The sequence below is a fragment of the Macrotis lagotis genome, chromosome X (assembly GCF_037893015.1).
Source record: "Macrotis lagotis isolate mMagLag1 chromosome X, bilby.v1.9.chrom.fasta, whole genome shotgun sequence".
In the NCBI taxonomy this organism is placed as follows: Eukaryota; Metazoa; Chordata; class Mammalia; order Peramelemorphia; family Peramelidae; genus Macrotis; species Macrotis lagotis.
The window spans coordinates 441,453,506-441,525,594 of NC_133666.1; the positions used below are offsets into that span (position 1 = coordinate 441,453,506).

The 72,089-nt window shown below is 34.7% G+C and overlaps 1 protein-coding gene across 1 annotated transcript; it reads right to left on the reverse strand.

Annotated features, from left to right (window-relative positions):
- Positions 1-2,142: 2,142 nt before the first annotated feature.
- Positions 2,143-52,262, reverse strand: DSG3 (desmoglein 3). Its single transcript, XM_074208705.1, has 16 exons — positions 52,048-52,262; positions 36,507-36,542; positions 35,948-36,079; positions 34,481-34,636; positions 34,145-34,289; positions 28,699-28,865; positions 26,489-26,617; positions 25,702-25,887; positions 22,774-23,045; positions 17,470-17,609; positions 16,494-16,715; positions 13,043-13,309; positions 12,244-12,383; positions 11,703-11,766; positions 9,394-9,614; positions 2,143-5,305 (listed from the first exon to the last, which is right to left on the reverse strand). The coding sequence occupies exons 1-16, from the start codon at positions 52,093-52,095 to the stop codon at positions 4,610-4,612; spliced, it is 3,021 nt and encodes a 1,006-aa protein (XP_074064806.1). The 5' UTR covers positions 52,096-52,262; the 3' UTR covers positions 2,143-4,609.
- Between the last annotated feature and the right edge of the window lie 19,827 nt (positions 52,263-72,089).

Here is a 72,089-nt window from a genome sequence, read left to right on the forward strand (position 1 = left end):
TTGTAAGGTGGAAAGACTACTGAATGCAAAGTCACTGGGGACCTGAGTTTGAATTCTGATTTGTTATTCATTACCTGAGACCTTGATCAAGTCACTAAACCTCTCTAATCTTCAGTTCCCTCATCTGTAAGATTAGGGAACTTGGATTATATGACCCCTTCCAGATCTAAAATCTGGAATTTGAGACAGTAAGGTACTGTGTGAGAAACTAGGGATATAAAAATTAAAAGCAACAATAAACTACAAAAAAAAGCAAAATTAAAAACAACAACATACTACAACTCATCCCAAAATGATCTAGTTCTTTTCCTTTAGAAACTTGTGTCCTACTGGTGGCAATAGGGTTCAGCCTCTGGTCCCTTTCTCAGAGGGTACAGTCTCTGGTCCTTACCTAGAAGAACACTATACCTCTGGGGAATGAAATCTGGTCACCAATGGAGCATTATCTGAATATCTTAACTGAGGTAATACGTGCCCTGCTCATCTCAACAGTATGACCAAGACAATGAATTGACAAGCATTTTATTAAACCAGGTACTGTACTAAGTAACAAACTTATTAAGAAAGGCAAAAACAGTCTCTGCTCTTAACGAAATTACATTTTAATGGGGAAGACTAGATTGTCACAACTCCCACACTCTTTTTAGGCAAGGATGCCAACTAAATCCAACAGGCTGGCTAAGACTGATACAGTAAAGTGTGGGAGGGTATACCATATTTTCTTATATTTGCTCAACTTCACTGATTTTTCTTGCATTTCAGGAATCATTGCTTGACACAATTTGGTCTCTTTCTAGGTGCATAAAGATTTCCCATTCCCTTATTCTCCACCCCGTACCCCCAACTTCTTGAATTTTGTTTCTATGAGTTCTAGCTCACCTCTCCAACTTACACTGAGATTTCTGGATGCTTGCAGGAAAAAAACGATACCCTTCAAATGGAATCAAATAAAATAACTCAAAGGGAAAAAAAACACTCAAGGAGTGTCAAATATCTTACATTACACTTGAAATGTCATCAAACTCAGGCTCAGGAAAGGTAGAGAAAGGAAATCTGGACTTTTTCATAAAAATTGCTCAGTTTAGAGAACCTAAAATATATTTAAATTATGGTTACTTTCTTTTGATTTTTTTCCCCTCTCACAGAGAGTTTGCCAACAGGTGTGAAAAGGACATATATCAGAGAGTGTCACCTTCATCTTTTCTTTACTATAAAGGAGGGAGAAATGTCCTTATCTTGCTTTTCTTACTTTCTTGATTATTTTAAGTTGAATCTTCCAGCTCACCAAAAGCAAATAGCAATTTACCCACTTAATCGAACCACTACATGTTTTTAAAACCAATGGAAATAAAAGAGATTTTATTCTTCTTATTCCTTATGCTTCTAATAAATATGGCAAATAGGTTGTTCATCCTTTGTTCTTGAAGAGGACTAATGACATCATGAGGGCAAAAGTCTTGACTTTTATTTGAAGTGGATTATGATTGGGGCAGAGTTTTACAAATGGGTAGCATTTTTTAAATATTTATCTTATCTGCAAGTCTGCAGGAAAAAAAAGTCTTCCTGTAGCATTAACTAGGTACTTTTGACAATAGTCAAAAGGGTTCTTTGAATACAATCCAGGTCCATTGCAAAATCACCTGAGTTTGGTAGATTGCTCTAGCACAATGGGGTAATTTCTTTTTCTTTTCTTCCCCTTTCCCTGACCTTATCTACATCAGACCTGAGAGTATATTCACTTCAATGACACATTCCCAATGTAATGTCAGGGTTTTGCCTAATGACAGATTATAAAAGAAAAAAAAGAGGAACTACTTTCATCTTATTATTATAAGCTTTTTCACTTGACTATCCACAGTGTAGTCTGGGCAGGAACAGAGCCTGCCTATCCTTGTCCCTGTGCTTATATTTTGCTCAGTGAAGTTTTGAGAAAAGAGTGAAATGTTGATTTAAAAAATCACCATTTAGTTTCAGATCTCTCCACCCACAGTGGTTTCTCCTTATTTTCTTGTAACTTTAAGTTGAAAAATTATGATTTGTATATAATGTTTTAGCTTATACAAAATAATTAAGAAAATATTCACAAAGAGATATTTGACAAAAATATTTTAATATAACAAAGATCCATTGTTAAAGGATGTACATTTGCTATTTAGAATTAATAATACATACAAATAAAAATACCAATTTTTTTTCTTTGTTGTCTTTACCTCAATTTTTACTCTGGTGAAAAAGTACCAAAAAAAGAAACAGTGTTGAATTTAATTCAACATGGAAGCTCAAAGCTACATTACAGACTCAAAGAATAGCACTTTTTCTAATAAAAAACACAATTCATCTTAATTTTTCAATTATATAAACACTGCATTTAAACAATATTCCACTCCCCACAACAAACCGAAACCTTCCCCCCCCCCCCCCAAGTAGTCATAAAGCTAGGGAACCAGAAAGTACTTATAGATCACCTAGTCCAACAACCTAATTTTGTTAATAGAGAAACTGAGTCAAAAAGGGGCACTGGAAGTCTCATACAGCAGGTTAATGATATAGATAAGATGATGATCCACATATTTGGGTTCATAATCCAGTACTCTTTCCATTATGCTATACAATTCCTATTGTTTCTTCTGTTCCTTGTTAATGTTATGAAATGCATTGTTATTACATAAGAAGTCAGATATAGGTTTAGGAAGGAGGTAAAGATATCCTAAAGGTGCCTAGACACTTTAGTCAGTGATGAAGAACTGTGCACTTTCCTGTACCAAAGCTGTCTAGAGCCAGTTTCTTTTTGATTGTCTTTCCAATGAGAGTGCTTTGTCAACTTTCTCTTGAGAACTGCATTGATATCCACAATGGCACTCTTGTGCTTCAAGGTAAGCAACTTCTGTGTCTTCAATGAATGAAGTAGGTAAATGGAGAAGACCTTCAGTAAATATTTATCAAATTGCACTGTATGTCTTTTCACTCATTTAATGCTCAAATATTTATTAAGGACCATGGGAGAGAGAACTACAGGGTGTCCATTCTCCTCTAGAGTTGATGTTCTTCTACAGAGAACAATTCTATAAAATGCAGTTTTCAAATTCTATTATTTTTCATTGAATCTGAAGAAAGTAACAAAATATTTGAATATATCTAGAAAATGAGGAGAAATGCAAATGTTTTACATTTTATGAAAAAATTAGAAGTAATGGAGTTTGACAATAATGTCTTAGGCTCAGATAAGGTGTGGGCATAAGAAGGTAGACTATACCAATCTTTATAATCTAAAGGTTGAATTTCTTGAATGAATGGAAAGGCTTGAAAAATTAAGAGAATGACTTCAATTGCTTGGCAATATATTCTAACCTTTCAAAGCTCAACTCATCTACCACTGGAAGGGCACAAAATTGCTGTAATCATCATAGCTATAGAGTTAGTTCCACTAGCATTTAAAAAGTGTTGTGGTCTTGTTAATGCCTTGCCACATCCATGTGATTTATCACAAAGTGATTTGGTAATGAATTTTTCTGAAATGTTGTTTAGGATGTCCATGAACATTTCTATCATAATCAGGGGTTACCTATTATGAGAACCTTCATGTCATCCAATTATATTTTTAGCTGACCACCATGATAGATGACATCTTTCCATGAACACTTTTTCAAATGGAGCAATTTTTCAAAGACTATCACCATATTTACCTTTATCACAATAAGTACTTAAAGCTATAAATGTAAAATTAAACTGGAATCTTTGAATTCTTTCAAGGTGATAGAACATGGTAATTATTACTCACAAATCAACATTTTGCTTACATACCTGTGAAATTTCCTAAATATTTTAGCATGTCCTTAATTTACAGTTTGCTTATTTTCTGATCAGTTTGGGAGATATCTAACAAATTCAATGCATAACAACATATAAATTTTGCACAAATTTTGTCTCCCAACACCAAGAGATGAGATAGTCTATATTGATCATATACTATTCTCTCCTAGAAACTTCTGAAGATAGCTTTTGACGCTTACAACATAGTAAGGCATAGGAAAGGGTGATAGTCAAGAAGAAACCCATTTTCCTTGCCTTCAAAGTTGGGGGCTGAGCCCTCTGTTGCTTTTGGAAGTATAAACAAAATTTTACTTTCATTAATTTTTTTTGTAAGGACTTTAATTTTATATGTCTAATTTATGGAGGTCTGATCTCGGAACTCCCTCTACACAATATATATGGACAACCTGTTTCTAACAGTGTCTAAGAAAGTAGTATGGGAAGACTGTGAGACTGAATGACTTTCCCACTATCATTCATAGAGACAGAACTGGAACCCAGGTCTTCTAGACTCTGTGGTTGATCCCCTATGTGTTACTATGCTATGCTGCCCTAAATGACATTGCAAGAAGAGAATGATTCTTCACAGTTTTGTCTGGTTACTAGGTTTCTTTTGGATGTCAGAATCCCCATAATTCAAGTAATATTTTTATATCAACCCTAACAACATATTATTGTCTGAGTTTAAAAATTTGGGTAACAATACTACTTATTGGATTTAAAAAGTCATTAATGTCTTTGGGCTTTGTAGTAGGACAAAATGGCCAATTGGTCATTATTTCACTCCAATTAATTTTGGTCATATCAATCGAGAACATGGATCCTCTGTACAGGTCACATTACACGACCCTGCTAACAGAGTAGAATCATGTAAGTTGACTTGAATGCCAGAAACATCTGATGAGGGGCAAATCATTCTTTCTGGCATTATCATGTTTTCTGTGAGCCGAGGGTCAAAGACTACACTTGAAGGCTGCAAAAATGAACTAGAAGCAGTATAAGACTCAGTCACCAAGAAATTACCCTGAAGCAGAGGATCAGGTATTGGAATTGCAGGCTGCAAGACACACCCAGAAGCAGAGAGAGTTGAAGTTTCATTGCTATAGAGACTTGGTCCTGTGGCAGGTTGACAGGTCACATTAGTGGTAGGCTGGCAGATAACATTGGTGGGAAGTTGACAGGTAAGTTTGGTGGGAGGCTGACAGTTAGCATTTGTGGACATGGCAGGTTGTGATCCAGGTTTTTCAGTTGTAGTAATGTTTATTTTCCCAGGTTCCTGAGAGAGTTTGGTTTCATCCTTGATACCCATGCTTATATCTGCCAACTTCTTAAATTTTGGCCCTAATGAATCCAAGAAGCTGTCATCAAAATCATCTGCAATAAAACTACAACAGCCTACAGGAGAACTAGGAGGTTCTTCTCCTTCATCATCATAGATTAGGAGACAGTCACTTACTCCTTGGCCATCATCTTCCTCTGCATAGGCAAATGCTTTCTAAAAAAGGAGAAAAATAGAGAAAAAAATGAAGTATTTTTAAAAATTAGTTTGATCACATGTTGGTCCTAATGTTCTCCAGGATCAAGCAAAACCTTCAATGTTTAAACTGGAATCATATCCTTGGAATGCAAATTATATTTCAGACTCCTTTGTACAGACATTGGTGCTTCGAAACAGAAGTGGTTGATATTTACCACAGATGTGATAATTGTCTGGCTACCAAGAAAAGGTTGCCAGGGATAAGAAATTGTGAGAGTTTGTTGGGGATGGGGAAAAGGCAGAGTTTTTAAGCTTTTAGAAATAACAAAGGTCTTCGAAATTTGAAAGATAAAAATATTGGTTTAGATGGTCTCTATGGTCCTATCTCTCTTGATCCTTATGAACTATATTTTTGTAATAGGTATAGTCTTCTTATAATTTTAGAACTCAACTTTTTCAGAGACTTTTACATCTTAACAAAAATGTAATGACAAAAATTTAATCTGAATGCTCACCTATGTCAAAGTAAATTTTTCTGGTAAAAGGTTCTTAGTACAAAAACAAGCCAAAACAAAAAACAAACACCTCCCCCCCAAAAAAATAACAGATTTCAGATAGTTTTCCAAAGAGTTGACTTCAAATAGAGCTTGATGTTCCAGTGACCCAATTTTCTTTTTTTTTTAATTGTTTTTTGAGTTTTACAATCCTCCCCAATCTCACTTCTCTCCCCCCATCTCCCCACAGAGGCAGTCTGATAGTTTTTACATGTTTCCATGCTATACCCAATGACCCATTTTTCTAAAAGGAACTGTCCATGTCTTAAGAAATGATTGTGTACTTTTTGCACTTTTAAAAGAGGATTTCAAAGGAAAGTTGTAAAGCACCAGACCTTTAAAAACCACAGAAACCAGAAGCCTTGATATAATGATCAAAAGGTTTGTACTATATTTGTCTTCTTTTCAGAAGCACTTATCAATGATGTGTTGACAAAATGCAAGTTATATTTCCAGCTTAACTATAAGATGAGTAGGCATGGACAGGAGGGGGAGAAATGACTATTAAGGAAACCAGGGTGGAGGGAAATTGATGAATTGGATGTAACTGATAGTAATGTCAAGAATATGATAATTTGAAAAAAATGATATAGTAGAGAAAGGAAAAGAGAATATGGTTTGAATTGCTTAATCTATGTAACAGGTATGAAACCTTCCCATTGAAATGCAAATTTAAACTATCTTTGATAAAAGCATGTGCTAAGGAAGATTTAAAAATAGCAGGTGCTGGAAAATCTGTTAGAGAATCCAAGAGGAAGAAAAACATTATGGAAGTTGATGACTCCCTACTGAGAGGGGTTAAAACAACCATATGTAGATCTGACATGGATAATTAACTAATATGTTATCTTCATGGATCATAGAGTTGATATGTGATGACTGATAGACTTATTAAGCCTAATGCAAGATACCCACTACTTTTATGTGGGAACATTGAAATCACAAGATTTCACACAGATTTTTTTTTTTAGTTTTTCAAGGCAATGGGGTTAAGTGACTTGCCCAAAGCCACACAGCTAGGTAATTATTAAGTATCTGATTCCATATTTGAACTCAGGTCCTCCTGACTCTAGGGCCAATGCTCTATTCACTGTTGCACCTAGCCGCCCCACACAGATTTTTTAAAAAAATCTTTTTACTACTGAAAGTCAGATTTTTAAAGAGAAAGTATATTAGAAATAAGCAGGGATATTTGTTTTATTTTGTTTTCTGTTTTTTTGTTCATGTGAATTAATAGTGTGAATGGCCACCCAAAGATAAGCTGCTATTTTAGCTGCCTCAACAGAAGCATTGCATAATTTCTAGGGAAGTTAGGGTTGTTTTGCACTCTGGGCTAGTTGACCCACATTTGGAGTACTATGTTTAGTCCTGGGTGCCATATTTTAGAATAGGCATTCACAAATTATCAGACACCTTGAAAATATGATGACCAGAATAGTGAGAAGCCTCAAGATTATGTCAATATAAGATGTGATTCAGTATACTGAGAATTTTCAGTTTGGAAAAGTAAATTTTTAGAAAGGATATGCCATTATGAGATGATCAAGTCTGAGGGAGCAGCTCCCCTCAGCAATTCATTGATTAAGGATAATCTTGAGAGATATTAAGGAAAATGCCTTCTATAGCTGCTTATGATGTTTGCCTTAATATATTAAATAAATAACTGAAATTCAATTCCCTTTTACTAAGGATCATCACATTAAAAAGACTTCCTATAAGTAAAAAACCTGATTTGTTTGCAGAGCAAAACATACTGTGTTCACTTTTTAGAACTTCTTTTATGTTTTCTCTTTCTTTCTCATGTTTTTTCCCTTAGTTCTGATTCTTCTATCATAATATGGTGAAGATGAAAATATTTTAAACATGATTGTACGTAAATTGTTCACTGTCATGGAGATAGGGTGTGGGGGGAAGGTAGGGTAATAGAAAAACATGAAACACAAAAGCTTGCAAAAAGATGGATGATGAAGACTATCTTTTCATGTAATTGAAAAAATTAGATCACATAAAAATAAAGGATATGCCAGTTGTATTTAAATATTTGAAAGATCATCTTGTAAAAGAGAGGATAGACATCTTGTAATACCAGAGGATAGAAGAAGAATCAATGAATCAAAGTATAAGGATGCAGATTTCTGTTTAATATTAGAATAAAATTTCTAACAATTATGGTTTTTCCCAAATGCAGCATTCTACTTGGTTAGAAAATGAGCTTTTTTCTTATCACTAGATGTGTTCAAGGAGAAGTTTTTGAGTTACTAAATGCCAGACTGCCTGTACTGTTTTAGATCATTTAGAGACATTAGGACAAGAAATTGGACCAAAAGAGGTAAATGATTCAATTGCATAGTAAGTTAATGGTGACATCAGGGGAAAACACTATGTCTTTTGGCTTCCAGTCCTATTCTTTTTCATCACACCATTGTCAAAACTGGTAGAGAGCTTTCTTTTTTGACCTAGCTGATCTCTTAGACCACTTAATTATACATTTCTATAGCTTTAATCCTGAGTTCTGGTGTTGATTTTGATACAGAGCAATTCCTACCTCATCGAAGGCTTTAAGTTTTTACTCACTAGGTTGCTCACAGCAAAAATCACAGGGACTTTAGAAATTACTAGTCTAACTATCTCATAGTACAGATAAGGAAACTGAGTCTGAAGGAGGTGAATTGACTTGCCTAAAGTCATACAGATAATATTAAAGATAAGATTTGAACCTAGGTCATCTGGCTCCAAAGTTAACAAAAATAGGGTTGGCTAGGTGGCGCAATGGGTAGAGCACTGGCCCTGGAGTCAGGAGTGCCTGAGTTCAAATCTAGCCTCAGACACTTAATAATTACCTAGCTGTGTGACCTTGGGCAAGCCACTTAACCCCATTGTCTTGTGGGAAAAAAAATCAATCAAAATTAACAAAAATAAATCGATTTGATTTTATGTACAAACTATACCTAAACTATCACATCCCTCTAAATATAAACAAATCTGGTTTTTTAGTTATAGGAATGCAATAATCTTTAGTAAAAAGGAATTCAATTTCAGTTATTTCTCTAGTATTTATTAATGAAAAAGTCATAGCAGAGTACTATGATTTTTTTCTAATGATAGACAGATGAGGCTGAATTAAGCATCCAATGATGGAAGTGCTGGGGAATACAAAAATACTAGACAGAAGTTTATCTTTTAATGGGGTAAGAAAGCACATAAAAGAGCATCAAAAAGAATGGGCAATAGGGATTGTGTTTCAGGACAATATGGAAATGGCAAAAAAATGGCCTGGAGATGTGGTACTGGGCAGGATCAGAGCTGAATTTTTCTCTATGAAACTCTCCTGGTTCACATAGGGACTGAACCTGAAACACTGACCTCATTAGAATCATGCCCCAGTATTATTAATATTTAGAATCTTAGTTAATTAGACATAAATAAGCTTTTAAAAATGTTTTGATAGTTGAGTTTCTGTTATGCTCATTGCAAAAGCAGATTAGAAGCCAAAGAAAAGACCTTTCAATGTGATATATTATCCCGTAGCCTCAAAATTTTTGACTCAATTACCTGAGAGAAATAGGTGTCCAGGAAAGGCATATTGACTGCTACTTCTGCACATTCCCTAAGGGTTCCTCCAGTGGAATGTCTTGTCCTCACTGTTCCTGAGTATCCAGTACCTCCCAGACATGTGATTCCTCCTGACCCTGAAGCTGTCCTATGTCTGGTCGTTAATTCCATACCACAAGTTCCTTCAAAGGTCTCTGCTGTACAGGCATTTGTACAAATTTCTAAAAACAGGGAGAAAACATGTTCAATACTGTGATTTATCATTACCCTTTGCTGTTTGACTTTTGATTGCTGGGGTTATTATTCAAGAAGTAAATCCACAGTGGGAAAGAAAAATGCATTTCTCTATCTAAAAAGTATAATCATTTTATTGCTGATATTTGTCTGAAACAGAAGTAGGTCACTAGAACAAAAAGAACTCTAAAAGAAAATAAAATTAATTGAAAACTATAGCTGAATATTTGAAAAAAATTTTAAAAGACAATTTTGGTTTGGACTTTTGAGTTTATTAATCTGGTGTGTAGACATTTCTTCCACTGATTCAGATCGATCCTCAATTCATTATATTCAAAGAAGAAAACACATAAAACAGCATTAGAAAGGCAGGAAGTGGGAAAGTAGGTACTTGAATTTCAGCCTGGCATGGAAATGGTGGTAAAGGGATATTGATTAAATGCCTACTGTGTAGGATTAGAATCATGGATCTGGAGGTGGAAAGGGCATTGGCAGCCACTTAGTTCAAGCCCCTCATTTTATAGATAAGGAAACTGAGATTTAGGATCAGAAAGAAATTTGCCTAAGGTCATATAGGTAGTATCAGAGGCAGGATTTGAACCTAGTTCTCTCACTCCTGAATCAATGTTTTTTCCACTCTACCAATGCTGCCTTATCTGTGTAGATGGACAGTGCTACATGCTAGGGATACAAAGACAAAATTGATAACAGTTCCTGCCCTCAATTTGCTTATATTCTACCTGAAGTGGGGAGGGATAATCAAATATATAGGATAAGCAAATGCAAAATAACTAAAGATAAGTATCTTTATTTGGGGGAAATGGGAGGGAAGATCAGGAGAGGCCTCATGAAGGATGTAGCACTTCAGCTAAGACTTGAAGTGGACCAGGGATTCCAAAATTATGAAGATAATGAAAGAAAACCTTCCAGGCATGGGATGGGGGGAACAACCTGTGCAGATTCATGGAGGTGGGAAAAGGAGTACTGAGTGCAAGGAATCGCAAACAGATCGACTGACTTGAATGTAGAATGCATGAAAGGCAGTAATGTGGAATCTCTCTTTAAAGATTGGCTGGAGACAAACTCTGAAAGGACTTTATATTTCAAATAGAGGACTTTATATTTTTTCAAAGAAACAATAGGAGCTGCTGTCAGGTTTCTGAGTAGCAGAGTGGTCAAATCTGTATTATAGGAATATTCATTTGGCAAAGGTGTGGGACGATGTATTGGTGAAGGTAGGTAGAGATTATTGTAATAGTCCAGAGAAGTCCAAAGAAGAGGTAAAATGATAATCTGAAATAGTGATAGTCCTGTAAATAAAAAGATAGAAATAGAGATCAACAGAGAGACACAGAGAGAGAGGCAGAGGGCAAAAGATGTAGATGTAGGGGTGTGATAGAGTAAGCTTGATCCAGTTCAGAGGAGCTGATTGTTAAATTTTCAGTATAAGTAATTGGAAGTAAGAAATCAGAAAATGCAACAAAAACAGGTCTGCTTTATTGTTATATTGGTTATCTAGACTTAAAAGGAGAAAATGATAGTAATGCAGCTTAAATAAAAGAATGCATTGGATAGAGACAACATTTGGTGACTAATTTAGGTATGGGGACAGATGGAGAGTAAAGAGGATTTACTTCAAATTTTCAGACGAGGTGACTGAGGTAGTGATATTTTTGACAGAAACAGGAAAGTTAGGAAGAAAGGTGGATTTTACTTGCAGTGTTGGTGAAGATAATGCGTTTTATTTTAGATATGTTGAGTCTGAGATGTTTTTGGAAGCCAGAAGGACTTATTTGGTAGTTTATGGTCTTAGGGAAACGTTTAGAGGTGTACTGACAAATTAAGAGGCTTGATCATAGTTATACAGTCACAGATCATAGTTATATATGTCACATCTTGGGTAGTTCTGGGGGTCTCTCAGATTGGCCTTCTCTTCACTACTAGAAGCTACCCTTCATTTTTAAATGATAACAGTGAAAAATGTAATTGGAAAGGGTGTAGAACAAACAATTGTAGAAACCAACTTCAGTAATGAAAATTTACTGTCTAGGAAAAAAATGTAAATATTCACATACCAGACTGTTCCATGAATTCATTTTCAGTGGTTGTTTTTGGAAACACACAAATATTTGTTATCTCCTACAAATCACCATCAGAAAAAAATGTTTATATTAAAAAAGAATTATTATCATTCATTAACCATATTGATATAAGATTTTACAAATGATAGAAATATATGAAGTACATTTTTATGGAAATTATTTTTCAGATTTTTTTCACACAATATTATAAGAGACTTAGTGATGGCTCTAACTTTTGTGATGAGAACCCCAAACCATTTCCATTTTGATCTCCATTCTTCCTTCTTCCCTTCTTCTCAAACCAAATTGAGTTTTCTCTTTTTTTTTTTTTTTAGATTTTTTGCAAGGCAAATGGGGTTAAGTGGCTTGCCCAAGGCCACTCAGCTATGTAATTATTAAATGTCTGAGACTGGATTTGAACTCAGGTACTCCTGACTCCAGGGCCGGTGTTCTATCCACTGCACCATCTATCCACCCCCCAAATTGAGTTTTCTCTATGACATTTAAATGAATATTTTACAAACTAGGTACATACCTTATCTTGTGGCTTGGCACCTTCAATTCCCCATGGGTGAATTGTTCCTTCTGATCCATCTGGCACAGGAACAAATCCAGATCCAACACCACCTTTACCTCCAGCCCCACAATTACAAAATAGAAGCAGAAGGGGTACCACTATAAGGAAGAAATAAAATTCAATCATTTTAAGTAACTGAAAACTATAGTTGAACATCCAAAAGAAGTCAGTGAGAGCCATAATAACTGGCATCATGTAATACTTTGGATGTATAATCTCATTAGTTCCTAGCTAATAATAATAGTTAATTTACTAAATAATTAACTAGCTATAATAATAATGATAATAATATAGAGTGCCTTAAATTTTAAGTATTTTACAAATATTTAATTTGATCTTCATAAGAACCCTATGAGGCAGATTAATTGTTATCCTAATTTTATAGGTGAAGAACTGAGACAAATTGAGGTTGTGATTTATCTAGCTTCAAATGTCTGAGGCATAATTTGAACTCAAGTCTTCTTGATTCCAGGCTCAGCTGTCTATCACATGATCTACTTGCCTATTGGTATCATATGAAGTGTTTTGAATCTCATTTTACAGAACAGGAAACTAAAATTCAATGATTGTGTGATTCCCCTTCTTCCCCACCCCAGTATCTTGCAATTAATGTATATTTGAATCAGGATTTGAATCTAGGTTTTTCTGACTCCAAAAAGAAGTTTCCAAAATGAGCCTCTTCATTTTAAAAGCTTGGAAATGTTCAATTAAATTTCCATGTTAGAACTAGAATAGAATAATGGAATGTAATACTTACACAACAACATCAAAAGACCCATAATGAGCAGACCAATGCCAGCAGGACCAAAGCTTACTGATGATGTCCCTCTTTGCCTTTCATTGTCACCAGGTTTTGGGAAGGGAACTTTATCAAAACACCTTTGATTCTCATCACAGTCACAGGCTACTAATTCCAGAGTCTCTGGTACTTCACAACTCATACCTTGCTTGTCTGTAACTATGAGAGAGAGTGAATATATTCTAGAAGATAGTTCTTTCTGGGCTCTCAGAGTTGCAGAGGTATCTGGAGAGAAACAAAGCAACGGAAGATAATGATTATTGTTATAAATTTAAAATTTAAAATTGTCTTCTTATGATAATATTCAAGGAGGCCAAACTAAATGTTCTGCTAGTTAAATACTTGTCTCATACCTCCTTGGGAGATTGAACCAACCCTTGATCAATTAAATTGTACTGTGGCACCAACTGTTGTGAGTGCTACACAGAATTCTTGCCTTATGACAAAGTATAGACTAAAGACCATTTAAGATTAATTCAGAGAGTCTTATCACCAAAGGTCCCTGGGTTATGATTTTTTTATTGTTCATAACTCATGAGACATACCATGCTGAATTGGTAAAATTCCTGGAAAGTCTTAAAATCCTTATGATATTGTTTGAATTAAATGGTCTAGAAACTAGCAAAGATACCAGAGTAAGAGGAAGCAGTTTAGTCCAACTCTCCCACTACCTTTCCTCCCCATATTTACTTTGATTAAATTTTCAGGAGAACAGAATAGTGAATGGAAAATCTAAGAAGAAATTGAGATGATCTGTTCATTCTTAAATAATCATTTGGAAAATTGAAGTAGAACTTTATTTTTATTTTTTTTCTCCAAAGAGTAATCCTTGCTAAGAGAAACTAAGCAAGTTTCTCTCTCTGTTTCTGTCTTACTCTCTCTCATATACCTTTATCTATCATCCATCCATCTATCTATCCATCTATCCATCTATCCATCTATCCATCTATCCATCTATCCATCTATCCATCTATCCATCTATCCATCTATCCATCTATGAGAGAGAGAGAAAGAGAGAGAGAGAGAGAGGAGAGAGATTGGTCACAGACTTTTGGCTCAAAGTGGCACTAAATCTCTTGTACTAAAATAATCTTTTTGGAACTGGAACATATGTATTCTGTACATATATGTACTCTTGACTTGGTGGGAGAAGATAATTTATTTAACAAATATTTATTGAATGTCTATCATATTCAAACTATGGTGGACATATTAAGGATCCAAAGAAGGGTGTGGTACCAAATCTACTTTCAAGGAGAGAGGACATAGGAGAAATGTACAAATATAACTGATTCAAGGGAGAGCAGATTATGTACAAAGGAGGTATAAGAAATTTTGGATTACTTCTACCTGAAAGGTCAGGTAAGGCTTCATGGAGAAGTTACCCATTTGAATTGTACTTAGAAAAATGGGAGAGCCTTCAATACATGAAGGTATAGGGGGAGTGGATAGAATATATTTTAGACTTGTTGGATCACATTAGCAAGGTCAAAGGCATGGAGAAATGTTGAATGAGAAAAAGTAATGGAAAGTGGTCCATTCTACCTGGAACATAGGATATCTAAGAGGAAACAGCATGAAATAAGTCTGGAAATAAAGATTTGGACTAGATTGTAGGAGGTCTTGAAAACTAGCAACAGATATTTGTGCTCTTGAAGCAATAGGAAGAGCCTGCAAGTTTTTGAAGAGAATAGTGACTTGATCAGACTTAGGCAGGAATATTACATAACTAGTAGGATGAAGAAAGGATTAGAAGCAACAGAGTCTAGAGCAGTTAGAAGGATCATATAGAAATCTATCTAAAAAAAGTCAAGGGACTTTGTTGAGTCCCTGTTCGGGTGCCATATGTTGAGTCCATTTCAGGACTCCCTCAATCTTCCCCAGGAGAGTGTTGAAGGGGCGGGAGACAAGGATGACAAGTTCTCCAAGATCCCCAAGTACTCCAAGGTCTCCATTTATTGAACTAAATACCAGTGCTTAAATATCCTTCCCAGTCTCTCAATCCACTCCCTCTCCCGTGGCACTTAGTAAAATAAGGCTCAGGTGCTCAAGGACACCAGGTGATGAAGGTTCATAGCACTCCCACACAGCAGTCCCTAACAGCACTTAATATGACATTCATAGTGGGAGCCAAAAGTAGGGGATGGGTGGGAGGAATATTGTGAAGGAAGGACTAATTAATAAGACCTGGTAGCTTATTAGATATGAGGGGTGGTAGAAGGGCTAGAGTCAAAGATGGCTTTATGGTTATGAACTTAGGTCACTGGGAGGAATTGTGGCATGATCACTAGAAATAGAAAAGTTAGGGGGAAGATTAGATTTAGGGAAGAAGATAATGCAGTCAGTTTTGAATCTATTGGATTTGATATACCATCATTACAGGTAGATATCTCCAGCAGATATCTTGACTGAAATATGAGGAGAGAGCTGGATAGATGGCACAAGAGCAACCACAAGATTTGATGAGATCATCAGAGAAAGTGTAGAGAGAGGCAATCATAGAGAAGAACAACATCAACAATAAAGGGTGAAAGAAATTAGTATGTAGAAAATGGTATTATATCAATAATAATCAAATCATCACATAAACCATATCAGCAGATTTATTTTGGTAGACGATAAGGAGCCAGTGAAAATTAAAAAGAATTTTTTTAAACCACAGAAGTGAAGTGATGGGAAGATTGTGTTAAAACACTCCCTCATTCTCAGGCAATGGGATAGTCATATTTGAATTTTAAGGGGTTTTCCAGTTGTAATTGGATAAGTCTACTAAAAGGGCTCTTGCCATGATCTGGAAATGAACAAGAAGTAACTTTTATTTATGAATGGATGATTCATATTTTGTTTATAGTAGTTCTTTTTGTGACCTTAAAGATCTAGAAACTAAATGGTAAAGGAGCACACATTAATTGGGGATAGCTGAACAAATTATGACTTATGAATGTAATATTATTTTGCCATAAGAAATACCAAAAGGGAATTTCAAATGAGTGCTACACAGAATTCTTGAACATTTCCAAGCTTTTAAAATGAAGAGGCTGCAAAGACATATGAAATGAAAGAGTGAAGTGAACAGAGCCAGGAGAACAACTAATACACTAAAAATGATAACATTGCAAAGTCAAACTTGAATGATTTAAGACCCCTGATAAGAGCAATGATCAACCACTGTTTGACAATACCCAGGGATCCAAGTTTTCTTCTTCCTGATAAGAGTGGTGATAGATTCAATATTCAGAATAAAAGATATTGTTTTGGAGAAGACCAACATGGGAATTTGTTTTGCTTGACTACAACTATTTGTTTTAAAGATTTTCTTTTTCTTTTCATTTAGGGGTAGAGAGGTGGGAAGAAGAGAAACTAAATGCTTGGTAACTGAAACAAATTAAAATAAATTCATTTTACTCACCATTTATTGTTGTAATCCTCCACATGGCTGGAGTCTGAGGTTCAGCCAGGGAAAAGGTGAAGGGTCTAGTGTCTGGCTGGTTTTGCAGAGGCTTAGCTGTGACAGTAACTGATGCAAATGAATTACAAACCGTTTTCTTGTCAACGAAAATTTTAGGACAATTTTCATCGAAACCTGGAACTTTAATAAATACGGTGCCTGTTGCTGTCTTCCCTGTGCTATCTGTAACAATAATATTGTGGAATTAAAGAAATGTAAAAAGCAACTGCTGGTATACTAAGATACAATGTCCTTACAGAGTCTTACTGACCATTAGAAATTTTATTAGCAAATATTAAAATTGTAAAATTCTTCAATTTCCAAATCAGATTGATTTTTATATATACACCCAGCTGGGCAGCTCCTATGATTAAATTATATTGTATATTATTTTAACATTTTTTGAAGCAAGGATCATAGGAAAGAAACTTAGAGACCATCTAAGTCTAAACCCTTCATTTTACAGATGAGAAAAATTGAGGCCTAAAGAGATAAATTCCCTTGTTTAAATTCACATAGGTGGTATATATCTTTTAAAAAAAATTATTTATTTAAGGCAATAGGATTAAGTGACTTGCCCAAGATCACACAGCTAGGCAATTATTAAGTGTTTGAGACTGAATTTGAACTCAGGTACTCCTGACTCCAGGGTCTGTGCTCTATTCACTGTACCACCTAGCTGCCAAGTATCCATCTGTTTGTTTAAAACCGGGTTGTTCACAGTAGTGTAGCCTAGGAAAACAGACTCAGCATTTTGTTTTTAAGACAATTTTTGGCTCCAAAACTGTGCATATCAAATGCATGTCAAAAGGAAATATCATTTGTTTATTTAACACACTTTGAACACCAATGACTTTGCTGATCTGGTTTTCAGAATCTTTAATTTTAATGAAATTATACTGATATTTTCAAAAGTTATTGAAATCTTTTTTCTTACCATCTATTGCCAGAATTTCAACAGTGAGTGTCTTATTGACTATGAATGTTGAATCTCGATTAAGGTTTCTGATAAATTTAATTTGAGCAGTCTTTGAATCAATCACTAACATACCACCAGGATTATGTCCCAATGCATACCTGTTTTTGGTGGGAAAAAAAACAACCCTGAGAATTCTTACAATTATAAAATGCTACATATTATAAATTTAAAACTATAGTTTTACATTTTCTGGATAGCATTAATATTTGAAAAAAGCATAAGTATGAAGAATTCAGAAATCATGGAAAAATTTAAATGGATACAGAGTGAAATTAGCAAAACCAGGGAATAATAATGTATCATAACTATAGTGATATAAATAGAAAGAACAAAAAATGAATTTTTATTTGTCCTAATTATAATGAACAAAAATCTTAACCCTAGAGAAACAAATTGAACTGAATAAAACTATTTTATCAAATTATTAAAGAAATGTAATTTCACAATCCTTAAATGTCTAATATGACCTGGCTTTCTGTTTTTTTTCTTCATGTTAATGAATTATAATTATAATAGTACTCAAAGGTGGCCTTGTTGAGGGATCTGATGACCTTGACCATATCCACATTGGAAAGAATAAACATTGGAAAGAATAAAATGATTTTAGAAAGTAAACATTTTGTTTCATGGTGCAATTGGTTTCTAAAAAGAAACCTTTGTTTTGCGGAACATTTCCAAGATGAAATAATTTAAATTATTAATTAGTTATATGCAAAATAATGTTATCAAAGGATAATTTTGTTTTCATGAAGGTTAATTACTGCCTTGATCACTCTTTCTTTGTCTCATCTCACAATTTATGGGTTCCCTCATTACTGCCTTCATTTCCTCCTCCCATTGTCTCTTCAAGCTATTTTATTACTTTTCCCTTCCTTTATTTAGCCAAATATCTAGAAAAATATTCCTCCAATTGATTCTACTTCCTCTTCTCTTACTCACTCCTCAACTGTTTACAATTTGTTTTTTGACCTCATCACTCTCCAAAGTTGCCTGTGATCTCTTTTTTAAAAATTTATTTTATTTTATCTTATTTTTGTTTTTTACCAGAATCTCTATTATCAAAAACCTTCTTTCAGTTTTGACAAACTTTTTCTTTCTCAGTACTCTATCTTCTTTGAATTCTTGTGGTATTATTCCTTCTTGCTTCTCTTCCTACTTGACTTCTCCTTTGTTGGGCATCTCTATCATCCCAAGATTTGTCTAAAGCTTTTTTTTCCCTTTTCTCTTGTACTTGCTCTTCTGCTTCCCTCCCTTCTCCCCATTTCTCAATCCTTCTTTCTTTCCCTCCCTCTCTCTTTCTCTGTCTCTTTTTCTCTATTTCTTTCTCAATCCTTTTTCTCTTGTTTCCCAGTTTCTCTCTCTCTCTCTCTCTCTCTCTCTCCTCTCTCTCTCTCTCTCTCTCTCTCTCTCTCTCTCTGTTTTTCTATCCTCCCTCTTTTTCTCTCTGTCTCTTCCTCTCTCTTTCCTCTAGCTCTCTGTCTGTTTCCCCCTTCTGCTTTCATCTCTCCTCTCTCTGCCTCCTATTTCTCTTTCTTTCTCTATCCTTGTTTGTCTCTCTCACCCTTCTCTTTGTCTGTCTTTCTTACATCATTAGGTTCCTATGGGTTTAGTTATCATCTTTATACAAATGATTCATATATCTGTCTAATTCCAGTTTTTTTTCTTCTCTCCTGAATTCACTCCTGAATCACAAATAACCTGATGATCATTTCAAACTGGATGATCGGGAGATAGCGCAACCTTAGCACTTCCAAAACAGAACTTACTAACTTTTCTTCCCAAATCTACTCTTTCCAAACTTCCTATTTCTGTCAAGAACTTCCCCATTCTCAGGGGGCAGCTAGGTGGTGCTGTGGATAGAGCACCAGCCCCGGAGTCAGGAGGACCTGAGTTCAAATTTGGTTTCAGACATTAAGAATTATCTGTGAGATCTTGGTTTAAGTCACTTAACTTAATACCTTGCAACCCCCCCCCCCCAAAAAAAAAGAGCTTCTCCATTCTTCAAGTCTCCTATGTTCATAACCTAAGGGTAAGTGTTGACTTCTTGAACCTTCCCTCACTCCCTATATCTGATCAGTTGCCAGGTGTTGCCATCTCTACCTCTACAACATCTCAAGCACCAGACATCTCTATTCTCACACCTAAGACTTTCAGGCCCTCATCATTTTTTTTTTGTCTAGACTATTGCAATATTCTCCTAATTACTCTTCCTAATTTGAATCTCCACTTGAGTCTACGTTCTACAATGTTATTTAAATAATCTTTTTTTAGGTTTTTGCAAGGCAAATGGGGTTAAGTGGCTTGCCCAAGGCCACACAGTTAAGTAATTATTAAGTGTCTGAAGTCGGATTTGAACCCAGGTCCTCCTGACTCCAGGGCTGGTGCTCTATCCACTGCGCCACCTGGCTGCCTCATAAAATGATTTTCTAACCATGTCATTTCTCTCCTCATTAAACTCAAGTAGGTACCTAGCGACACTAGGAGAAAAACTATACTCCTGTATTGGGAATATAAAAACATACTGTCTTCACTGAAAATTGTTCATTATTTGACCTCAAACTGATAACTTAAGTCCAAGCCTAATTATGCAAGTGGGCTGGGAAATGAGTAGACTGGGGGAAACTGGTCATTCTCACTAAGTATAAATATTCCCTTGAAGTATTTTCCAGATGTTCAGTTCCCGAGGTCCTGAAAATGCCACCCGAAGCAGATCACACAGCCTGGCGTAGAACCTTTTTTGTTTGGAGACTATTTTAAACTGGAAGACCAGGGGCTGTTCTTTGGACCCTCCCCCACGGGATGGACCACAGTCTTGGAATTTTCCCTGCAAGGCTCGGGAGATCTGTTCCTGGGGCTCCCCAGCAAGTATGGATCTAGAAGTTGCTGATCCCTTAAAGGTGATGACTGATTGTGGTAAGATTATCTTATTGTGACTTGTGATCTTATTGTGATGTGATTTTACAGATATAATCTTACTGAGATGAATATTAATCTTATTATTTCATAACCTGAAACGAGGTCATTTCTTTTCCTATTCGAACTGAAACTAAATTATAGCTTGTAGCTACCTGCTGCTTTGCAACACAACTCCTCTGTTTAACTTTTAAAATCATTCACAGCCAGGTTCATATATTTTATTGGCATTGTTCCATTTCCTACACTTTATAATCCAACCAATTTCTGTACAGATGGCACTCCATCTGTTGTATTTATGTCTTTTTTCTTATTCGGCCATACAGTTATGACCGTTTGTGACCTGTTGGACTTGGAGATTTTTTGGCAGAGATACTCTATTTCCTTCTCCAGTGTCCCCATTTTACAGATGAAGAACTGAGGCAAATAGGGGATAAGTGACTTGTCCAGGTTCCCACAGGTATTAAGTGTCTGAGATTGGATTTGAACTCAGATCCTCCTGACTCTAGACTTAGTGCTTGCTCTAACCTCTGCACTTCCTAGCCATCCTTTTAATGCCTTAGCAGTGACTATTTATCTTACTTAAAATGTACCCCCTTCTAACATTGTCTCAGAATCTTTCCCTTCTTTCAAGATACAGCTCAATTGCCACCTTCTAAAGGAAGCTTATTCTGATCCCCTGGCTATTAGTGTCCTACTGGACTATCTGATATTTAACTATCATGTATTGAATTTGTATTTATTTTGCATATGTATGTAAATGTATATTTATATGTATGTATATATGTAAACTACCATGTATTGATTTTGTATTTATTCTGTATGTGCATGTGTGTACACACACATACCCACACTTACACATCTGTTCCAATGGAAGGTAAGTTCTTTGAGGACAAGAACTGTTTCTTTTTCTCTGTATTAACCTACTGCCTGAAACATAATAAGTATATTAATTTTGATTGAAAACAAAATTATTGATTGATTAATTAAAAAACCTTCTCCCTTTTGTGATCTATTTTATAATAAACAAAGGGAAAGTACATGACTCTAAGTAATAAATCCTGGACCACAAAGAATTAAATTTATGTTAATATCTTTAAATATCTGTATTGTAAACAATTAAAGGGCTTTTTAGGTCATTGGGAGGAAGACTAAATCAGATAATTAGAAATGGGCATAGATATATGTTGAATATTTAGTTCTTTGTAAAGGATGAATCTAGAATTTATTTGATTCATAAGGGGAATAATAAGGAATAAAGGGGATTTATTTAGTACTCCAATGTCTCTATGCACTCCTCTCTTTATTAATGTTACTACCAGCTTAGTGCTGCTTTATTTTATTATTTCATTTCATTGAGAGTCATAGACTTTAAGCTGGAAGGGACCTTACAGTGATTACTTATCCCTTAGAAACTCAGATAGTGACTTTTTTTTGGTTGATAAAGTTTATAGAAAATATTAAAATGGTACAAAAATATTAAAAGAATATTTATTTATTCATTCACAACATATAGGTCCTGTTAAAGTTTACCCATTATTTATTACTCATTATCCATTACCCATTACCCAATCTTTAAAAACTGGTGTGATTTCCTGACCTACAAGACCTTCAAAGTCTTTTCAAGTTACAGAAGAGCTGTGATCCTGTGATCTCATATTCCTTTCCTGGAAGATGCCTAATCACAAATATTCAATTTAGAATTTATTAAAAAATTAAAATTTTTAGATATATATTTTGAATATGAATTAATATGTATCAAATTATCATTAAGACTAAATTATTTGGATGAATTTTCTTTTTTCTTAGATTTTTTGCAAGGCCATGGGGTTAAGTGACTTGCCCAAAGCCACACAGCTAGGTAGTTATTAAGTATCTGAGGTCAGATTTGAACTCAGGTTCTCTTGACTCCAGGGTTGGTGCTCTATCCACTACACCACTACGCCACCCCTTTAGATGTATTTTCCAAGTTAACAATGATTATTTATTTTTTCCATTTATCAGTACTTTAAAATACAATTGAAACTTTATTAATTAGTATTTTTATTTAATCAGATAATTGGGTAAACACTATCCTATGTTTTCGTTTATGATATTTCTAATTTTATCAAATACTTTATGAGGAAGAACTTCAGACAACTTCTATACTTGTTAGAAGAAAATGATATCATTTCCTACTAATTATGAAGTTGTAAGATGTGATAGTATATCGGGTTATATGAATATATATTTCCATTTACCACATTTTTGAAAGATCCAAAATGCAAAAAAAAACCTTGACATTTATGATGTTGTCTAAATGAGATGGTTTAAAGGAATAACAAACATTAACATGAAAGTTAGTCTTACCTGACAAATGATGCAGATTTACCAGTATCTTCATCAATGGCTGTATATGTTCCAAGAACATAATTGATCAATTTTCTATAACTTATGCCTTTCTGTACTGTAAAAGTCTTTGAAGTAGGGCGGAATGCAATCCCCTCTTTTACATTTATAACCTTAACTCTCAGGGGAATTGTTTGAATTTTATACTGAGATCTAACTGACTGGTGAAATGGAGCCTTGTTTTTAACAGTCATAACAAGATGCATTGTTTGAAATTGTTCATAATCTAGAGCCTGAAATGTTAAAAAAAAAGAATTAATGAGATCTAATTCTTTAAGAAAGAAAACTTTTAAATTTTTATGTATTTTTATTCCAATTTTTTCAAATGCAGGAACTTAAATATACGAACAGATTTGTCTGCGGTCACAAAATTAAGTGTTAGGAGGCATGCCTTGAAACCAGATCTATATGCCATGTCATATGCTATTTCCACTGGGCAGTGCAGCATAAGGAAATCAGAATGCTTTTTGGTCATATGCTGGGAAATTCATGTCTTCTGATATCAACCTGAATGAAGCAATAATTCAGAGAGGGGGAGCAAATGGTTCCTAAATTCCTCAAACCCAGGTCTAATATATAATGCTTAGAGAATGAGTGTCTTTGTAGGCTATCCAAGTAACCTCCCCATGGTCACAGATTCTTCACTGGCTATCTATGTAATTCCTCTATCATGAATTTCAGAATTTCTTAGATGTGATGAACATGAGATGATCCTATAGAACAACTGGGTATTTATTCAGTAGCAGAAGGACAGACCATCTACCACTCTTGAAAACATTATCATATGACCTAGAAACATAGGAATTTGATTGACTTTGGAAAGGCTGTCTAGCCTTATAAATCCAAAGAGTTCTCATTATATCTTATTTATATCTTATTATATCTTATTTTTGCTCATATTTATGTACAAATGCAAACAGTAAGAATAATTCATATTTATGTAACACTTTAAGGTTAACAAGATACCCTCTCAAAGAAAACTAAACTTGAAGTGAGAAAACATGGATTGATGCCTAGTTTTGTCACTTCCTAGTTATGCAATCTTAGTCAAGTCAGTCCAATTCTTTTTTTTTTTTTTTGATTTTTCAAGGCAATGGGGTTAAGTGGCTTGCCCAAGGCCACATGGCTAGGTAATTATTAAGTGTCTGAGGTTGGATTTGAACCCAGGTACTCCTGACTCCAAAGCCGGTGCTCTTATGTACTACGCCACCTAGACGCTCCCAAGTCAGTCCAGTTTTTGCCTATATATAAAATGAGGCAGTTGGGTTAGATTATCTCTCTTAGGTCACTTCTAGCTCCAATATTCTATGAATACTATGAAGCTGAAAATGCAAGTTTTATCATCTCCATTTTACAAATAAGGAAACTAAAGGTAATAAAAATGAAGTGACTTACCCCTAGTCACAGAGTTATTAAGTGGTTATATTACCAAGATGGAAAGTGATGCCATAATCAAAAGGGGCATATTGGGTAAGAGTGGGACAGACTAGAATTGATATGTCAAGAAGGTTGATGGGCGGTAAGTCAAACTAAATGTTTGAATGAAAACTAAATGAACCCAAACTGTACAAAACATAGCTTATTATTGTTATTTCCAAATCTTTTCCTCTGTTGAGCTTTCTCATCTGTTGAGGTTACCCCTTTCTCTTGGTCATTGATGTTTTCCACCTTGTTGACACAGCCAATTCTTTATACACATTCAGCCCCTTAAGACTGTCCCTACTATCTTCAACCTTCTTCTTTACTGACAAAAGCACTAAATTAATTCAGGACCTCATTATCTGAATGCCTCTTGTTTGAATTATTAGAGTAGGCTTTAAATTTTTCTTTTTGACTGGTTTTCTTTCTCTTTAATCTTTTTTCCTATACAACTACAAGGTAATTTTCCTCAAATACAGGTTTGATCATATCACCCCACTGCTCCCCAAATTTCAATAGCTTTCTATTGCCTCTGGAATAACTAAAAATTCCTATTTGTCATTAAAACTTTGTACAACTGGTTCCTGTCTAGCTTTCCAGTTTTCTTATACATTACTTACCTTCATTAACTCTGACATCTGAACATACTTGCTTATTTGTTATTCTTTAGCATACTTGATATTCTGTCTCCTTTCTCTGCATCTTTCCACTAGTATTATCAATTGTTTTCCCCCAGGAATTTAAATTAATGCATTTCTGCCTTCCAGGGATAGTCTTTATTCTGTTTTTATTTAGCCCTAGCTATTTCATATAACTAGAACACATTAAGAAGGAAATTTGAAGAAAAATTGCCTTCTTATCCTTTCTCATAATCCAAAATTTGACCCATCTTTTCTGAGAGGCTGTTGATATATTAATTTTATTTTAAATTCTTATGATAATGTAAATATATATATATGAATATAGTAACATATACAAATTCTTAAAAAATTATATTCCCTTGAATTTGTTGAGGGAAATGTGGTAGTTTCAGTCAAGACTATTAATTGAATACTAGTAAGGTTACAGCTTTATATATATATATATGTATATATATATATATACATATATATAATTATATCTAATTTTAGTATTTTTCTTTTAGTTTTTGCAAGGCAATGGGGTTAAGTGGCTTGCCCAAGGCCACACAGCTAGGTAGTTATTAAGTATCTGAGGCTGGATTTGAACTCAGGTACTCCTGATTCGAAGACCAGTGTTTGATCCACTGCACCACCTAGCTGCCCCCTAATTTTAGTATTTTTTCATAAGATGGAAAATAGGTTTAAAATCTATCTCTAACAAATAATTTAACTTCTCAGTGTCCTCAAGCAACTATCTTAAGTATAATTTGAAGTTCTCTCATTGGAAACTCCCTATACCAATAAAATCACTCCTCATCTGTTCCCTTATATATAAAACAAAGCAACATACCTTAACCACTTTCAGGATTCCTTCATTGGTTTTTGCATCAGTTTCTATTGCAAACCAATTCCCTTCATTTCCAGAGGTAAAGAAATATTCTGCATACCAATTATCTGTGAATTCTTCATCCAGATCTGTTACTTGAAACCGAGTCAATTCAGAAGTAAGAGAATTTTCCTCAATCTGTACCGAATACTGATAAGGGAGGTGCAGAATTAGGGCTAAATTTCTAAATTTCTAAAATGACTATTTTTTTCTTCTAAGTGGAGATATTCTCCTTACAAAGGATACATTAAGGCTGCACACCATGAGAAAAGTATAGGGACCAATGGGAATGCTCCCCTAGAGAAGGCTGGCATTCCCATTCCATTCAACATATACCTATCATTAAAATAGTGTCAACTGATTCATTTCAATTCATATACATTCATTAAATGTGAAATACTGTATTACTTTTGTGGTTTGGTCTTTTTAGTCATATCAAACTCTTTGTGATCCAATTTGGTTTTTTGGGGCAAATTTTGGGCAAATTCTTTTTTTGGCCAATTTCTTCTTCAGTTATTTTACAGATAAGGAGCAGAGGCAAACAAGATGAAGGGCTTTGTCCAGGTCTCACACATCTAGTACATCTTTAAGATCAGGTTTGAATTTAGGAAGATGAATCTTCCTGACTTCTGGCTTGGCTCTCTGTGAATATTATCTTTCATTGCTAGTCACTATTGAAAACATCTAACTTTGTAGGAATGCATTCAAATCAATCAATTTATTTAAAATAGGTCAAAAAGTAAAAACATACCTGTGATTCTTTAAAAATTGGAAAATTATCATTGATATCTTTAATCATAATTTGACACACACATTTAGTTGACATTCCAGCTCCATCACGATCTGTACCACTTACAGTCAGAATATACTTGTGACTTATCTAAGTTTAATAAAAGAAAAAGGTAGAAGAAAGAAAATAATTTTTTCAAATTTTAAAACATCTTGAGTTTTACATTTTTCCCCTATTTTTGCTTCCCTCCTCCCACCCCCCATAGAAGGCAGTCTGTTAGTCTTTACATTGCTTCCTTGGTATACATTGATCTAAGTTGAATGTGATGAGAGAGAAATCATATCCTTAAGGAAGAAAAAGGAAGTATAAGAGATAGCAAAATTACATAATGAGATAACAGTTTTTTAAAATTAATGGTAATATTCTTTGGTCTTTGCTCAAACTCCACAGTTCTTTCTCTGGATACAGATGGCATTCTCCATTGCAGATAGCCCCAAATTATCCCTGATTGTTGCACTGATGGAACAAGCAAGTCCATTAAGGTTGATCATCACTCTCATGCTGATGTTAGGGTGTACAATGTTTTTCTGGTCCTGTTCATCTCGCTCAGCATCAGTTCATGCAAATCCTTCCCTGCTTCCATGAATTCCCATCCCTCCTGGTTTCTAATAGAACAATAATGTTCCATGAAATACATATATGACAGTTTGTTAAGCCATTCTCCCATTGAAGGACATTCACTTAATTTCCAGTTCTTTGCTATCACAAATAGGGATGCTATGAATATTTTTGTACAGGCGATATTTTTACCCTTTTTCATAATCTCTCCAGGATATAGACCTAAGTAGTTGTATTGCTGGATCAAAGGGTATGCACATTTTTGTTTCCCTTTGGGTATAATTCCAAATTGCTCTCCAGAAAGGTTGGATAAGTTCACAGTTCCACCAATAAAAAAAAAATCTTGTTTTGAATACCTAGATTAAATCATAAACTCTTTGAAAAAGATGAATTATATTGCCAAACATTGAAAAATATCACTAAAAATAAGTTGCACTCAGGATTTATATGAACCACATTTAAGGAAGAACATGAGGATTGAACTAAAGTACTTTGGAAAAGTGAACAGCAAGCTGATCTTAAAGTCTGGAAGAGCTAGGTTCTAGACCAGCTACTGATACATATTGGCTGTGAAACCACAAACAAATGACTTAACCTCTCAGAATCCCTGACAAATCTGAGACTATAAATTCCAGAGACCCCACCAAACTAGACTCATAGAGGGAATTCTCAGTGAAATTACAGAACCAGTAAGAATGGCATTGAAAATTATTTTATGTTTCTTATTGATTAGGATGTTGAATAGTTAGGTCTAGAAAGAAATGAATATTAAGCTATATTTAATATTTGGAGTATGAATATTGACAGTCATCAGGAAAGGTCCAGTAGAAGTTGCTTTCACCACATTATATTTGGAAGGTAACTGATTGTGGCCACTTGCAGCCTGAGGAGTATTGGTTTTGAATTATGGGATACTCCATTGGTGGGATCTAGGCAGTTTTGCTCTGCTGTGGGCCTTGTAGATCACAGTGTATTAGGCAATTCATGACAATATATTCTTTGAGTAGAGATGGGTATCCACAAGAGGGAAGAGAGGAAAATCATTTTCCACTTTATGTATAATGATTCTCTGCTTCTCTCCTTTTTCCAGTCATTGCAGAGAAAAAAACTAGGTAATTCAAGAGGAAAAAGGAGAATGATAAGAAAGTTGATTACTAGAGAAAAAGGCAAGAGAGAAATTGAAAGAAGTTAGAGAAGTTAGGCAAAGGATAAGAAAATAGCAGTGAGTAGCAGATGGAAAAGACTGGGGAATTGCAACTTGAAATTCTGGGGAAGGTTTGAAGTGGATTCCAAAATAAAATCATTTGGTTCAAAGATATTTCTTTTCTTTTAGTAATCTGAGGACTTGTTCTCAGTCCAATACTTCCTCTCTGATGTCTATTCTTTACTCCACTCACATATTTCAATTTCCACAGCATGTAGGTGATTTGTTGTCTTCCCTTAGGAGGGCTGTATTTTATACAACAAAATCACACCCAAGTTAACTAATTGGAGTTTGTTCTAACTTTTTCTTTCCTCTTTTTTTTTGATGACCTGAGGAATTAATTCCCTATTCTGGCTTTGTCAAGAGAAATCTTTTAGCAAAGAAATATCCAAAAATGTTTCCATTTTACCTCTCTATCCAGAGTACTAGTCATTGTATGTACTTCTCCAGTGAGTCTATTTAGGAGGAACATGGGTTGTCCTGCAGGCTCTTGAGAGACTATTTTGAAGGCAATTTTAGAATTTAAAAGAGCAGGATCATCAGCATCTGTTGCATTTAATACCATCACCAGTGTATCTAGGAAAGGAGAAATTAAATAAAATGAATGCTTTTAAAGTTATGTTATATTCACACAAAAAAAATCATACAAGTTTTCTTCATTCTGTTCCTAATTTACTTTTTGAAATGCTTTTTGTTTTTATTATATTGTTTGTGATATAGTAATATACTCATGAGCTAACTAAGTCAAATTTTAAAATTGATTAGAGGCATGGATCTAGATATCTGAAAAAGCAACATGGGGAAGATTTAGAAATCTCCAAATAGAGACTAGATGAGTAGCTTTTGGGGATGGCATAAAGGAGATTTTTGTTCAGGACTGGTTTCTTTCATCTCTGAGATTTTGAGAGTCAGATGATCTGGCTTGAATGAATATTTATAAATAAGGATATACATAGTCTGATGTAGTGATAAAGTATTGATCTGGAAGTCGGATCTGAGTGTGAGTCCTGCCTCTGACACATACTTGACGGGTGACCCTGGGCAAGTCATCTAACCTCTCTCTGCCCAAATAATTAATATACTTCCATGCTCACTTGCTAGGTCTCTAGGAATGACTTTTGCACACAAGAATCTTGAAGACTAGTTTGCTTTGTTCAAGAAGCACAATTTTATGTCCACCATGTCTTAATACTATTGTGACTTTGAATACACGAGGATTTTGTCTAAGTTGAAGTATTATTTGGATGATGAAAAGAAAAATTTGCTAGTTAAAAGTAAAAATAATTTTTAAAAAGGAAAATAAGAAAAGCTTTGAGTAATTACTTGACTGATTTAAGCAGTGGTGTTGTCTTTCATTCTCAGAAGATCGAAATGGTATTACTATGTTGGAGTTAAGTTACAGTGTGTCTGACTGTTACTGATCAGACCAACATGAGCTCAGAAGGCTCTGCCACAGGTCAGGTACAAATAATCCTTATTTGGGGTGGAGATGTCTCTAAATTTGATGATTCAAGCAATAAAAATAACTTCAAAGAATGACAAAAGAAGGATTTTGTTAATCATACTATCAGGAAGATTTAATTGAAATAACTCTTGAGAAAGACTTGAATTGATCTTTTTTTCCTACTAAAAGTATATTTTTGTAATTTCATAATAACACATTCTACCTACAAAGGGATAGGAATGGTATGTTATTTCATTGGTTTATGTAAGGAAACTTCCTTGACCAATGTAGAGTGGTACCTTCTTTGTATAAAAGTAGGGGTTGATTGAATCAGTCTATCACTTCTCATCTCACTTAATTAACAAGATACCGATACCTTTATAAGGTGAGACCATCTCTTAAATCATTAAATTAGGCAGAAAAGTCCAAAAATCCATTTGGATTGAATGAAAAAACAATTGTAAGAAATGAAATGATATTTCAAATAAAGTGCATTGAATTGATTGAGAAGACATCATATCCCATGGAGCTCTTAGATAAGATAAGTAATTTTTAAAGTCAACATTTCAGTGGTGGGCCAGTGTTTGAAGTCCCTATACCTTCTCTTTAGATTGTCTCTCATTTTTCAGTTCTTTATTTCTGTTTCTGTCTCACTCAAAACCCTTTTCTTTCTGTTCTTCTCTAGAGAGATTTCTAAAACTCTTCAATGAATTGAAAAAAAATTCCACATTCTGATTCTTCCTTAACTGGGAAGAATTGCAACTTTCAGCGTCTTTTGTGGTATAGGGTTTAAGGTGATCAGTTTATGCTTTTCCAGAATAACTATTATTATACCTGCTACTTACAGTCTTAGAGAGTTGCCCATTCTATTTGGAACTTGAATTCAAATCTAACTTACTCCAAGGGTGGTAACTCTACTCCATGCTGCTCCCTTTTCCTTAAATTTTGCTTCAAATGCCCATCCTCCTTCCATGAAACATTCAATTCACCAGTAAACAATGACCTTTTCTTTTCAGACTTCCTGTAGTTCATTGTGCCTCATTTTTGCATGTATCTTTTTGTTATCATACATCCCAGTTATTTCATGTCTTTTATAAATCATGAACATTCCCAACTCTTAGCACAGTGCCCAGAACTCTAAATAAAAGTTTAATGAATTGAGATGAGGGCTACATAAAGATGTAGTCTTATGGTTATTTTTGATGAATGGTGATTGTAAATATACTCTTATATCTATGCATCTTCAAGTGAACCTGTCCTAATCTTTGTCAAATTTCTATTTCGGGGATAGGAATAGTTTGAATTCACTTTTATTGAAAATAGGAACTGGAGTAATTTTAGTCCACACTCAAACTATGCTCCACATTCAATGAATTCAATTGGATGCTATAAGTGAATTTTTGGATGAATTTATATGGGTGGTGGCAGTGTAAGACACCATATTATTGTACCAAGTGGATAAGAGAAATATAGTGGAGGTGGCAAATACAAAAGGAATATGCCTTTTTGCCCTTGGGGAACTTAAGCCTGGGGAGATGGGGAGGGGAGGAAGTCATTCAACATCAATATTAAAATAGGTCTATATGATTTAGTCCTCAATGAGTGGCAGATACAAGAAATGCTAGAGAAGCTCAAAGGAGATGGCAGAGGATATGAATAACGGGGCTGGCCCTTGGAATAGCCAAGCAATTTTTTTCTCCTTTGGCTTATCTTAACTGCTGTCCAGGCATCCTTTCTACTTCCCAGTTGTCTTCATACATGCCTTCAATGACTATAGGGTCATTATCCTTACCTCTCTCTTATAGGAACTTTGGATACCACCCTTTCCCCCCTCCCTCCATTTTTCCCCAATTCAAACTTTGATAGGCAAATTTTTGTGTTATCATGCCAGGGCCCAGACCTCTACATCCTTGTTACCTTCCAATCAACTCCATCTCCATACCATTGTGCTACATATATTCCTCCTTTATGTGTTGTCTCCTTCCATTAGAATGTAAACTCCCTAAGGTCAGGGCATATCTTGTTTTCTTGTATTTGTATGTCCGTCTATCTCTTTCTATAATGCCTAATACATAAGTTTAAGTGCAGAATTCACTATCTTTTTAACTTTTTGACTTCTGGTCCAATTCATTCAACAAGCAACCTAGCATATTTAGAGGGAGATAATATAGTTGCTAGGGGTGACTTCAAGAGGGTTAATTTGTCCAACAGTCATTTTTTCCCAGTTGCAACTTCCTAAAACAGATTTTTAACATCAAATTGAATTAGGAAAAAAAGGATTTCTAGGTGATGCCTTTGCTTCCTAGAGGGAATGTATTTTACTCATCCTATAATCTACTCCATTTTTATTTACTACCATAATTTCTTGTTCTCTTCATATAACACAGACCAAGCTAATAATTGTCTTCAAAACCTTCTGTGATTATAGCTTTTCATTCTATGTGACACAACCTTTAAATAGTCTTGAATTTAGCTGTAGGCTTTGTTAAAAGTCAAAGCCTTTAATTACTCCATTTAACCATCAAGCCTTAATTCTCTTCCTTGCCTTGGAAAACATGTATCCCAGATATGTAAATTGTGCTTCAACCCACTCATGCCAATTAGGTCTTGCACAATTTAGTAAAAAAGGAAGATTATACTTTTAAATTCTGCCTAGAAGCTTCAGGATGCAAGGGACAAAGGGGATTATTCTCAGATATGTTCTTTGTTTTTCTGCTTTCTGACTCTTTAGATTAATGTTCAACCTCTGCCTTACTTGGACATAACCAGGTTTAACTATCTGTAAACATAAAGTTATATTGTTTTAAAAATGGTAATTATTAACAACCCCAACAGCTAATTGCCTAAACCAGGCATACCTGTGTGACTTTTTTTTTTAGTTTTTTTTTTTTTTTTTTTGCAAGGCAAAAAGGGTTAAGTGGCTTGCCCAAGGCCACACAGCTAGGTAATTATTAAGTGTCTGAGACCGGATTTGAACCCAGGTACTCCTGACTCCAGGGCCGATGCTTTATCCACTATGCCACCTAGCCATCCTACCTGTGTGACTTTAACCAAATCATTTAACCTTGACAAGTCTCAATTTCCTTATCTGCAAAATGAGGGAATTGGACTAGATAAATACTAAAATATCACCTAGCTCTAAAAGTATATAACTTTCCTTGTTCCTTCTTTGGGAAAATGGCCTCTATTTATGACTAACATTGACTTTGTTGTGTTTGTATTAAGTTTAGAGTTTCTGGGAACATAATTTTAGTGTTATTCTGAGAACTGGATAAGTGTCACTTGCCTGCAGTCACTTAATAAAGAAGTCACTTAATAAATACTTGATGATTTGATTTGATTCAATAGGTACATAGATAAATAAATGCAAGATAATTTTAAGAAAGAGAATGCTCCAAAAATTAGATGTATCAAGACAGAAATCCTTTACATATGGAACTCTTAGTGTGGAAATTGCCTCCACTAGTTCAGACTGGCAATTTTTTTGCAACTTAAGAGTATTAGAGAGTTGCCTAGGTCACTGAAAGTCACTTGCTCATGGGTGTGCCAGAAACAATAATTAAACCTGTATGTCCCTGTTTCCTAGGTAGGTTCTTTAGCTCCCAAATTATGTGACTTCTTCATATCTAGAAATTCAAAAGTCAGTTTCAAAGAGCATAGATTTTTCATGAGCAGAACTTGCAAAGGAGCCTTCTACCCCTCAGACAGGTACATGTAGTATTTATGTGTCTGACTCCTATATATTCACTTGTTTCAATCAGGTCTTCCTGATTCAGGCCCAGGGCTCTATCCATTATGCTATCTAACTACTCAGGTATATATGTATATACAGTGAATGGATATATGCATGTATTAATACTATTTCTCCCATAGAAACATGTAACATGACTTATATGTCTATATATAACATATGTAAATATACTTTAGAACACATATGCATGTATGTGTACATATCTGATATTCTGTATATATGTACACAAACATAAATATATGGGCTACAACATGGGCTGCTAGATATACAAGGGCAGTTAGTTGGTTCAGTGAATAGAGCATTGGTATCATATAAAACTATATAAACACATATACACATATATATATATTTACAGTGTATGACATGCAGTGATATTATTAATACAAAGGGAGTGATACTCATACATCAGAGGTATAACTTTGAAATTAAGGGATGGTGAGCTATTACTGCAGTCTAATTACCATTTTGCTCTGTGAATGTGGATAAACTTTATTTCAACTGATTCTCCTTCTTTGTAAAATGAGAAAGATTCCTCCTTACTACTTTCAATGGATTATTCTGAGAAATTAGATTTGTAGTTTTTTTTATTCATCCAACTCACCACAGTGATGCCTACTTTGGGAAAGAACTCTAGAATGATGGATCCTGTGGAAGACTTACTTGCAGCACTGTTTTCTTCAATTTCACCTTCAAATATGCTTTTTGCGAATACTGGAGCATTGTCATTGACATCTAAAATGTTAACTGTAAGCAGAAAAGGCTTCTCTATATCTCTTCCCCTTTCATCTATAGCCCGGCAGGTGATCTAGAAGAAAAATCAAAATGGCATTCACAATCAGAGGAAATGCCCATGACTCAAAATTGGCTAGTACTCTATAGATTGAGTCATTGTACTTTATAAATTCAAGCACTTTGTTCTAAATTGTCAAAAAGAATAGTGGCACCATCAATCAGTATAGAAAGGTAAATTCAGAATGTCATTGGTGCATCACTTACCAAGAACTTTGGAGTTTCCTCTCGATCAACTATTCTTGTTATGTTAATTTCTCCAGTATTGGGGTTAATAACAAAGACACCAAAAGGGTACTGATCAATTCCCTTTCCAGAGATGAGATATGTAACTTTATAGGTATGATGAAAATCTGAAGTAATCTGCACCAAAACATATGAAAAATGATGGGGATTACAGTTCAAAAAAACTTATAAATACCTTTTCCTCTCCTCTTCACAACCCCTCTCCAAACAGTTCTCATTGTGGACTCTGACTGATCATTCACTTCGCCATTTGGGGACAATTCCTCTATCCTTACTTATTGTCTCCACCTAATTCTTCCTTCATTGAGAGATGCTGAGAAACTTAAAGAACTTCACATGTAAACTGTTAGAGATGACAAGAAGGGATCATTTGTTTTTCATATATAATATCTTAACTTTTTAGGGAAGCCTTTTTGGGTTACAGTTTGGGTATAGTGAGGAGTGTGGGTATTTTGTTATGTGTACATATTAAAGACAGGGTAGAGAGATTTTAAAATATGTTCAAGGATGAATTTCGATCTTTCAGTTATTTAAAAGCATTTTATAATGCCTCTGGTTGTAGGGCTAAGGGATTAAGTGTGAAGAAGAGAAAGGAAACCATGTAAAAAGTATTGATTTTAGAATCCAAGGAGCTGGATTCAGGTTCTGCCTTTGGACTGCCTCAATTTCTTCATCCATAAAATAAAGGAATTCTATTAACTGACTACTGAAGTCAAATATAGTCTTGTTAAATATAGTAATATAGTGCAACCAAAAATTTATTAATTCCTATTTGATTGTAGCTAATGTGATGACAAGATTTGGTCAGACTATGAAATTCCTCTTATTTTGGCATTTGATGCTCTCTACGATCTGAGTCTGTCCTACTCATTTACCTCCTTCTTTTACTCCTTCCCAACACAACCTTTCTATTCTAACCAGACTAGTCTCTTTCCTATGTCCCTCATGTGCCTTACTCATTTTGAATTCCAACTAATCTTTGCTCATGCATACTCCCTCAGAAATTCATCTCTACTTAATAAAATTCTACACATTCTTCAAGGTTCAATTCAAGTATTGCATTTCCCATTGATCTTTACTGACCACACCAGCTTATATCGATTCTTCCATTCCCCAAAACTTTGTAAGAATTATTGTTCAAAATATTAATTTTGGCATTGAACCAGATTTAGTCTTGCAGTCTTCCCTAGCAGTTTCTTGGCTATGTCTTCATTCCCCAGTTGAATCATGATGACAAAAATAAGGGATCCTTTTTATTTCTTTTGTTGTTCTCCCTTCCATACCATACCAGGACTGTACATTTAGGAAGTACTCAATAAACACATTTTTTTTTTGTTATTTTAAGTGATCAACATATATCCTATTTCCTATTTTTTCATATAAATCCAATCTTTTTGGTACTTATACTTCTATTTCATGTAAACTTACAGTAGCAATTGGATTCTTCTTTGAATTGTCTTCATTTTCTCGACAAGCTTTTGCTAATTTAATCCATTCACGTTTATACCTTCTGAGAGGCTTCTCCAGAGCTGTGCCATCTTCTTCACTTTGTTCTTTTACCTTATTAAATAATCCAAAAGGAAATAAAAAGGTTCTATTCTAACATATACAATCCTTATATTAGTTTGGAGAAATCTGTAAAGTCCTTGAGCTCTAAGACCAGTATTATGGAATACTTAAATATTTTTGACAAGGTTGTAAGGTTCTTGAGATTAAAGGCTATCTTACTTTTTTGTATGCCTCAAAATATCCAAGAGTTCTGATATACAGTTGTTGCTTAACATCTATTTAGGAAGATGATGATTAAAAGAAAGACTGATTTGATGAATTATGAATAGATACACTAAGAAATCTGGTCTGTTTAGAAATTTAGAAAATCTAAATAAAATTTTCATGCATAAACTTTTCAATTTTAATGTAACTGTATTTTTGTTTTTCCTCTGTTTTTTGTCTGTATTGTATTCCAAATCATTTATTCATACTTTACCTCTATCCAGGATTTACTGATGACCTCCACCACCACCTGTAAGCATTGAGAGAAAATTACAACAAAGTTGGGTTCTAGAAGAAGAAAATTATAATCACTATTATGATTCTGTATGTTTTTATATATATTTTTATGTTTTCATACCTATATCACATATATATATACAAAAACACATAGGGAGTTTTGGAGGGTTTTAGTTCTACTCCTGTGATTTCATCAATATAAGGAACTTCTGATTAGGAAATTCCCTCCACTATCATAGGTCATCATTTTGTTTGTAAATTGTAGCCTTAGAGTAGTAATTTCTTGGGAGCACTGAGAGGTTAATCCATTTGTTCATGTTCACACAGTCAGTAAGTGCTAAGAGCAGAGCTTGAATCCAGTGTCACTATTCATGATACTGTGATGTCTTTACAGATCTAGAAGTTCAGGTTTCTACTTCACAGGGCATGGTTTTTGATGAGCAAGACTTGATGAGAAGTTACTGTCAGAAAATGAGACATGTCCTCAAGAACAAGTTCTTTTGGTTCTGTACTCTGACAAAAATAATTTTACAATGAAGAAATAATCTAATTTACTTTGCAAAAGCATGCCTAGCAATCTGTTTTTGGAACTCTCAAAATTTCTTGTCTCCTAAATAAAAATGGGGTTGAAGCTATTGAAGCCAAGAGATGGTGTGATTATGCTTCATTAAAGTAAATGCCAAAAAGTCCCCCTCACTTCATAGTAAGAGGCAAGTTTGAAGATTAAGCTTATCATTTCTCATTGAAAATTAATGACATTCAGGGTACAGAGAGATTTTTTTTGGATATTGATAGGTGAGGAGAATGTGGTTAGTTAGGGAGAAAGATAAAAGGGATTATATCCTTTCAAATCCACAAAATATAGATGATAATGTGTTGGTTAATCTGTTAGCCATACTATTCAAACAAAAGTATTAAAACAATTGGATGATGAATTTCCACTGCCCAGATTATGAGACAGGTAAGCAGCCAATTGATGCAGTACATAGAGCATTATACATGGAGCCAGGAAGACCTAAGACTGAATCCTGCCTCAGATACTCAGCTTAGTGATTCTGGGCAAGTCACTTAGTCCAGTTTCTTCATCTATAAAATGGATAACACATTCCAGGATTGTGGGGATAAAATGAGATATTTGTAAATGTTACAACACAATATAGCTGCTGGCTTTATTTACAATTATTATCAAATGCAGCTAGATGAGCAATTTATTGAACTAGTCTGCCTATACATGCACAAATCCTAGGCAGTTAAAGATGGACAATAAGCTAAACGAAGAATGGCATTGCAAGAAGGCAGTTGTATTTGGTAAAATGTGAAATGCTTTCAGTCCTCCTTGCAATAACATACCTTTTAAAAATACTAATATGATAAAAGGAGATAATATCTGTAAACTCTTGAAATAGTATCTGGCATAATAAGAGCAATATAACTCTTATTCTTTCTCCTTCCCATAAATTCTTCTGATTATACTGTATGGCTTTAAATAATGAAGCCATATAATCTCTGAAGAATAATAATTATGGGTGACCCCAAAGCAATTGAAAAACACATGATACAAAATAACAGGCTTCTACCTTATGAAGAATGACCTCAAGAAATGGAATAAAAGAGAGGACTATTTTAGAACTGAAAGGGATCTAGGAGATTATTCAATCAAACTCTCTCATCTTTTGGATGAGGAAACTGAAGCCCAGAAAGATTATCTGATTTACTCAAGGTCACAGAGGTAGTAGAAGTTGCTTTAAATTCAGATCCTCTTTCTACTATGCCATGCTATTAATGTTAGATTAAGTTAATTAAATAATGATAAATTTTAAAAAGGGAGATGAACCAGTCATGCATTGAGTGGTAGCCCAATAACTACATTAAAATTGATTAAATGAAAAAAAATTAAATAAAAGACCTAAAGAGGCTTCCAGTCTGTTTGAGTAGATTCTCTTGGAGGATTTGTAGAAGATGAGGCATGAACAAAACAGGTTACTCAGGATGAGTGAGTAGATATAGAATGAAAAGTTCATTGGTGGAGCAAGTACCCATATCACAGAATAATATATATAAAAGGGCCCCTAGAAACACCAAGTCCCACCCCATCATTTTATAGAAGAGGAAACTGAGGCACAGAGGGGTTAAATTATGTGCCCAGGATTCTACTACTTAGTATTGAAAGAGGTAGGTTTATGCTTACTCACAATAAACCAAGAATTTTCCTTACAGATTTTATTAAAACGAACAAAATACATTTGAAAGACTTAAGTCCTTGAAATTTATAATTTTTTTAAAAAGGGAAAAAAATCTAGAGAGCAATCAATCAAAGAACTACTGGTTCCTTTGTCCTTGAATGCACCCTTCTCATATTTGTCCCCATGTTGTCTTTCATCTCCTTTCTCTCGTTCTGCTTTTCTTCCCATTAAAAATCTACCCTGGATTTCAAAGACCAGCTTAAGTCTTAATCTTTTTAATTGATATTTTATTTTTCCAAATACATGTTCTGAAAATTTTTCAACATTCATCCATATGCATATGTCTATTTTTGAGTTACAAAACTTCTTTCCACCCTCCCTTCCCACCCTGCTCCCCTCAGCTGCAAACAGTCAGAGTAACATTGTGTTTATATATTTTTGATAAACATGTTTACAGATTAGTCATTTTTGGTATAAGAAATTAGGATTAAGGGAAAGTGATGCATAAGAGATAACTTTTATAAAATGTTCATCACATTCTGAAGGGTTTTGATTTATTTTACTTTTCTTCTCTGGATGGGGATAACATTATCAGTAGCTGGTCTAATATGATCCCTTGCTCTCATGAAAAGTGCATTAGTGGAGCAAATACCCATATCACTGCTCAGAGGACCTACTTCCATCAAGGTTGTTCATCTCACAATGCTGTTCTTGATGTGGACATTGTTCTCTTGGTTCTATTCCCTTCACTCAGTATCAGATTCTGAAAGTCATTCCATGTCTCTAGAATCCAACCATTTATGGTTTCTTATAGAACAATAAAATTCCATAGTATTCATGTACTATAACTTGTTTAGCCATTCCCCAACTCATGGGCAAGTTTTAACTCTTACAAAAATCTTAACCTGGTATTATAGTCATCACTGATCTGCTTCACTGAACTCCTACCAACATTTCTAGTCTGCCCAATGTCCTTTAACACTAACACAGTAATTTTATATTGTTTGCCATTAATTTGGATATATGAATCTAGCCTTCTCAGCTAGAGCCTGCTATCTTCAAGTCCAAGTTCTAGGCTCTTTATGATTCTGTGTCTACCACAGGGCTTAAATGAGCTCTAAGTGTTTTAATTGGTACTCAGTTGGTATTCATTAGTTAAATGACCACTTGAGCTAAAAAAGAGAAAAAGTTTAAAATATTGAGGAAATTTTATTAATAGAACTATGAAATAGCTCCACAAGGGGCATTGGGGAGGAAAGAAGGCCAAGGAAGAGTAAAATTTTAGATTTTTCAATCTGGTTCAAAGTCTGATTACTCTGGAACAATAGAGATTTTTTTTTTTTTTTTTGCTATACAATTACTCTTGAAAGCTTGTTAGCCAGGCATAGCTCAGGAGAGAATCAAGAAACAAAGAACACCATTCCAAGGAATTTTAAGGCAAGTCTTAATCATGACAAAGACTTTAAGCTGAAACTCATATTTGAAGGACACTTGTTCAAGTTATTGTGAATAAAAACTAGGAAATGTGGTTATAACAGGTCTGGCCATGTCTGTGTCTCACCTCTGTTGTCATTTATTAAGCAATCACCTTGCAATCGCCTCCTATTAAGTCCTTGGGCAAAAAGCCCAGGGTAATACAATTCTTTTTATTAGAAGAGTCATGATCTACAAACTATGAGACATGCTCATACTGATACTACATAGAGGATCAATTTTTTTTTTTCCTACAGGTATATACAAAAGCCAATTCTTATTGAGATCACTTTAAATCCTTCGTGGCTGTAGGTGGTTTTTCAATTCTTTCAAAAAAAAGAGGCACAAATCTCCAAAAATGGAAATTTCTATATTCTAATTAGATGTCAAAAGGGAAGACAAAATATGGAAAATGAAATGTGTCATTTGATGGGTTTGTAATTGATGGGAGACTTTGCAATCATGAGATCAGGGGTTATTTGATTCACCTTCAAACCCTCTGATTTAATAAGAAAAGTCTCTTGGATCAGACTCCTGTGTTTCCTCTAAGGTTGAGATAGGTCTAACTCTTTATTTATTTATTTTGTTTTTTTTTTTTTAGATTTTAGCAAGGCAATGGGATCAAGTGGCTTGCCCAAGGCCACACAGCTAGGTAATTATTAAGTGTCTGAGGCCAGATTTGAACTCAGGCACTCCTGACTCCAGGGCCAGTGCTGTATCCACTGTACCACCTAGCCCACCTCTGGTAAGTCTAACTCTTAAGAGACTAAATGGCAAGCATGCTCCAGATCAGAACCAAGAATAAAGGATAGTCGCCCTGGAATCCTAAGGACTTTTTCCATTAAAAGGATGTTAAATAGAAATTCATATTTAAAAGAAAGTTGTTCAAATCACCAAGAATGGTTACAAATGGGATCATTCTAGGTTTTAATGTCTAGAAGCATCTGTAGTGAATCTCTGATTATGACTAGAAAGAAGGGCCAAGAGCTAAAATGATCATGCCAGCATATGTAAAGGCATTTTCCTGTTTGTTTTCACCATTATTACACCAAGATTTGTTCAATAACAAAAATTCACATCAATGAAACTCGGATTCAAACCAAGCTCTAAGCAGTTTGAGTGAGGTTGCTCCAGAAAATGAGGGAAGCAGGTAGATGGAGCATTATGGCTCATTTTCATTCTGAATTCCTCCTGAATTCCAACTGGAGCTCCTAGCTCAACAGCAGTGGTTTCCTCTGGCAAATATCTGACTGTCCCTGCCGGTGTCACTCAGACCTGTCCCAATAGTACTTTCTACCTCATCCATAATGTAGACATATTTGCCTCAGTGTCCTCATTTATAAAATGAGCTGGAGAAGGAAATGGCAAACCACTTCAGCATCTTTGCCAACACTACTCCAAATGGAGTCATGAGTAGTCAAACACAGCTGAACAACAACAACAAGACTATATTTTATATTTATTTAACTGTATTAATTTATTTTCTCTTAATAGAATGTAAGTTTTTTTTTTTTTTAGGGCAGGCACCATTTCCTTTTTGTCTTTACATACACAGCTTCTAACCCAGTGTCTGACAATAAAAACTTGATGAATGATTGTACCACCTCCATGTAGGTGCCCTTATCATCTGTGCTCACTCTCTATGGTACTAGTGTGTATTTTCTCTCTTTTCATGACAGAATAATCTGTGGAATAGTATAGGCTATGTATACAGTTGAGCAGAATTTTCCTTCTCATTTATTTTGTCATGCTATTTAAATGTCCTTTGTTTTGATATAATGTGTTCTTTAGTTGATCTCATAAAAAAGATATGGTTTTCAGTAGATGGTTGCTTACCTAAATCATACCTTTAACCTGGGGTAGTTTTCATGGGTCCCATGATTAAAAAAGGTAGTGCCTACACATGTTCACAAAAATAGAAACTATTAGAACTAATTCAATCTTACTATATTTTGGTCTAAATCAGGAGAGTTTTGTCTTTTTTGTGTTGTTATAATTTTTTTTTCCCCCTTAAACTCTCAGCATGGAAATTAGAGCCCTTTCTCCCTTCCTACTTTCTTTTCTTTTTTCTTTTTCCCTTCCTCCCTTCCTCTCTTGAAAAATCGTTTCTGTCACTTACTTTGTGACTAGCCATATTCTGGGACCTCAGTTTCTTTGGCTACATAATTAAGAGACTGAACCATATGAATTTTCCAAATACTCTTCTAGTTCTGAACCCTATAATTCTATGATTATAAACCTAGGACATTTGAAGCCAAACCTGGGATACAGTGTTAACGTTAGCATTAACCCATCTTATTTAGATATAGGCAAACTCTGAGTCACTTGACTTCTTTGTAGTTCAGTTTCCTTATCTCTTAATGAGGGGGTTAGAATTAAAAACTCTTTAAGGTAAAGGATAATTATGGGTTGGGTCCATATTTGGATACTGGCTCTACTATTTATTAGCCATATTTAACTTATCTGGGTCTCAATTTACTCATCTATAAAATGACAGTATTTTTGATCAGTCTGTCAGTAAAAAATTGCTAAGCAAATCTATGTATACATATTTGTGTATATATTCATGCATGTGTATGGATTATATGTATAAATGTAAGTATAACTGCACTCATAATTTTGTATAAATCTTGAATAAGAAGCAGAAGTGAAAAGAGATGAGTTAAACATGAAATAATATTTATCCTAAAATTAATAGAGAGCCTCTGGAGATATTGAGCAGGAAGTGACATATTCTGACTTGAAATTTAGGAGATGTGGCAGGTAAATAGATAAAGGATTAGAGAAGGGAGAGACTAGGCAAGGAAACCAATTAGGAAGGTATTAGTAGTTCTATTGAGAGGTGATGAGAGCCTGGACTAGGTGATGAGGGTTGTTTGAATAGATAGAAAGGAACACATAAGATCTGGGAAAATGAAAACAACCATTTTATATCTGCTTAAGAATCTATGAACCAGGAAGGAAAGTAGTTTCCTCAACTGAGTCAAGAAAGGTAGAAAGAAGGAAAAGTTTGGTAAAAAGGAACTGTCACCAACTTATCTGTCACTGATCATCTAGCATGATTCATTCAGTCTCACCCAAAACAGAAGGAAAAATGAGGAGTAGAACATTTTCCCAGTCACTGCCCTGGGGTCCAAGCCCTTCCCCAAGTGATACCTGAGAAATGAACAGACTTTGGGTCATGGAGAAAGAGGCACTTTATAGAATTTTTCCAGGGGCACCTGGGAAGCTGCTATTGTGGTTATCTGGGTTGTGATTAGATTATAACTGTCTTGAGGGACCTTCATCTAACTCAGAATGGACAAAGCTTGTAAGTTTTTATAGTTGAGAGATAGTAGATTTGGGAACATTAGGAGGATCAATTGAGATATGATTGTAATGGGGACAAGTTTCAAGATCTTCTTTCTAGGGGTAAATGAGATTGCAGCCCATTCTCCTTCTCTGTAATTGGGATTCAATCTTGGGATAAGACCAGGAGATCATAGTTTCACTTTGGAGACCTCTGAATTTTGAGATCTTTTATAAACCTTTGATAAGGTTTAGCTTTAGAATTCTACATATCTATGTGTCTTTCCCAGATTTTTAAGCCTAGAGAGATTTGCTTTTGGAATTTTTAAAAGCAGAATTTTGATATATTTTGTTTTTACATTTTTATAAAATTTCCTACTTTAACCCTCGTTCTCTCCCTTCTCTGTGACAACCACGTTTTTATAGCAATGAATTCTTTTTAAAAGAGGAAAAAAAGAAAAAAATAGTAAAACTGATTTAAACATCAAAAAATGTGATGGAAATATATGCAAAGTTCCACATGACTAGGATCTTTTCTCCCCACACCTTTGCAAAGGAGTGGAGGAAGATGTTATCTCATGTCTTTATTAGAAGCCATTTTATCAAAATATTGAAAACATTAAATCAGATTTAAAACAAGAAAGACCTTAGAAATCATCTGCTTCACTTTACAGAAATTTTCATTGAGTTCTAGAAATATAAAGTGATTTGGCCAAGATTGCACAGGTTACAAATGGCCAAATACGACTTTGAAGAGGAGCCTTCTTTCTAATTTCAAATTCAGTGGTCTTCTCCTTGTGCTTGAAATTCTGAATTTAATCTACATAGAATTTAATCTAATCTTGTAAGTAAAAGAAAAGAAATTTAAATTCCCTAAAAATTCATGTTTTTTTTCAATTTCAAAGCATACTCTCTATACAATATAAGCATTTCCTAAATATATGGATTATTTTGCCCTTAAATGTTTGTTTTTGAATGTGTGCATTTATACATGTGTTGGATGGTACAATTGTATCATCCCCTTAAACATGACCTTATTTTATCCTCTTAATCTAGTTTTTCAGGACTGTGCAGACTGTGAGTGGTTTCCACAGAGTTGTTATGAACTACTTGACCCATAAATTTGCTCTAGAGATGGCAGGAAAAATTTCTCTTTGTGGTTTTCATCCCCCTAACATCTCCTGGTACTGCTTTGGTGCCCATTTTAAGTAAGTCATTCCTCTTTAGGGCCCAGTTTCTTCATCAAGAGGAGAGTATATCTGCTTTACCTACCTCAAGAAGACAACACTATTCTTTTAGTCACCCAGATCCAAACATATCTAATCAATAGTCAAATCTAACCACTTCTACCCCTACAATATTGTGCAGAATCTTTTCTTTCTCTCTATTCACATAGCTACCAACACATTTCAGGACCTCATCTTTCTCTCTATTCATATAGCTACCAGTTCATTTTAGTACCTCATCATATCTCATTTGAACGATTGCAACAGACCCCTAATTAGTTTCCCTGTCTCAGGTCTTTCCCCTTTCCAATGTATATCCTATATACCTACAAAAATGATATTCTTTACTAATGATATCACTTCCTGAACTCAATAAAATCCAGTGGCTCCTCATTCACTCAGGGATCAACCATTTCATCTTTATCTTTCTAAATTTCTATGCATTGTATAAGTTTGACAAACTACACAATCATTAGAATAGCAATATACATATAATTTATAAACCAACACAAATTGAGGATTCATGTTTAAAAGTTTTTTTAATCCTAAGGTGTGGGATCTAAAATTTTTGGAGATGCCTAACTGCAGAGTTGAAAGTTGCAATGTTGGGTGGCTAGGTAGTACAGTGGGTAGTGTACTGGCCCTGTAGTCAGGAGTACCTGAGTTCAAATCTGGCCTCAGACATTTAATAATTGCCTAACTGTGTGGTCTTGGGCAAGCCACTTAACCCCATTTGCCTTGCAAAGAAAAGAAAGTTGAATAGGACTTAAAATTTAACACAATATCAGATTTTAACAAATTTCCACACCGATGTTGACTTAACACCTTTCATTTTTACTGCTATTTCACTATTGTTAACTTCACAATTGTCTGTTAAAAACAATCTTTATTTTTTGGAGAAAACTGGGATCATCTTAGACTTAATTTCTTGTCAAATAACTCAATATTCAAAATGAGATAACTATTTTATAATCATAATCATTATTTCTATTCATTTTAATAAGGGCAATATTCATGATAATTTTTTTTTTGCGAGGCAATGGGGTTAAGTGGCTTGCCCAAGGTCACACAGGTACTCCTGACTCCAGGGCTGGTGCTCTAGCTACCCCCATCTTATGCTTTTGAAAACATCTTTTGTAAATGCTAATCTCATTTTCTTTGAATGTCTCCCTTTGAGGTAGGTAAAGCAGATATAATCTCCTCTTGATGGAGAAACTGGGCCCGAAAGAGGAATGACTTGCTTAAGATCATAAAATGGGCACCAAAGCAGTACCAGGGCAAGGCCTGTGAACTCCAGCTTGAATCACACAAATCTGTATTGATCTCTTTTCTCTTTGATCTCCTGCTGAAACTCTTGCTTTTTTGCCTTTTTTTTTCCTTTGGGCTACACAGTTTAGTATTTGCTCCCTTTCATTTATTTATTTATTTTTTTAAAGTGCAGATCTTGTCTTCCTAACTAGACATTTTTTTCTTAGGGGCAACTTACATTTTTTTATGTTTCAAACTACTTTGCATAGAAGGTATTCAATAAGTCCTTTACACACTGGAAAAATCATAGAATCTTGGAACTGGAAGGGAATCAAACTTCCCACCCAATGAAACAATTCTCTTTACAGTGTATCTGACAAATGGTCTTCTAGACTTTGCTTAAACACCTTCATTGATAAAGGATTTTTTTAGAGGGACCATGGCATTTCAGTACAACCTAATTGTTAAAAGTTCTTTCTTAAATTTGACAGAATTTTACATCCTTGTAATTTTTAGCTTCAGTTCTAGTTTTGACCTCTGAAGCTGTATTTGTTTAACTCATATATCCACAAAATTTTTGAACAAATCTTTTCCCCTCATGGTCAGTATTTTTATCTTCTCTCGTTAACTTTCTTTTTCTTTTTTTTTAATTATCTCCAAAGGAAGTTTTTGTTGATCTCATCAACTCTTAACTCAGATGTACTTGATTAAACAAGCATTGTGCAAGTTCTTACTCTGTGCATTTTGATCATTTCTTTTTTCTTTTTTCTTTTCTTTTGTTTCTGGCAAGGCCAGGCTTAAGTGACTTGCCCAAGGTCACATAAGGTAATTATTAAGTGTCTGAGGCTGCATTTGAATTCAGGTCCTCCTGACTCCAGGGCCATTGCTCTATTCACTGTGGCACCTAGCTGCCCTGATCATTTTTTAATGAATAGTTTTTGATTCCTTTCCTCTGCTACCATTGGGAACTTCCTGAATGGATTCTTCCTCCCCTGATTCAGGTGAACAACTCACTTGGTGGCACTGAGAGATTAAGTCACTTGCCTGAATGTCACATAGCTAGAATATATCAGTGATGGAATGTGACTACAAGACTTCTGGACTCTGTCAGCCCTCTATTTGCTGTATTATGCTATCTCTCAATCTATATTTTGAATTTTAAAAATGTGATATTTTATATTAATGAATTTAACTTTCTAGTGGATTTCTCATGGTGACTCTTCTTTAGCACCTGAAAATTTATTTTTCTTTTAATGGATTTTAGTAATATGCCCTTCTTACTTCTGAGAAACTCAAAGTCTTTCCCATTCATTCTAAATGACCTTCTCTCTGTTCTTCATTTATGACTCATTTTCTGCTCCTTCTTTTTGTACTGGTTATTTCCTATACTTGGAAGTACTCTCTTTAATTTGGCCTTGTGAATGTAGCCTTTGTTGGGGGATACCAGGTAGTGCAGTGAATAGATTGCTGGAATGAGACCTGAATTCAAATTCAGTCTCAGATAGTGAGTGTGTGACTCTGGACAAGTCATTTAAATTCAGTTTCCTTTGTAAAATAGGAATAGTAACAGTGCCTATCTCCTAGGGTTAATATGAGAATCAAATGAGAGAATAGTTATAAAGTGCTTTGCTCATTGTCTGACACATAGTAGGCAGCTAAGTGGCCCAGTAGATAGACTGCTGGACCTGAAGTCAGGAAGACTCATCTTCTTGAATTCAAATCTGGTCTCAGACACTTACTTGTGTAACCCAACTTGTTTAATGCTATTTGTGACAGTTTCCTCATCTGTAAAGTGAGCTGGAAGAGGAAAGGACAATTCACTTGGTATCTTTGTCAAAGAAACCTCTAAGGGGGTCATGAAGAGTGGGACATGATTGAAAAGAAAATACTATAGACATTACTGATTCTTATAATAAAATTCCTCTTGTCCTCTTAAAAAAACAGTATAAGCATCATTTTCATTTAACCCTTCCTGATCCCTGAACTGCTAATATCTTCCCTGTCAAACTACCTCTAATTTAGCCATTTTGTGTATATTTGCATTTATTCACTTTATATTTATGCCATATATTTCATATCGTCTCCCTCCTTACAATGTAAGTTTATTGAAAATAGGGATTATTTCATTCTTTGTACTTGTATGTCCATTGCCTACCTTACACTTAATAAGTGTCTTTTTGTTTATTAATGTTGCAAAAAAAGACCTCTGAGTGTGCCCTAGGATGAGCTTGGGGATGCTAAAGATCCATCTTGTAGGGACTTCAAGAAATTATGGATGTATTGGGCAGTTATTACAGCCTGCTGTGGACATTGCTGTGAGGAGGACCAATCCCTGACTTTAGGGTGGTATGCACTCTTCTAGGCTTTCCGAACTTCTGGGAGGACAGTTCTGGATTATAGCAGCTTTGGGAGCATATTTGAGGTCTGGTCCTAATCTAGAACCTTGATAATGTGGGACTGTGGGAGCAGAGTAGGCCCTGAAGAAATTTCAGATTCCAGAGACTTCCTCTGGGATTTGGGAGCTTTGGACCACAATGGGAAAAGTAGGACTCCTGAGTTTGTCTGATTCCATGAAACAGATCTCAACAGTGATCTTCTCTTATGCCCAGCTACTTTTGGGCACTGCCCCCGGAGTAGAGGAATCGTTTAGAGGGAGCTTGCAACAAGCATAAGGCAGCATGGTGTAATGGAAAGAATGCTTAGAGAACTAGCTTCATATCTTGGTTCTGACCTTAACAAGCTGTGTGACTGTGGGCAAGATGCTCTAAGTCTCAGTTTCCTCATCTGTAAAGTGGGAATAATAAACCTTGAATAACTCCCTCATGGGTTGTTGGATGGAGAATGTTTTATATATCTTAAAATGCTATTTCATATATATATATATATATATATATAAAATATATATATATATATATATATATATATATAAAATGAGATGATTATTGACATGGGCACTTGGTTATGTGACAAATTGTAGTTTGATCAGTACTTGACTCTTTGGAGATGATGGGAAAAACTATTAAACTGTTCTAGTTCTTTCTATAATATTCTTAATAAGTAAATAAATGTGAGAAAATAACAATGGAATTTTTTGTTTTTAATTTTTTTATTTATTTAAGGAAGTGGGATTGAGTGACTTGCCCAAGGTCACACAGTTAGGCAATTATTAAGTGTCTGAGGTTGGATTTGAACTCAAGGCCTCCTGACTCCAGGGCCAGTGTTCTATCTACTGTGTCACCTAGCTGCCTCACAACAAAGGAACTGTAATATTATAACCAGTGATTCTTAGTATTCAGAAACCAACCTTAGACCCAAATACAGCCTTTGCTTAAACTCTTATAATGATCAAGATTTTACTATATCAAAAGATTTCACTATGGCCTTTCATGTATCAGAAGCTCTTGTAAGTGGAAAGTTTATTCTACTTTTGAGCCCAAATTCATCACTACCTGTTAGTCTAATTATTCCATTTTCCTGGACTCAAAAGGGTTGTTTTTCTGAAGCCCAGAATGACAAAGTGTAGTATGAGTTTCTAGATCAGACAAATGCTACCTACTACTCATTTGATGTTAAGCAAATCATTGGACACCCCTGTCCTTAGTTTCCATATCTTTGAAGTGGTTTCCATATTTTTGAAGTGAGGGGGTTCATTAGATGACTTTTGATATTTCTTTCAACTAGAAATCTATGAAACTAATCAGTGGAAAAGCTAGATTGTGTGTTGTTGATTTACATTTATGACATACCACTTTAATGTTAATCATAACAAAACCATCTAACATTATATATATATAACTCTTTGAAGTTTACAAAGCACTTTATTAATATCCTGAGGCTGCAAAATTTTTTTTCCTAAAGAAAGACAATAGTTAATAATATATATAGATATACAATATCCAAAGGAAGCTAGATACTGCTGTGGATAGAGCATTGGGATTAGAATTAGAAAGATGAGTTTGAATTTGACCTCAGACATTTACTACCTTTATGACCCTGGGAAGTCATTTAACTTTTTTTTGCCTTAGTTCCTCATCTGTAAAATGAACTAGAAAAGGAAATGACAAATCATTCCACTATCTTTGTCAAGAAAACCCAAATAGGGTCACAAATAGTCAGACACTACCGAAACTACTGACACAATGTACACTATCCAAGCTAGGATTTTTTTAAATTTTGGAATTAGAAAATAGAATAAAGCTCAGTTTTTCATGTATATGTATATGATCTATATATTATTATTCAGTCATTTCAGTAAAGACTCTTCATGTCCTTTTGCTAACTAGTTGTCCATATGATGAATATATTATATATATATATATTATTCTATTTTTATTTTTATATTTTTATATTTTTACATTTTTATATTCAGAGATGTACTGGTAAATATTTAACAGTGGACTCCAATAAGATATATGGCGACGATACTTTTGTTTAATTTTTTTTGTTTGTTTTTTGCAAGGCAATAGGGTTAAGTAACTTGCTCAAGGTCACACAGCTAGGTAATTATTAAGTCTCTTTATTTAAAAAAATAAGACTGCCTTTTTGTTGTGCACAAAGGAAGATACAGGTAGTAAGGTGATATTGGCAGATACAGGATATCACAGGATCTTTCAATGATTGGCATTATGGCGAACTTATTATTAAGTAATTATTAAGAGAAGAACACTGTTGAGGCTGGATTTGAACTCAGGTCCTCCTGACTCCAGGGCACCTGCTCTATCCACTGTACCACCCAGCTGCCTCTAGTGTTTAATTTTCTTTATGAACATTGCTCTCTTGAATCTAAGCAATACATAAAACAATAAATCAAGCCTGATTGCATGCTGAGGTATAACTGCTCATAATGAAAATTTAACAGGTGACTTTTGAGAATCAATAGGAACTGACTCCAGTCCATTCCTGTTTATCTGTCTATTTTATTCAGAGTGTCCCAAAAGTCTTAGTGCAGTTATAAGCTTTCATAGATTAGTGAAATTTAAGGCTTTTGGAATACCCTACATGCCTATATCTAAATCATGTATGTCTATATCTGAGTCTCTGCAGATAGGAACACATCTATGTATAACAACTGAAATACAAATACAAACTACCTTCAGAAAAATGGGTCAAAACTCCTTTGCGGTCTAAGTCCTTTTCTGCAGGAAAATGGTTGATATTGATATAATATTTTTTCTTAGGAAAGGTTTATAATGTTTTATAAAAATACTACTGTGAAAATGACCTCTTTACCAATCTATCCAATTGAATCCTCAAAACATTATCATTATCTGGAAGGTAAGTCCTATTATTATTATTATTATTATTATTACCTTTTTACAATTGAGGAAATTGAGGCAGACTGAAGTTAAATTACTGAAACTGAATTTAAACTCAAGTCTTCCTGACTTTAGTAAATCTATTATTTTCTCCATTGAGTCATTGTATATTTTGAATTTTAATAAAACAAAATACTGACTTAAAAATAATTAAAACTAAAACCCTGAATATTTTAACAGCATCTTAAGGGTCAAGAACAGATATTTAAGATATAGGCAGCAGTGATAATTAGAAATGCTTCTATTTTATTTGTTCAATTCTGGAAATATCTTAGAAAGAATCCATACCCTAGGCTGGAGATTGGATGAACTGCTCTCTAAATTTTCTTTAACTCTTAAGATTCTATGAGTTGCTATGTTTAGATAGTGAAAGTGTTTTTCTTTAGGGAAAAATAAAGAAGTCAGCTTGGGGTTTTTTTGGGGGGTTTGTTTGGATTTTGTTTTTTTTTTGTAATCTGGCATTAGGATTTTAAAAAAAATTTCCATTACAGAAAACAATGAAATGATGTTCACTGAATGGAAGAATTGCTTGATGATGATTTGTAGAATGGACATCTCTCTTTGGATTAGTTTTCAAAATGTGAATTTTAACATCCAAATGAAAGGCAAAAACAAAATATTGCTAAGCTCAACTTTTAAAAGTACAATTAGCATTTTCATCATATTTTAATAGATTCTTTTCAATATCTCAAAAACTCAGCATTTCCATTTAACCATCCTTTTAAAAATAAGTAATCAGAATATAAGGAGCAGGTTATAATTACTGGAGAAGAGGGAAAACTTACCATTAAAATGATCAGAACTCCCACAATTCTTAAAGCAAGCCAGTCCATGGTCCCTGATTTCTCCTGCCAACAAATCCCAGGGAGCTGCTGTAACAGTCCTAGTCTACTGAACTCTTGAAATGAAAACTTGGAGAAGCTGGATCTCAGGAATACCTCTGTTTCCTTCTCCTAGAGTGTGCACTTGTAGCTGTTATGTGATTCTCCACCCTAAAACCCTGGCTTGGTTTCACCTGAAAAGCTTGCATCATTTTTGCTCCCAGGTAAAATTTTAGACACACCTCATTTCTTGTGAATTGTATCCTTTGATGGAAGCTTAAAGGAAATTTCACAGGCTGAAGACAAAGTGTAATAGGAAGATGCCAAGTGAATAATAAATTCATCACATGGAAATGAAAAAGCCACCCCTGATCATAATAAGAAAGAAGAAGCCAAGTTTCTTCTTTTGGCTAGACTTTAAATTTTTTTTTAAAAAAGATAACTGTTTCTATGTAAAATTTGAATTTACATACACTATATATGGATCTTACATACAGAGGATGAAAAGCTAAAATATAAGTTGCAGAAAAAAATATTTAAAAAATTCAAGGAACCAGAATATATTGGTTTAAATAGTCGAAGGAACTCAGGTCTTGAAGTCAGGAGATCTGAATTCAAATCCGATTATAAAATTCACTAATTCTGTAACTATGGAAAATTGATTTGACCACTCTGAGCCTACAAAATAGAGAAAATAATATCTGAAGTCACATACCTCTTAGGATTATTGTGAAAACCAAATGAGATAATGTGTGTAAACTTTAAAGCACTATATTCATAAACTAGTATATTGTATATTCGAATGGTCATGTTTTGCACTGATTTTATTACATTAGTAAATTGTTAGATATAAAATTGAAATGGAAATTCATGTTCTATCTTGGAAATATTTGGAATTACAGATGAATTAACCAAGTAAATTGGCACCTGCAGTTTTCTAGCTACAAGTAACCTATTTAATCATAAAATCTTAGGACTGGAAGTTCTCTGATCCAGCCTTTGACCCAAATCTCCTTTGCTGCTTGTCCCTTTTTCTTTTTCAACCTATCTACATCTTACACTTTTCAGCTTTGATGTTCAGAATAGAAGACAAAGCTTTTGAAAGGAGGGTCTGGTCTGGGTTGATTCTAAGAGGAGAATTAACTCATCTAAGCTGCCAGTTTGGGACTAGAAATTTCACAAGAACAGGCTTGAGGTTTTTTTGCAGGTTTTTCCAGCAGTACAACTGCATTTTTGGGTGATATTCTCATCTAGTATCAGGAAGTGATTGGTCATGCAGTATTTCATTTTAATCTTTTTTCTTTCTTTTCTCTTTTTTAGAACTTTTCATACTTTTCTTTCATGGAAAGATGGAAGGCTATGTCAGTCTCTTTATTTAAAAAAATAAGACTGCCTTTTGGTTGTGTACAAAAGAAGATACAGGTAGTAAGGTGATATTGGCAGATACAGGATATCACAGGATCTTTCAATGATTGGCATTATGGCGAATTTATGAATAGAAAGCTCTTCCCAAGGGCTTGTTGCATCCAGCAGTTTGAATTCTGGGCTAAATTTATGAGAGTATTGTTTTATATGCTTAAGCAAATTGGAACTATTTTTCCCTCTCAGTGAATGGATAGGGTCCAAGGATTTACAAAATCCATGCTGAATTGAAAAAATAAAACAAGATAATTCTAGAAATTCTAATATCTTCTATCTTTCCTCTGTTCCACTGCCAACTCTACTCTCTTCCTTTTGCTCTCTCCTCTCAACTGCCCCTATCCCATAGCTCCCTAATGTGTATGAAAACTCATGTGCTTTGTTGCTGTTTTCCATTATTATCATCATAATAACTTTCTTTTAACAACTTGTAATATTCCCCTCTCTGAACCTCAGTTTACTTATCTATAAAATGAAGTGGTTTAACTTAACTGGCCTCTAAAATGACTTCTTGTTCTAGGTCATTGATCCAATGATTCTGCTAGGTGGTGGTGATTGGAAACCTCTTTCTGGTTTTGTATATTCTGTATGAAATAGTACTTTTGTGCTATTGTTGTAAATTATAAATTGTTTCCTTTGCTCCTTTCCAGATGAAGTGAGACCTGGAAGGAAGTTGGTATATTGAGCTGCTTTGGCTCAATGTGGGGGGAGGGGAGGGGGACAAGATTTTATTGATCGCTTCAATTCCCCATTCAAACATCTTTAAGAACACCCATTGACAGGGGTGGCTAGATGGGGTAGTGGGTAAAGCACCAGCCCTGGAGTCAGGAGTACCTGGGTTCAAATCCAGTCTCAGACACTCAATAATTACTTAGCTGTGTGGCCTTGGGCAAACCCCATTTTGCCTTGCAAAAACCTAAAAAAAAAAAAAGAAGACCTATTGACAACTAAATTAAGTTTAAACACTTCAGTATGACATTTAGAAGCCCTCTATGATATGGTTTCCATCCATACTTCCAGCCTTCAATTCCATGATCCCATTAAATGTTCCTACATCCATCCTCTAGTGAAGCTGGAGCTAGTTAATCTCCAAATATGCACTATATTTTTCTACCTCTTCAGTTTTACTTGTGCTGTTCACTTAATCAGAGTACCTTCTGTGCCCCATTCTTTCCCCAAGTATCCTTTTTCTGACATTCCAGAGTATTTTATTTATACTGCCCTTAGGATTCTTTTATAGTTTACCCTATATTAAAATTAAAATTAATTCTGTACTAGTTACATCTTATCATTAAGACAGTCAATCAATACTACATCATGGTACAGAGGAAATCCTGAGTTCTCAAGTTATATCAAGGCAACATAAGTTCTACAAGTCTGACCAAATTGGTCAAGTTACAGACTATAACATTTGTTTTCTGAGAACTACTCAATCTCTATCATGTATAGTCAGTTTAAGATAAGGAAACAGAAGATCATACATGAACATAGACTGATATTTTAGCAACCTAACTCCTCTGTTTTACAATGAGGCACTTGAGGTGTAGGAAGGCATATGCATGCTAAGTCCAATTTGTAGCACAGTGTCTGACACATAGTAGGTACTTGAAAAATGTAGGTTATCTATAGAGCAGCTAGGTGATGCAATGGATAGAGCACTGGTCTTGTAGTCAAGAGGACCTGAGTTCAAATCTTATCTCAGACAATGATACTAGTTGTATGACCTTGGGCAAATTACTTAACCCTGTTTGCCTCACATCCAGGGCCATCTCCAGTTATCCTGATTCATGTCTGGCCACTGGACCCAGATGACTCTGGAGGAGAAAGTGAGGTTGGTGGCTTAGCATAGCACCCTCTCACTCAAATACAATTCATGCAAGTCATGGCATCACCTCCCTGATGTTGTGGTCTTCTTTAAGCACCAAGTTCAAACATCATCATCATTATCATCCTCATTCTCTATAGATCATAGCGTAAGGATGGGATTTAGAGCAACCTGCCCCATTTTTGCTTAGATTCTTCCACATATCTCAATCAAAGTCCAAAGTCATAATCTTGGGAAGCATCTTCCTTTGGAGATGCAGCTTAGCATAAGCTCCTGCAGGGGCCATAGCCACTGAAGACTTGGAAAATAAAATTCTTGCCATCAACATTCTTGGCACTCTCAATTGGCTCAATATCAGAAGTGGATATCATTTTATCCACAGAAATGACTTTAAAGAAAAGACATCTGCTTTATCATTGACCTCAAGAACCATGGATTATTTTCATCTCTATTTTTTAGCTAGGAAACCTGTCACATGTATTAAAATGTGGATTCCTTGGGAACTAGGATTGTCTTTTGCTCCTATATGTTTGCCTACTACACATAATAGTGCTTTGCACCTAGCAAAATCTTAATAAATGCTTCATCCATTTCTTCAATCAGTCACTCAAAAGACTTTGGATTAAGTGCAAAAAACCCCCCTTTGAACTAGGAAGAAATCATGCAAGAATGCTGTTGGATAAGTCAGGGAAGTTTGACCCCATACAGTGGGGGTCATCACATTATCAAAGAAGTTGAAAATAGAGTTTTAGAAATTGGAATTAATGTGAAGTTCTAGCTGAACCTCTTGAGAAAGATGTGCCTGAAGGAAGTAGAAGGCAAGGCAAGGTTTCCTTTCCTTCCCTCAAACACACTTTGATAGAGGAGTTTCTTCTAGCTTTAAAGGGTTGTTGGTCTTCTGCCCATCTTCTCATTGGTGTCCCATATTATGCCCCTGGATTGGACAGTGGTAGTGTTTGCATTATTAGGAGTCAAGGAGATAACTAGCTTCATAATTCTACATGAAATCCAGCAAAAAGACTATACCATACCTAAGGAGAAAACTTTGAGCATTCCACAAAAGGAAGAAAAGGATTTCTAGCATCCAGGAGCCATCAGTTTACAAGTTCTACATTTGAGTTCATTTTTCCTCTGGATTCTATTATGTACCTGGGGAACTGTAAATCACAAACTTTTTTAGGGGATCTATTTTGAAAAAGCTATATTTATTGTACAACCTTAGAAATATCCTTTTCTAAAAGGTATTTAGAATTACTAAATGATTTTCATCTGATAATCTTGGGAGGAAATACTCCAGTTGGGGCCCAAACGAATTACACTAGAGAAAGTCAGCTATGACCTCTCATAGGCACCCTTGTTATCCTTAATCTAGTACTGGGAGGCCAACCTGATATTGAGAATGGAATAGTGTAATTTTCTCATTTCATAGAGGAGGAAACTGGAGTCCAAAGATTTTAAGTGATTTTTTCCCAAGATCATACACGTAGTAAGAAGCAGAGGCAAGATTTAAATCCAAGTCCTCTGACTCTAAATCTGACATTCTTTCCATTATTGCCTCAAAACATGTGTAGAAACTGAACCCTGAGAAAAGATATGAAGGAATTGCTACCCATAGTGGGGAAAGAAGTGTATATCAATGAGATGACAGTCTTGAACAAGAGGGAAAATATTGTATAATATGTCAATTTTAGAAATAATTTGAGGAATCAAAAGTCACACTTTCACCCCTCCCTGAAAACTGGAACATGTTTTATATCTACCATGAACTCACTAGTCTGTTCATTTATGCAAATGAACATGCAAATCTCTTTCATGTACTCACTTTTTTTTGTGCTCATTATCTATATTGGTCTTCTAGTAAACAATGTATCTGAAATAAAAGTAATTATGTTGCTATTATCATTTTGACTTGTAATATTCAGATTACATTTCTTATACAAGAGACTCTACCAGCTTTAGACATTTCCCTGCTTTGAATTGCTTGTAGATTCACCTTAGTTTAATAAAAGATCATGAATGAGGTTATATATATACTCCTTGAGGAATTGAACTTGGTTCATAAGAGTCATGATCTGTCACTGATGTTTGCTGTCTCATTCAGTCTACGGGAAATCACACCTATCGTCTATTAGCATAATTTCCTGAAGGCACCTAAAAATATTGGCAAGAAGAATTGCGTAGGCAATTCTCTTTTGTTTAGGAAGAAATTTAATTAGTAGTCCTAATTATATGATTTCCACTTAGAAAGTACATGGCCTAATTCCATTTGTCTCTGCAATTTCTGCTTTCATTTCTTTAAAAGACCATATAATGTGCAATTGTTATTGAGTGTATTCCCTCCTGGCTTGGGATATAAACTCTACATATTAGTAAATTAAGATGAAACACAATCTATCCTATTTTGCTTATTAATTAAATGATAGTCACCATTATGAGATAATTTTTTTCATATCATATAAAATAAATGATTGTTCATTTGCTATGATTTTAATAGCTTTGAGCAAAGCTCAATATACTATGTTCCTTTCTTTCTCTGAGGTCTGAAATGTCATCCTTAGTAATTCCTGCTTTTGTGTTATGTTAGGAGAGTATTGTGTTATAAATTAATATAGGTATTTTTGTTCTCTCCCAGAAGTATCATTTTAAACTACTAATATTCCTGGGAAGAGTGACACATTAGGTTCCAAGGACTTTTTTCTTTTTCTTTTCAGAGACGAGAGAAGCAAAAAGGCACTGTTTTCTAGAGTGAGTTAAGATCACTGAAAGGAATAAAAACATCATTTCCTAAGGAAAAACTTGGTCTAATTCACAATTTTTCCTAGTATTTTATGTATCATTTATATGAATCTCACTTCATACTAGAGAGGCAGCATGAGCTTGTTGGAAGTGATGTTTGTCCTTCATTCTCAAAGAAAACCATGACATTAGGGGAGGTGATGCCATGAAAAGTTCATGAATTGGATCTGAGTTGAAAGAGTGCTGTGCAAAGTTGCCAGTCTCACTTTCTTCTCTAGAGTCATCCTGGATTCACTGGTCAGATATGAATCAGGATGACTGGAGATGGTCCTGGATGCAAGGCAATTAGGGTTAAGTGACTTGCCCAAGATCACCCAGCTAGTAAGTACCTTGTGTTTGAGGTTGGATTCAAATTCCTGTCCTCCTGACTTCAAGGGCAGTGCTCTATTCATTAAGCCATCTAATTGTTAGATATGGAGTCAGAGTAAAAGGATCTAAAAACCTGATTTTGCTACTAATTGCCTTAGGCAAGGCTCTCTTGGCTTCAATTTTATCTATAAAGTGAGAGGATTGCAGTAGAGATCTAAAGTTTTCCAATTCTAAATCTCTGATCAAGTGAGTTCAAATAATATATTTAAGTACTTTCAAGTCAGCTAGGTGAAAGACTAGGTAAAGGCATTGAACTTAGATTCAGAAAGATCTGAGTTCAAATTTACCCTCATACTCATACACTATGTTTCTCTAGGCAAGTCATTTAACCTTTCAACCTCCGTTTCCCTGCTTGTAAAATGAGAAAGATAACTACTGATTACCTGGAATTGTTGTGAAGATAAAATGATGTATTATTTGTAAAGTGATTTGTAAATCTTAAAGCATTATGTAAATGTTGTCATATCACCTATTATTTCTTATATTATTATTATTATAATGATAATTATCTCTTAAGACATGGTAAAAATGACAAAATGGGATGATATAAAAAATGTGAAATTAGGAGTCTGAAGAGCTGGGCTCTGGCTGTCATTTCCTTGCTGTGTGATCTTGGGCAAATTCCTTTACTTTTTAGGTCTATTCCTAAATGAGGTACTTGGATTAGATGATCTCTAACAGCATCTTGGGGATTCAAATGACTTCATTATGGATATTTCTTTAATCTGTCTTTGCATATCTTTCATAAATCACATACAAGTTTTCTTTTACTTAAAGTAATGGGAAAATGATTCCTTTTCTTTGTCCGAGATTGTTTTTCTTTCCACTCCACCCATGAAGGGTGTATTAAGAGGTGGAGCCTTCTATCTGTTTTTCCAAACCACAAGAAATGAGGTGTGGCGATTTGATAGATGTGACTGCAAAAGAGAGTTCTGTATGGTGAGAACTGCACTAGATCTTTTCTTTTTCCAAAATAAATCCCAAAAAAGTGAAGTAAGATTTTGAGGTCTATCATGATTTGTAGCAAATATTTTAGCTCCCAAACACAAGCTCTAGCAGGAGGAAATACCCAAAGATAAAGTCAATTAATCTTTATTTCTCATGTTTGCACTATTTTTTGCTATGCTTTGCTATTGTTTTAACCCACTCCAAAGACATTCTAGTCTGAACTGGACAACCTCTGGTTCTAAAACTACTATCCATGGATTCATGATGCAAACCATCCTTATGGCTGGTTGGAAAACTTCTTTGATATTTTGATGATTTATAAAGATTCAATTGGGAAAATCTGTTAAGTTTTCACAGAGACCTTACAAACTTTGTTGATACTGGGGTTATTTCCTATAGTTTCAACCCCTCCCCCCATTGTTAATTAGAAAGAAAGATAGAAATGCTTTCTGGTGTAGTTGTTTCAGAGCAGAAGGACACTGTTTATTTCACCTGTATTTCTTTGGTGTTCAAACAGGGCCCAGTGGAAACACTCTTCTTTTCACTTCAAAAACATAGACATGTTTTCTGCAACTTTGGGCATGTTTAATTGGTCTACTTTTGTATAAGCACCATTTATTCCATTCATTGACATACAGTAGTAGATTAGAAGCTATTGCAGGTTTAAATTGTTAATAAATCCAAGTCTTCAATCAAAGTATTATTTGGCCAATAAGGACTCAGGCTCCATAGCTTCATGTCATTAGCTGTTTTCTTTGAGCATTAGGACCATTTTATTTTTCTTCAAAGAGACTTCAGGATTACTCTGGGTTCTTGGGAAAGTTAACCTTTCTCATCACATTGACATCTGCACATTGATTTATGGTCCTTGGTTCAAGACTGTCCAGGCAGTGCCAACATGTTCAGGCTTTTCCTGGAAGGATCCACCCAAAGAGAAACAAAAGGACATGGAAACTTGGAGCCTGTCTTCCTAGCACAACAAGTCTCCTGAGTCAACTGGACCCTCACTTTGCTCTGTTAGTCATTAAAAACTAATTTAGTGTATGAGTGTTAAGCAGTTTCAGTGACACCATGTTTTAGCACTGACCCATACCTCAAGCTTTGGGTGTGATAGGATAGAATGGATACCAACTTAGACAACCTGTTATACCTTTGAGCATGAAAGTGATTCATTTCACTGAGTGTTATGGTCTTGGGATCCAATGATACTTTGGTATATCTAGTTTCATTTAATCTGTTGAGATTTAAGTAATGATCTTTGAATATTTTTGCTCCTATTTTTCTATTCCTTGGATTGGTATAATGAAAAGAGAATTGGGGCCTTGGATAATCAAGTCAAAAAATTTAATTGAATAGGGACAAAGATTCCTGTGGCAGTCCATGGGAGATCTCCCTCTAAGCTGACACAGAACAATTACTCTTTGGGTATGTCATTTTACCATTTCTGAATCAGCCTAGCTTGTATCTCTCTACATTGACCACAAAAATAAAAATAAAATTTTCAAAAAGAAAGCAAAAATGGGCCAAGAGTACTGCTTTTTTAATCTGGGTTCAGTGAATAGATTTTGCATGAACTTGCCCATGAACGTTTAAAAAAATTATTAATTGTGTTTCAAAATTAATTTTCTTTGTAATCCTACTTAGTTTATTTTATGTACTTAAAAACATTCTGAAAATAGGTCCATAGACTTCACCAAACTGCCAAAGTAGGTTATGACACAAAACAAATGGTTAAAAGTCTCTGGTTTAGAGTCTGGGGTCAAATTCATGTCTGACACTTACTAGTTGGGTATGTTAGGTTCCTTATCTGTAAAATGGGGATGATAATACTCATGTTATTTAACTCATAGTATTTTTATAAGGATCAAATGAATTAGTGTATTTATAGTATTTTATGGTGTCAGTTATTCAATAACCTAGAAAATTCCACAAATATTTATTGAATGTCCAATATGTACAGAAAATTTCCCCAAATATGAAGGGTTAAGATGATGCTATCCTTTACTATCAGAGGAAGAAATTGTCTTAGAAGGAGAAGTAAAACAAGAAGGATGATAAAGAGTAGGGGGAGGGAGAAGGAGGAGGAAAAGGAGAAGCAACTTTATTTAGACTTGGGTCATTTATTTTTCAATGAATGGGAGTAGAGTATATTATTAGAATAGATCTACTGCATAAATGATTCTGGAAAAATTTAATTATTAATATTTATTTCTTACTAGCATAGTATAGACATAGACTTAGTGATAAATAAATAGCATCTTGAACAAAGAAAAATTACTAAAATTATTTAAAATTAGAAATGGCGGAGCAGCTAGGTGACGTAGTGGATAAAGCACCGGCCCTGGAGTCAGGAGTACCTGGGTTCAAATCTGGTCTCAGGCACTTAATAATTACCTAGCTGCGTGGCCTTGGGCAAGCCACTTGACCTTGTTGCCTTGCAAAAACCTAAAAAAAAATTAGAAATGAAACAGTTTGTACCTTTGGTTTGAAAATGTTCTTTTTTTAAGTTTTTCTTTTTTTGCAACACAATGGGGTTAAGTGGCTTGCCCAAGGCCACGCAGCTAGGTAATTATTAAGTGTCTGAGATCAGATTTGAACCCAGGTACTCCTGACTCCAGGGCCAGTGCTCTATTCACTGCATTACCTAGTCACCCCGAAAACGTTATTCTTAATGTATTAAAGAGAGAGGGAAGGAAACCCATTCCCTCCCTCCAATGGCATTCCAGTAATGAGGGTCACTAAAGAATCAGGAATTCATACTCTCAGTTTAGGAAATCATCTGCTTCAATACTTACATGGATCCTATCCATGAATGAATGAATGAAGAATTCAAATACTTATTATGTGTCAAGTACTATATTCTGAAAAGTGATCATTTGACTTCCACTTGAAGACCTACTTTTAGATGGTTCTTGTTTTGGCTAAGTTTTCATTTCTATTGAGTCAAAAAATCTTCAATAGATCATTTAGTTCTTTTCCCAGGGACCAAAAAAGGGAAAAAAACTTAATCCCTTTTCCATATAATGGTTCTTCTGATACTTGAAGACAGTTATCCTAAGTCTGTATATAATTGTCTTCTGTAGGTTAAACAACTCTAGTTTCTTTAATTGATACTTTAATTGATGGCTTTGAGTCCTCCACCATTCTGTAACCCTTCTAAGAATGCTCTAGTTTATCAGTATGGTCTCTAGAACTGATATCTGTATTCAGTTATGGTCTACTCAGGGCAGTCATAGAGAGACTATAACTTCCTTCATTCTTGACATCACATTTCTATTAATATGCTTACAATTAATGTAAACTTTTTTTGTCTGTTACATCCCATTGTTGTCCGCAAGGTCATTTTTATGAGAACTACTTTCTTCTCTTTTTGTGGAGTTGCATTTTGGAATTGAAGTTCAGAACTTTATATTTATCTCAATACATTTTATTTTCTCAAATATTTAATGTGAGCTAGGGCCTTGAAGCCTCTGCAAACATGAAGCGATTCTAACTGATTTCGCAAAGTTGAAAAGGCTTTAAGCATATAGGCAAGGGTGTGTCAGTAAATGTTTAACAATGACTTTTCCAGGGAAGTCTATCTATGTCTATCTATCTATATCTGTCCATTTATTTATTTGTCTATGTATCTATGTATCTATCTATCCATCTATCTAATCTAACTTTCCAGGTACACACACACACACACACACACACACACACATAAATCTATACCTCTATCATTTTTCCTCTTTCCACATACATATATATGAAACACTTTTAATTTTAATATGCATCATTAACAATTTTCTCTGTCACTTTAAGTTCAAACAGTTAATGAAACAATAAACCAAGACCTGTAGTATTTCCCCAATTATGATGTGTAAATACTCACTCTCATATTGAAAAATTAATAATTAACACTCTGGAGCCAATTTGGCTGACTCCAGCACATCACTGAACACACCTGAGGATGGAAGATATGTCTATTTTTTGAGGACTTAGCTACTATCCCCAGCTTGTTTGCAGATTGATTTTTAAAAACCTCCCATTTCCCTTGAATTGATTTCCCCTTTAGTCTTCAGATCTTATCTATGAAATCTTTGAATTCTTTAAAATTTACTCTCTGAAATTTATATATATATATATATATATATATATATACATACATATATATATATATATATACATATATATGATCTTTGATATTGAATTAGTTTGGGAGTTTGTTGGGACTTTGGGGACTAATAAGGAGTGATCTGGTCCTTCCATTCACTTTTCTCATCATTTATTGGCAAATGATCTCTAAATGTGAAATTGAATCATAATTCAAATACAGAGAAGTAGGCAGGGTTGTTGTGAAAATTAAAAAAAGATAATATTTGTAAAGTGCTTGGCAAATAGCAGGCAATTAATAAATGCTTCTTACCTTCTTTCCTATACCAGTGAAATCATAGGTCTAGCTACAATCGCATAGAGATGGTGACTAGTTCTCATGGCTTTGATTGAGCTCAACACAGCACTTTCCCAGGAATGCAGATGCCCATTCCTCCATATACATGGTCAATATTGACAATCAAAGCTCTTTGGAAGTTTGGATAATGGATCTCAGGCTGAAAAGATGCAAGGTTAGAGAATAATAGAACAGATGCGCCATTGAATTTGTGCATAGACTGAATTTTTGACAACTTAGTTCTGAGTCAGTTTTCAGACTTTAAATCATGCAATATGGGTACGATGAACAGATGAACATTCCTTCAGGGCTTATGTTCAGTACTTCATAGATGGGGATGTTTATAGCTATGACTTAGTCAGAGATAGGTCACTAGAACAGGGTCTGTCTCCTCTAGACCTTCAAGGAAATTTTTTAGAAGTACTATTTAAATTACCTTCATTTTCATGCATCCACACAATTAAAACAACAACAAATTTGAATTTCTTACCTAGTTACAATCCTTTGGACATCTCTATTATTCATTCCCCACCACCCCCATAGAAGATACCTTCCCTATCTCTTCCCCCACCTTATAAGTTTTCATTTGTGCTATGTCTTTTGTCCATGGCTTGTGTAAGATCCTTGCTGGGAGGAATCATTTTAGTTTTTGTATTTGTCTACCCATAACTTAACACAGTGCCTTATACAAGTATACACTTAAATCTTTATTGATTCAATGATCATTGGATCTGATCTGAGCATAGGTCTTCAGAAACTTACCATATTAATAGATCTAGGCAAGAGATCAGTGAAATTGTTATATACTAATAGCCAACTGATAGGGAGGTTCTTTATGGTGGAAAGATTATATTGAGTGCTTGTTAAGGACGTAAGGGGACAAAATACTTTTTTCCCCCTCCTGTTTCATTCTTTATCAAATGGTACACATTCAGTTTCTTTCTCTCTCCCTCCTCCCTCCCTCCCTCTCTCCCTCCCTCCCTCCCTCCCTCCCTTCCTTCCTTCCTTCCTTCCTTCCTTCCTTCCTTCCTTCCTTCCTTCCTTCCTTCCTTCCTTCCTTCCTTCTCCCTTCCCTCCCCTCCTTCCTTCCTTTTTCCTTCCTTCTTCCCTCCCTTTGGATTCCTGGATCCAACCTTTCGGGAGAGCAATATGGAACTATGCCCAAAGCATATAATGTGCAATAAAATTGTTCATACCCTTTGACACAGCAATTTCCATTCTAGGTCTATAGCCAGAAGAAATTATAGGAAAAAGGGAAAAGTCCAAAACAACCTTTCAGAATATTATGAACACTTTATAAAATTATCTCTTATGTATCTCTTTCCCTTAATCCTAATTCCTCATATCGAAAATTACTAATCTATAAATGTTTATCAAAATATGTGTTTACAATGCTAACCTGGCCATTGACTGATGAGACGAGGGGGCTGGGAAGGGGTGATAGCAAAAGGAAATTTTGTAATTTAAAAATATACATGTGCATATTGATGAAAATAAATAAATGAAATTTAAAAATAAATAATAATAATAAAAGATAATTGCATACAAATGAGTGGAATGGGTCTGCATAGCTGAGGTAACAAAGGTGCTTCTAGTCAGAAAGGAATTCGGTCTTTTGATTAACTTTTAAGTCTGTGGAAATGGGAAGGTGGGACTCTTGAGGCATAGCTTTACAAATGGAGATCTATATAATACCTTGGACTAGAGGATAGGGGTCTCTGGGCATCCAACCTCTAACTGTCAGTAGGGTATTCCAGAAAGGATGCTACATGTATAAGAGTACCTTTCCACATTCAATACAGGTACAGATCTTAATTTCCTTTATCATGGAAAATGCATAAGACAAAAGACTCACTGGAAGAAACAAATAAAGGAAATGTGAAACATTTAAATAACCCAATAGGTTAATTAGTTTTCCCTGAAAGGTATCTTCTGTATGACTTCTGAACAACTATTTCCTGTTTGAGTCCTATACTATTGAACAACTCACAGTAACATGAAGTGAGATGGGTATGGTTCAGATATTTTGCCTAAAGCATGGCATGGTTTTCCAGCTGGAGAAGGATGATCATTCCTACTTCAAATTGTATTTGACTGAGAAAATCGCTCTCTGGAAGGTCTGATTCTGTAATTCAAACTCAAGATTATCCTTGAGCTAACTCTCAAACCTCAAAAAACACATATTCTCAGGATTTAGCAGAAGTGAGAAGTCTGTATGGCATGTATCTTATCCAGGCCATTGGAGCAGTCAAAACAACCTCCATGGATTCTATGTGCTAGGTAGGGGAGAAGGGGAGGAATGAGGGAGGCTGGGAAGGAGCAAAAAAAGAAGTCTGCGGAGATGGGGTCAGCAGTAATGAATGTAGTGGACTATGGCAGTCACAATTTATCTGCTTCTAACAGTGATAGGTGAGGTGTTTGACATTTTCCCTTTTCTCTAATGTTTAGTGAATGTGAACAATTTCTATAGTTGTTTATAGCCTGAATTTTTATTTGTATTCTTGAAATTCATTTTTCCTATTTCTTTACTATAATTTGGAAGTCCAAAGGAGAGAAAATAAATAAGAAGAAAAAAAAAGGAAGGATGGAAAAGGGGAGATACACTTCACAATTAATTCTTATAGACTACATGGAGGGCAGCTCCTCTGACAGGCTACCAATCCTTATGAATTATCTGGGTAGTGGGGACCCATCAGAGGAATTTTCTGGGTACTATCATCAAAAGGTTAGGGCTATATATTTAACTTCAGAAAGACTGTTTCCATTCTCATGGGTCCCTCTTATCAAATTGATCAGAGGAAACTCATCAAATTGATCAGGAAATCTCCTGATATCACCCCTTTAGCAAAGCTCTTTTTTGGTATGACTATGTAGCAGAAAAGGATAGCTCATGTGCCTAAGTAAATAGGAATACACATTAATTGAGACTAGATAATTTCACATTTTGATTTCATTATTCTATTCTATTCTATTCTATTCTATTCTATTCTATTCTATTCTATTCTATTCTATTCTATTCTATTCTATTCTATTCTATTCTTTTTGTTAGGCCAAAGAGCTAACATTTAGAAAAACTCAGGTTAACTAGAGGTAGTTAGATGACTCATTAAAGAGAGCACTGGACCTAGAGTCAGGAAGACCTTAATTCAAATCTGGTCTCAGACACTTAACAGCTGTGTGACCCTGGGTAAGTCACTTAACCTTGTTTGTCTCAGTTTCCTTATCTGTAAAATGTTCTATAGAAGGAAATGGCAAACCAATTCAGTATTTTTGCAAGAAATCCTCAAATGTGTCTCAAAGAATGAAATACACTTAACAAGTTAATAGAGTTGTCAGTTTTTTCAAAAAGACTATGCTTGTGTAGGACTTGGACTTTCTTTGATCCTATTACCAATTAAAGTTGAAGAGTTTGAATCTTTAGTTTTTGTCCTCCTGTCTTTTTCTAAAGTACACTCAGGGGTTTGTTAGAATCAGCTTTAATCAGTTTGGGAGCATCAAATGTTAAATTTCAGTGTAAGTATTTCTACCTTAAAAATTCTCAGGGCTTGATTTATTGTTTTGTTTTCTATCTAGACTTCAGAATGTTTTAACAATGCAGATTCAATCTAAAAGCTATATAGAATTCTCCAATCCCCACAGTCCAGTATTGTTCAATGTACTTTGAGCTCAGCAGAAATTCAGTGGGTATGTTTAACTTCTTGAAGTCTTGATAACAGTGGAGATCTAGTGGCTGTAGGCTAAATGATAACAATGATAAAACAATAACAACAATAATAACTGGCATTTATATTGCACTTAAGGTTTGCAAGGTTATTTCATTTGAGTCTCACAACTCCTTGTATATATTATATGATCCCTTTCCCCTCAGCCCCAGTTTAACTCTATATCAAAGTTAAAATCTTTATTAAAAAAAAACCCAAAGAAAAACATCCAAAAACAAATTCTACTTGATGGTAGTTGGTGAAATGCCAAAGACAGATGAAGGACCCAGTTTTACCTATAGAATCGCACTTCTGGTTAAAACCTTTTATGGCACAGGGAGCTGGGGAGTATTTCCCCAGGAAAAATTCCTTTAAGGGTTCCACCCAAACCATTGTTGGCTGGAGGAATACACCTGGAGTGACTTCAGTTTTATTGAGCTAGCTGAGAGTGCCAGGAAATCCTGGAAGGCCTAAAAATAATCAGATTAGCTTTTGGGATCATCACTGCAGCAAAATGTTTAGGAATCTACTTTTCTTGGTGGTTACCCATGGGGGTGGTCCAGGTAGTCATAATAATATCTGACACTGATGTGATGTTTGTAAACTATTTTACATGTATTATTTTATTAAAACTTCCTCAGCTATAAAATAGGGATGGTATCAAGTGTATCATCTTTTTAATTAAAGTAAACCTAAAAATATCTAGAATTTTTGATGTTTATTTTGCTAGAGTCAGTGCAGTGAGTTGGAACCAAGGGGTATTGATTGTTAAAAGTGACATCTACAGGGGCAAGATCATTGATTCCAGAGTGAATAGGTTAAAATTTTGCCTCTGGTGCTTAATACCTGGGAGATCTTGGACAAGTCACTTTACTTTTCTAGATCTTAGTTTCCTTATCTGAAATAAATGGGTTGGTCTTTGAGGTTTCTTTCAGTTCTAGATCTATGGTATAGATTTAGATCTATCAAATTCTACTAGGATTAAATTACTAGAATCTACTGAGATCAAGATCTTTTGATTATTCAGCTAATATTTGAGGGAACAGACGTATAGGCAGATTTGATCACATATTACATGTTATAGGGATAAGTAAATGGAAAATCATATTAAAAGTACAATATTATATCTAAAGAAGTAAATATTGCATATGTATAATTGTTATTAAAATAGATCACAAAGACACATTGTGATACATTAAACATAAATAAATTAAAGGGCAATAATTGCTTCTCACTACAATCTTTTCATGAGTTCATTCTAAATACTTCCTTATTCCTATTATACATTCAATGTTATATCCCTGCTCCATGTAATGTAGTCCCATACCATCAACTTCTTTATCAAAATAGCATATCATGGATTGATTTTAAATTAAAGGACACAATATCATTAGCTGGATATTATTCCCTTAGAGTCTTCACTATCAAAGAATTACAGAATACATTGTAGCCTTCTTGAATCAGATGCTAATAGACTAGCTGATGTTTCTCAATCTTGCCAGCTTTGGCTATTTGGAAGGTAAAGTATGCATTTTCAAAGGACTATAATGTCTCTGGTATAGTCTTTATTTTCCAAGATTACTAAATGTGACTGTAAGGCATTTTTCCAGTATTGGAAATGCTAAATTTACCCAAATCTCTGTTTTCTTTTCTGCTATTTTGATAGCTTTAATGAGTTTATTTAAAATAGTATCATGCCATTGAGTAATAGCTCCACATAATGAGGACCATAGTGGCAGAGGATGAGTAGGAGTGATGCCTTATACCAGTCAACTTTCCTGTTGCAATTCAATGGGACACAGTCTAGTAAGTCTCTATAAATTATCAATTCACAAAATGGCACTCATTTAAAAATATTTTTTTTGAGGCCATGGTCATTGAAGTGATAGAATATTCTTTATTCTGAAAGAGTTTGCTAATCAGCACTGTTGAAAATCTTAGACTATATTTCAAATCATCTTTTTTTTCTAGGGCCAGCTGACTGTCATTCAGTCATAGAACCAATACATATTTTTTTTACTCTTTTCTTAATTGAGTTTTTAAGCTGACTATGGTCAAGAGATTACTTGTAACAGGAACTAGATATTGGAAGTTACTGTTCCTTTATATCCAAATTTACCTTTCAATCAATCATTTAAGTAAGTGGTCAGATCTTCTGGTTTAGGGTAATATTTAATTCTATTTATTGTCATATCACTAAGAGAATGGTGGGGAAATTAGTCCAGATCTGTTGATGCCAAAAGTCTCCCTCGCCTTTCAGCCCTATTTCATACTAGAGATATAAGGATTTGATACTGGTTTTTTGAATGAAGATATATAGTCATCTCTTGACATCTTTTAGAATTATTCTGTTCAAGAATCTGAAGTTACTTTTGGGGGCTAGATGAAGTAGCATGAGATGCAGAGCAAGATGAAAGTATTTTATATGTATAAATATTTTTTTCCTGTAAAATACACAATTTAGATTTGTCCCCAAGGTCTGTCTTTAGTTATTTTAGGTATGGCATATTTCACTGAATTTTTGGTATGGTAACCTCTAGGGATTCCAGGGTAAGAACAACTGTTTTCTTCAGACATTACTGAAATTCCTTGATTTTGTATTTGGAATGGTATGAGGTCATCAATTAATAAGGACACACATTTGATCCTATTAAATGCAGTCCTATTCATGTTGCAACCTCACTTAGATTATTCAGTATTTTAATCAAGTAGTTAGTGTTAATGTTAGTGACAATGATCACATTCACATGTGCTAGGACATTGATTTTTCTATTGCACAAATTGTACCATAGTCCTCTCCTTATATCATATTATCAGCACATATTCCAGTTCCAGTTTTAAGAGAAAAATTATAGGACTAAGGTAATAGCTCTGGTTTTTCCATTGTTATTGTTTGGTCATGTCCAATTCTTTATTTGGGCTCTTTTTGGCAAAGATATTGGAGAGTAGTTTCCAGCTCATTTTCAAAAGTGAGGAAACTGAGGCAAACACAGCTAAGTGACTTGTTCAGGGTCACACAGCTGTCATCTGAAACCAAATTTGAACTCAAGAAGAAGAGTCTTTCTGATTCCAGATCTATTGTTCTATCCACTGGCCATCCAATGCCTCCCCCACGTCTAAATATTAATGTCTGACATAAAGTGGTTTCTCATGTGATCTTATATTCCAGGTATAGTCTTTTTATAACACCAGTCACTCATTTAAGTATTAGCCTTATTGTCTCATGTGTTACTCTGTCAAATACCTTGATTAGATTGAGCTAGGCCATCTCCCAATTTTCCTTTTATGTTTGATTTTATTTATTCTGGTTTGTGATAAAAATTCATGCCTGCTGCAGCTATCAATAGTCATGAAATCTTTTTGATTCCTATTGTTGCATGCATTTCTCATACTGTAATAGAAGGATCTCTTAGACAGGAAGGTAGCAAAGACCTTGCCTATGTTATTATTCAGGGAAATAGGGCCCCAGTTGAAGGGCACATTCCTATTACCTTTTTTTAAATAAATTAAAATAGCTGTAGGTGACTGCCACTCTTCAGGGATCAAACTCTACTTATATTTTATAAAATATATATTTAAATACATATATAAATACATTATTATTATATTAAATATTATATATTAAACATTATATTGTTAAATATATTAAAAATACCTAAAATGATCTCACAGATTAAATATTTAATGTCCTTGGACTGTATTTATATGGAATTTTAATTGATCTTATACCTTGACTGGAGTAAATAGATCACAAAATGTGGTCCCCCAGGGAGCAGGAGAGAGTCATGATTTGGTATTAATGTGTTTGTGTGTGTGTGTGTGTGTGTGTGACAATATGAACGAAGTTCCTCCTTTTCCACGTTTATATTTCAGCCCTTCACCCTGTCTGGAAACAAGTCATCCTCCTCGGAAAAACGTGACAATATCATAGGGGCGAGATAACTGATATTTGGACCAAAGCTATCCCAATAGATATTGAAGGAAAGGAATCAGTCTATAGCAACAAAAGCAATAATAGCTAAAATTTATATAGAGCACTGTGCTAAACACTAACAATTATTATCTCACTTGGTATTTACAGTAATCCTGGGAGGCAGTTCTATTATTTCCCCCATTTTATATATGAGGAAACTGAGGCCAAGAGAGGGTAAGTGGCTTAGCCAGGATCATATAGTTAGAAAGTGTCTCATGCTGGATTTGAACTCACTGTTTCTGACTCTGAACCTGGCATATAGATTCTCCAGTGTACCACCTAACTGCATGAACTCTAGAGATCCCAAGAAGCTTCTTTGGATAAAATGAGTGATAAAAGAAAGTAAAACAAAAAATTAAGTTCTATGTCCACTTAAATAACCAAAACCAAAAAATTGTTCCCAAGCTCAAAGTTCTTCATCATATTTCTTTTCTTAATTCTTCTTTTTTCATCATTTCTTAGTTTTGATAAGAAATTGCAGTTGACAAAATTTTCAACATTTTCCTTTTCATTTGCTTCATTACTAATGAAGAAATCTGAGAT

Excerpts from the sequence above, each read along its gene's own strand:
- DSG3 (XM_074208705.1), bottom strand. The coding sequence starts at position 52,095 with ATGGACTGGCTTGCTTTAAGAATTGTGGGAGTTCTGATCATTTTAATG. Across the intron at positions 34,290-34,480 it reads AGGAAACTCCAAAGTTCTTG|ATCACCTGCCGGGCTATAGA; the intron begins GTAAGTGATGCA and ends TTTTTCTTCTAG. Across the intron at positions 23,046-25,701 it reads GAATCCTGAAAGTGGTTAAG|GCTCTAGATTATGAACAATT; the intron begins GTATGTTGCTTT and ends TTAACATTTCAG.